The 66,260-nt window shown below is 40.0% G+C and overlaps 3 protein-coding genes, 1 long non-coding RNA gene and 1 pseudogene across 5 annotated transcripts; all 5 read left to right on the top strand.

The window, feature by feature from the left end:
- Positions 1–7,503: 7,503 nt before the first annotated feature.
- Positions 7,504–8,577, top strand: LOC307016131 (zona pellucida sperm-binding protein 3-like; annotated as a pseudogene). The gene is made up of 4 exons (XR_013810542.1): positions 7,504–7,940; positions 8,014–8,129; positions 8,219–8,322; positions 8,399–8,577. The product of XR_013810542.1 is annotated as a zona pellucida sperm-binding protein 3-like (transcript).
- Positions 8,578–10,328: 1,751 nt separating this feature from the next.
- On the top strand, positions 10,329–11,004 carry LOC307015397. The gene is made up of 3 exons (XR_013801503.1): positions 10,329–10,494; positions 10,639–10,794; positions 10,907–11,004. It is a non-coding gene; the product is annotated as an uncharacterized lncRNA (long non-coding RNA).
- A 10,029-nt stretch (positions 11,005–21,033) lies between these two features.
- LOC307016130 (zona pellucida sperm-binding protein 3-like) lies at positions 21,034–25,026 on the top strand. The gene is made up of 9 exons (XM_079645167.1): positions 21,034–21,610; positions 21,705–21,808; positions 21,885–22,059; positions 23,130–23,247; positions 23,655–23,737; positions 23,812–23,981; positions 24,126–24,281; positions 24,394–24,504; positions 24,590–25,026. Exons 1-9 carry the CDS (start codon positions 21,051–21,053, stop codon positions 24,754–24,756), a joined length of 1,644 nt encoding a protein of 547 aa, XP_079501293.1. The 5' UTR covers positions 21,034–21,050; the 3' UTR covers positions 24,757–25,026.
- Positions 25,027–35,360: 10,334 nt separating this feature from the next.
- LOC307016129 (zona pellucida sperm-binding protein 3-like) lies at positions 35,361–55,236 on the top strand. The gene is made up of 10 exons (XM_079645166.1): positions 35,361–35,806; positions 35,880–35,995; positions 36,089–36,192; positions 52,317–52,491; positions 53,545–53,662; positions 54,077–54,159; positions 54,241–54,410; positions 54,555–54,710; positions 54,823–54,936; positions 55,022–55,236. The coding sequence occupies exons 1-10, from the start codon at positions 35,435–35,437 to the stop codon at positions 55,186–55,188; spliced, it is 1,575 nt and encodes a 524-aa protein (XP_079501292.1). The 5' UTR covers positions 35,361–35,434; the 3' UTR covers positions 55,189–55,236.
- LOC307017039 (uncharacterized protein) lies at positions 39,951–40,646 on the top strand. The gene is made up of 3 exons (XM_079646472.1): positions 39,951–40,114; positions 40,227–40,337; positions 40,423–40,646. The coding sequence occupies exons 1-3, from the start codon at positions 39,988–39,990 to the stop codon at positions 40,632–40,634; spliced, it is 450 nt and encodes a 149-aa protein (XP_079502598.1). The 5' UTR covers positions 39,951–39,987; the 3' UTR covers positions 40,635–40,646.
- Positions 55,237–66,260: the final 11,024 nt, after the last annotated feature.

Genomic DNA, 66,260 nt, shown 5'->3' with positions numbered 1-66,260 from the left:
ATATTTGAACTTCAGTTGCTGCAACAAAGCCTTTGTACATGAGTAGCCTCTTTTTTAAAAGGGGAGTTACCATGGGGTCCTGGCAATATAATGACCTGAACATTAAGATATAAACATGGTCTCATAACTTTGTGTCCAGGCCCATTGGGTTTTCTGACTGGAGACTGAATTCTAATAAAGTAACCAAACCTCTACTAGGGTAGTCAATATGTTTGAGAGGTACAATTTGATGGTTCACAAAGTCCTTAGTTGTTACTTTAGCTTGCAAATCTATTCACTCCTGTTTTGGGATACGGATTAAAATGCATTCAAATGTAATTTGTTTCGTCAGGTGCTTCAATGATGCCAAAGAGGAAGGATCAAATGCACTTTTCAATCCCAGAACAAGATCTTCTTCTCTTCAGCTGCAGCTCGATGCCTTCCTGTTTCCCCAGGACACAAGGAACTCAGTGAGCCACTTCTATAACCTGAATGACTGTCATGTTTGGAAATGCTTCAAAGTTGTATAATGACATTTCTTTGGTCTCTCTTATATTAGATTTGTATCACTTGCCAGCTGAAAGCGACCTCTGAAATGCAGAAGAGCAGCCCCGTCAACAAGGCCTGCAATTATATAAATTCAAGGTGCTTTTATTACTTATTTTGTGAATTGTTGCTCCTTACTGTAATATTGCAAAAGGTTTGTCAGTGTATCATTTACAAAGGCTCATGTTAAAAAGTATGTATAAGTTAAAACTGGTTCAAATTGTTGCTATTAATATTTATTGCTGCTTAAGTAATCAAGTTACTTAATTAAGGAAACATATTTTTAACGAGGTCTAACGTTTACTGTAAATATAAGGATAAATACTTTCTAAAATGAATTTTCCAAGCTGTCTCTGTACAGCCAGATCAATGTAACAGTGATGCTTACCTCAGCATTTTGACTGAAACCGTACACATGTGAGAGGAATGTGCTAAATGTAAACTTTAAGAATATTTTAGAATGTTGACGCTGCCCATGGAATATATGTATACAAATAAATGGTTATTTCTTTTTTTTTTTTTTTTTTTTCTTTTAGAGGAAATAGTGTTTTTTTTTTTTTTTTTTTTTTTTTTTTTTTTATTTTTTTAAATATACAGACATTGCTCCAGATAACAAACCGTACATCAAAACATGTAACAACAAACAACTAAACAAAACGTAACGGGGGGGGGTTGGATGCAAGGATGACTTCCTAAGACAGCTGATTGTGACATACACAGGACATTACATACACAATACATAATACATTACACAGGAGATGCCATATTGACAGGGTTAGACAGGAGAGCTGCGGGCAGTGAACCGCAATCCTCCTGTCTCCCCTCAAAATCCCCCAGCAGAGAAGCTGCACGCTCCATGTTCAGTAGGTCCAGATACTCCCTCAGCCATGAGTCTCTAGTAAAGCAGGCTGGTTTGCGTTCCTTCCAGTTTAATAGGATGAGTCTTTTTGTGGCTAAACAGCCCAATGTCCAGAGCCGATCGGTAGTCCTTGCAAGATTGCCATCTGGCTTGAGACCCAGTAGACATGCAATGGGACATGTAGGGAAACTAACTTTTAAAGATTCAGACAATAAGGATATTACTTCTGACCAAAGTTTTTTTACTGCTGGGCATTCCCAGAGTAGGTGCAACAATGTACCTCGCTTGCCACATTCATGCCAGCATAAGTCTCTGTGTTTATTGTTCATCTTGGATTTTGTAACAGGGGTGATGTAAGCTCTATTGAGAATTTTGAACTGTATGATCCTGAATCTTACATATTTAGATGAGAACATAGCTGACTGCCAAATGGAGTTCCATTGCAAAGCAGACAGAGAGATATTCAAGGCATGCTCTCAGGACAGTTGGACAGGAGAATAGGTATTCGGGGCAGCCCTAGATAATAATTTATAAATGTTAGAGACCACACCTGATGATATGATCGCTTTCTTGAGGCGCTGGTCCTCTTCCATACATGAAGCAGGCATGGCTCCCTCCTTACATTTTGTACTAATAATAGATGCTAGTTGTGCATATGATAGAAAAGATGAGCCTGAGAGACCATACTGATTTTTGAGTTGTTGAAATGGAAGGGTTTGGTCTCTATATATCTGTCCAATTGTAGTAATACCAGCCTTCTGCCAGATATTATTACTTAAAGTGCCTCCTCCTGCAGAAATACAGGGGTTACTCCAAATGGGGCAAGATGGTAAAGAGAGCCCCTCTATGTTGAGTCTCCTGTGCAGTTGCTTTACAATAGAGCATGAAAAGCGGATGATGGTATTATCCATTGAGGGTGGTGGTTTTGGGCAGTACCACATTGATGCCAGAGATATGTTTTGGTTTACAGACAGGATGGATTGCTCCAGCCATTGCCAACTGCCTACCGAAGAGGCACTTTTGTACGCCCACGATAATGGATACTTTGCATTGAAGGACAGATAATACTGGAATACATCTGGGACTCCCAAACCTCCCATTGATCTTGGAATGATCAACTTATTATGTGCGATTCTGGGTTTCTTATTATTCCAAAGGAATAGAGTAAATAGGGATTTGATATCTTTAAACCATTTTAGTGGGAATTCAAGAGGGATAGAGGAGATAATATGAGAAAGCCTTGGGAGAACATTCATTTTCAAGGTTTCTGCTCTGCCCCATAGAGAGAGTGGTATGGCCATCCACCTGTTGATGTCCTCCTTAATGGACTGGAAAATAGCAGGGCCGTTAAGGCTAAAGATTTTAGAGATAGGAGAGACGATGTTAATTCCCAAATACCTCATTCCATTTGTTTTCCAAATAAAGGGGGTGCTCATTAGGTTGTGTTTATATGTATATGAGTTAAGTGGGATTGCTTCACTCTTGTTCCAATTTATCTTATATCCAGAGAAGCTGCCAAATAAATGTATCATATCAAGAACTGCGGGTATAGAGAGTGCTGGCTTCCTCAAAGTAAGAAGTATATCGTCAGCGTACATATTTAATTTGAAATCGTGTCCATGAATGTTCACACCATGTATGTCACCATTAGCGCGAATTGCACAGGCTAATGGTTCTAGAGCCATAATAAAAAGTAGGGGACTAACAGGACACCCTTGCCTCACACCACGGTGTAAGGGGAAAGGTTTTGAGATTAATCCATTAGTTCTAACAGAAGAGAAGGGAGCGCTATACAAAGCCTTAACCCAGCTAATCAACTTGGGCCCAAAGCCACATTTTTTGAGCGTGTAAAACAGATATTTCCATTCTATTTGGTCAAAAGCTTTCTCAGCATCTAGTGATGCTGCAATCATTGGCAGATTGCTGGAGCCTGCTTCTAGGATAATCTGAAAAACCCTCCTCATGTTATTTGAGGACTGGTGGCCTGGAATGAAACCTACTTAGTCTAGATGCACAATAGATGGAACCACCTTCTCCAAACGGAGTGCCAGTATCTTGGCTAGAATCTTGTAGTCACAGTTTAGAAGGCTTAAAGGGCGGCGGTTACCCATCAGAGAAGGATCTTTGCCCGGTTTAGGCAACAATGAGATAATGGCCCTGCTCATGGAGGGAGGCATGGCTTCAGATTCTAATATTTCATTGAATAACAACAGTAAATATGGTGAAAGCTGTTCTTTAAAACATTTATAGAACTCTGTTCCAAAACCGTCGTCCCCTGGAGTTTTCCCTGATGCTATCTTCATGATTGCGTTTTCTATTTCATTTTGGGAAACAGGTGCCTCCATAGCAGATCTGTCAGCCAAGCTGACGCTCGGGAGGTTAAAATCTCCGAAAAAACTATCTAAGGCTTCTTCATTCAAGTTATTTTTTGTGCTATATAATTTAGAATAATAATTCTTGAAAGATTCATTGATTTTGGCTTCATCACACTGTAGCCTGTCATGCTCATCTCTGATCGCTGGAATAATCTGTCTGTTTTCTATTTGTTTCAATCTATGAGCTAACATTTTCCCTGCTTTGTCTCCGGATTCAAAGTATGTTCTTCGTAAACGAAAAAGAACAAAAGCTGTCTCCTATTGTACAAGTTTCTGCAAATTAGTCCTAGCGGTGAGAAGTGAGTTCCTTAGATCTAAATTGGATGGGTCTAGCATATGCTGCTCTTCTAGAGTCTTGAGTTTAAAGTTTAATTGGGATTTCACCTCTCTGCGCTTTTTATTCTCTGCCGAGGAGAAACTAATTAACCAGCCCCTGCATGTTGCTTTAAAAGCCTCCCAGACAGTAGTGACGCTTGGTACAGAATTTAGATTGATCTCAAAGAAATCTAAAATTTGGTTTTTAATGAGCAGTGTGCATTTTTCATTTTTGAGTAGAGATGTATTAAGTCGCCACTGTTTGGATTTGCAAGGGTTGGTTGGAGGGAAAAATGTGACAGATACCGCAGCATGATCACTTAATAATATACTATGCATTTTGATCTCAATAACATTCTGGATCAAATTTGAAGACATCATTATATAATCTATCCTTGAGTAGGAGTTATGCGCACCGGAATAGAAAGAGTACTCTCGGGCATCTGGGTGCACTAGGCGCCACACATCTGTAATACCGAGCTCGGATTGGAAGTCCCTCAAGGCGACGGACATTTTGTTATCTGAAGGGAGAGGGTGACTAGATCAATCCACTATAGGGTCACAGACAGAGTTGAAATCGCCACCTATAATAAGAGGACCCTCTATGGATTGCAATACCTTTGGGCACAGCGAGGTAAAGAATTTAAATTGTAAACTATTTGGAGCATACACATTCACTAATGTCACCATTTCATTCTGTAGCAAACCTGAGACAATTACATATCTTCCCTCTTGATCAACATGTACATTGGATGATTTGAAAGGCATATTCTTAGAAATTAAAATACTGACTCCTCTACTAGCTTTTCCTCCAGGGGAAGAGAATATCTGCCCGACCCAATTCTGTCTTAGTTTTTTAGATTCCATCGCATTCAAATGAGTCTCCTGTAGCATAGCAATATCACAATTTAAAGACTTTAAGTACAACAAAATCTTATGTCTTTTGATTGGATTCTGAATTCCATTTACATTCAGGCTAAGCAAAATAATTTTGTTCAATTGTGTATCCATTTAAGTAAGGTAACAATCATATCGGATGTCCGGCTAGTATTTTGGTCAAATTGGAAGGGTGTCATCGACGCATCAAGGGAAGGGAGGGGAAATATATAAACAACAACACAAGACCGTAGAAAATACAACACAAGATTACATAAAAACATAGAGATGCTACCACCCTTCCCCCTAACAATACACAGATAAACACAAAAACAAAAAATATGTTGCCGAAAGGTAATACGACGGAAAATACATTGAGATGGAGGAAAGTCCATCTCTATCCGTGAAGAAAAAGAAGAGCCGCGGAGCTCAGGTGCGGAGAGGTAATCCAGTCCTTCAATAGCCAATAGGCCTATTCATCTGTCTGCCATTAACCACAACTTTGCTAACTAGTTGGGGTTTACATTACAGTATAGCCTGCATCAGAATCCTAATGGGTGTAAATGCCCTCAACTCAAAGCAAAAGGAAAACAATGATTTAATTCTGTATACTAATCATCAGATGGATAAATGTCGATGGCATTGATGATGTGTGTCGATGTTGCGACGATGCATGCTCCAGCAACTCTCCCACCGGTCATAAAAACGTTGGAAGTCTGATCCCTGAAGGTAAACTGTAAATCCTACAGTTTTATAACTTTCATAATCTGTGATCTGTCTTTGAAAACTGTCCCAACTAAATATTATTTGATTCTCATTTTCATTGTTGTTCATGTTTCAGATTTGGTGGCACGTGAAACTGTTACTCTGGGCCCTTTAATGGTTTCGCCCTACAAGTAGGCGAAGCATAACAATCCAGACAATAAAGGATTCAACATTTGTCTATCAATCTCACCCTCCCTGACCAAACTTCAGTGTAATACTTATAGCTTAATACGAGCAACACAATCATTTTAATGATTGTTTAGTAAGGAATGTGTATACAACATAAATATTAAAGAAACAAGGATGTTTAGTCTTTACTGTTAATTCCTAACATGGCTCTAAACAAAGCCACACAACTGGTCTGATGAAACATCCCCGTAAATAAAAACAGATTACACTGTATGAACATTACATGTTGATGTCAGCTGTCAGGATAGACACGTATCAGTTTTTGAAAGAGGAAAATAAAATGTGAATTTCTCTTACCTTCAAAAAGCTGAATGAAAATAAGAATGCATGCCAAGCTCGTCTTCATGGCCTTTTCAGTTATGAACTCACTAATAAATACTAAAGCTGACTCTCACATTGTACTTGTAAGGGAAACTTCTGCAGCAATGGAGAGTCAGGACTCAGAGAGACACGAGGAGAGTTGGAGCTTTGATGTCAAACACTGGTAGTTTATTACAAGTATCGGCCGGAGAATTTCACATCACGAGTCACAGCAGCCAGAGGTTCGGACTGTTCGGATATTATAAGTTAGTGTCCTGTAAACATGTACGCCGGCACAGTTCGATTCAGAAGCTCTCATAAATAATAATAAATATATATTTTTAAAGCTTAGGTTGTGTTTTGAGCGCACCAAAAAAAGTGTTATTCACATACAAGACAATACAATGTGTCCAAATATAAAGGAGATAATAATAGGAAAGAGTGAAAGAGGTTAGGTCAATAACCCTTGATAAGAATGGGTTCGCCTGATATGTCAGTGGTTAGAGCTGGAAGCCCATATGCAGCCACCGCTGCCTAGTAAACCAGTTTGAATCCTGAACCAGCCGAACATTTCTGGCATGTCCTCCCCTCTGTCTCCCCCTTTCAACTCTAACACCTCCAATAACGGCCCTCTGGACCGAAAGAAACTAAAAAGTATGAACAGAAAAAACAAAATGGATCAATCTAAAATAACATAAAAATATTTAGGCAACAGTACAGGGTGAACATCTGAAATGGATAATTAAGAATATAGTTTTGAACTTTATATTTCGTAAGTCATTTGATTTTAAGTATTTGGAGGCATTTTCAATACTTTCTTTGTTTGAACTGCATGGATTGATTTGTATATGTGTCTTATGTTTCAAACACAGATCGAATTGTATTTATGTAGCTCCAAATCACAAGTTTTACATTTGTATTTGATTTTATTTGATTTAGTCTGTACAGATCAACAAAATATGAATGATAGTTTAAAAACATAATAAAATGACACCATAGACCACAATAATAATGTGATAGTGTGTACAAATTAAGGATCCGGGGGGGAGGTCAAAATGCTTCCTGCATGGTTTTCATGAACTGCAACACTAACAGTTTATTTAAAATCCAAAGTAACAAGCAATGAAGCAAATATATATGCACATTGTAAACATGTGAAAACGCCCTTCACCTCTCTCTCAATCAGCCTCATGTTTTGAGTTCAGAGTGTGCAGCCAATTAACCTGATGAGTGTATCATTGGACGCAGGTGTGCTGCTCTGATGAGGATAATGATCGGCTAGTTTAAAAAGATCCACCGCTCACCCTGAACCATAGGCCTACTGTGAGTCAGTCAGGAAGACAGAGAGCAGCCGACCAGTTTCACTTATGAAGGCCTTTCATTTTCAGGTTATCCTCCTTGTAGGACTCTGTGTTAGCACCTCTTTTGCTTTCCCGCCGACACAAGATGCTTCGTTTCAGAGCCTTGCGAACACAGGCAGGTCTGAACTCGGGCAGCAGCAGCAGAAGTCTCCGGCTGAGGAACCGCAGCAGGTGAATACCATCAGAGTGACCTGTCATCCAGACTCTTTGGAGATTGCTATCAAAGCTGACATGTTTGCGGTTGGAGCTCCTGTTGATGGTGACGAGATACGCCTTGGAGTAGAGACCAACAACCAGTACTGCAGAGCTACAGCGTCTTAAGCAGATGAGTACAGTATCAGTGTTGGACTTGTGGAGTGCGACACCAGACACTTGGTAACTTTAAAATATATTTCATTTCAAATATGATTCATTAGCTTCTAGTTTTAAACACGTCTACTCTCCACAGGTAACTGAGGACTCTCTGATCTACACAAACCTCCTCATATACTCTCCTGAGGCCTCTCCATATGGTGTTGTTCGAATGGAGGAGGCTGTAATTCCAATTGAATGTCATTACGAAAGGTCTTTGTCTCTTTGTTTTTAAAGCTCGCATTGTAAAAAATCTTTGAATGATGTCTGTCTCTTTTTAAATGCATGTTTCTGTTTCTTAGGAATTACAGTTTGTCCAGTTCTTCACTCATGCCTACCTGGATCCCCTTCATGTCGACCCAGGCTGCAGTGGAAATGTTGCAGTTTAACTTGAGAATCATGACAAGTGGGTTTTGATAATTTCATGTTACGATTTGTCATGTCTCTATTTGCACTTAGTACTTTTTTCTGTCCGTGTGCAGGTGACTGGCAGTACAAAAGAGGCTCTAATGTGTTTCATCTCGGTGAGCCCATCAGCATCGAGGCCTCGGTCAGAATTGGGCATCACATTGGGCTCCGAGTATTTGTGAGAAGCTGCGTGGCTACACTGAGCCCTGATATGCACTCCAGCCCCAGGCATGCCTTCATTGAAAATGGGTAAGGCTGCAAATTGCTAAATGGCAAAAAGTAAAGCATTTTTCCTGACCCTAGAGGGAGCTGTTGTAATGTCTAAGGCTCTTCAAGTGGTTTAATTCAGACACGAGCAATGCTGACTCGAGTGACAGGTTAATAAAAGATCAGTCCTTTAGTGTCGTCTTCAAGTTAGCTAAGGCTTGCTGCAGTTTGCTTTTAATCTTTGGTATTCTAGTTCTTCATTTCTGTGCCACTATTGGCAAATGCACAGGTCAGATTTGTGCAGTTCTGACTCTAAAGAACTACTTCCAGAACTTTCCTATAGAGAGGCGAAGTCCTGCCCATCTACTTCCGACCCATGGGACCTTATTTCGGAAAAATTATGTATTTGAGAGAAAAAGATTATCTTTCGACCCCGTTTCAATTGTGCAACGAATTACACATGTGGTGATTGTCAATCTTAAAAAATAATTTCCATGTAAAAAGTCAGTTTGTCGTGAAACTGTTGCAATATAACACAATGAAAACTACGCAACTAGAAAGACTACAAATCCCGGTCCCGCATGCTGGCTCTTAGGAAGCGAGTAACTCCCCGTGTGTGTATGTACAGCTCTCAACATGCCTAGACTTGTAGTGATTTTCACCTCTTTTAATACCTTTCGCCTCATTCTGAAAGAAAGAAGTGAAATGTGCCAACGTGACGGCTGTTTTGGTGTTGGTGCGGGACGGGAGATGTAGTTCATTGAGCGGTTTTACACATAAGCGGTCTTTAGTTATTTTACGACATACTTTTATTTTTTTGACTTGCAAAATTATCTTTTTAAACCTGGGAAACATCATATGTGTAATTCGTGGCACAATTCAAACGGGATCGAAAGGTAATCTTTCTCTCCCCATTGACTTCAATGCATAACTTTTTTTCGAAATAAGGTCCCATGGAGGTCCCCCGGAAAGGGAGGGACTTCGCCTCTCTATATGACTAGAAATGTTAGTGGTGGAGTTGCATTGTGGGTAATGTGGACTCTTGTTATAGTAGTCAATGAGTGCTAATTTAGTGTTGCTCTTTTTGTTTTTCCTCATCATAGGTGCTTTGTTGACTCTCAGCTTCCAGGCTCAAGGTCTCAATTCTTAGCCAGGACACAGGATGACAAGCTCCACATGTCCATTGATGCCTTCAGATTTTATAATGAGGACAGAGGGGAGGTGAGGCTCTATTAAATTGCCTTAAACATGATTGTGTGTGCATGTTGGTCACTGGTCACCATGGGAAAGCGTGCGTTCTCCTCCCTGGGTCCACGTCTGTGGAATCAGCTTCCAGAGAACATACGGACCTCGGCATCACTCACAGTTATTAGGATATGCCTCAAGACCCACCTGTTCCACACCGCATTTTTGCAGACTGTCCTTTACTTTATTTATTTATTTTAAATCCTTTTTATGCTCTTAACCTTTTTTATTTTTTATATTGCCTTTTTTTTTATCATATGCTCCTTTAGATATCTTATTTATTTTTTTCCTTCTAGCTTTGTGAAGCATCTTGAGATGACGTTTGTCTTTAAAGTGTGCTGTATAAATCAAATGTATTATGTTTCCCTACACCTGCTTTTCTCATAGCTCTACATCACATGTCACCTGAATGCTGTGCCAATAAATAACGCAGATGCAACAAACAAGGCGTGCACTTTTGTGAATGGAAGGTAAGTGAGATCCAGTCTAAAATATGTCAAATTACACACAAGTAAGTATTGGTGCTGAATGTTTTTTTTATTTATCAGATGGCGGTCCGCTGATGGTAATGACTACTTATGTGGGCAATGCAAAAGACCAGTTGGAGTTGAGCAAACTCTCGGTAAGCCCAGCAGCCCGAGCAAGTTTAGGCCTCGAGGGTTTGTGAAGCCAGAAGAGCGTGAACCTCTCTGGAGGAGTGGACAGAAGACCAGTACAGGTGGGGAGCTTGTAGAAACTTGTATGATGAATATTGGCTGCAGATGTTGTCATAATGATCAATTGTGACATGTTTTGGCATAGGTTTTAGACATGATGATGGCTGGGTAACTGAATTAACATGCATTATGCTGGTTTGTGTTAGTGTGGGAACATCAGGCCAGAGTGGGTCCGATGATGGTCTTGCCAGCCAAGCAGAAGAGCCGGCCCATACCTGCAGAGGAGCGTTCTTCCATTCTTGATAAAATCAGCAGATCTACAATGTATGGCAGCCAGTGGAGGGGTGGAATAAACAGAGTTGGTAGGTCAATACCGGTATTGAATTATTCTTTGTTCATTTGAAGCCTTTAACAATCTCTAAATTAAAATTGCCCATGATGAAATCTTAATGTTGAATTGTTTTTCTGTCAAAGATCAGAGGAAAGGACTGCTTCCTGATTCATCATCGACCCAAAACCAGGTGGATGTTCTGACTTTAGCTTCTGAGCAGAATAAAGATGAAGAAGACAAAGGTTAAATGTGAAAAGTCTTAACCCTTTTTTAAATGGCACTCTGGAATGCACCTTTTACAGTAACACATTTATTCTGCGACTACAGATGAAGATGCGGAGAAAGTTCCTGAACTTCAAGAAAAAACCTCTCCTGAGGCCCACCTGCAGTCGAAGGCAGCGGTGCTGAACAGTACCCACACAGCGGCACTCGATGAAGTCCTCCCAACTGTTGCGGTTACTGTGGCTGTGCCCCCGCTGTCCAACACCACTGCAACAGAATCTGACCTTTCTGAAACAATGGACCCAAAGAATAAATGATTCAAACTTTAATTTGTTTGCTTTTTAATGTTGCAATACACAAAGAAAACTGATGACCTACTCACAGCTAAAAACAATTAAATGCAAACAATTGTTTCCTAATGAGCAAAAGTGTTCCATATACTGTAAACATTTAGGAGTGGACTCAAAATTGCAATTGGTCTTCCATGTCTTTTCTTGGGCTTGTCTGCTGCTAAAAACGGTTCTACACCATGGCATTTATTTTCTGGGGTGTCATTTGCTTTAGTTTTAACAGCTGTATAAAGGTGATGTATTGGAGGACAGCCAGTTTATATTTGAACTTCAGTTACTGCAACAAAGCCTTTGTACATGAGTAGCCTCTTTTTTAAAAGGGGAGTTACCATGGGGTCCTGGCAATATAATGACCTGAACATTAAGATATAAACATGGTCGCATAACTTTGTGTCCAGGCCCATTGGGTTTTCTGACTGGAGACTGAATTCTAATAAAGTACCTAGACCTCTACTAGGGTAGTCAATATGTTTTAGAGGTACGATTTGATGGTTTACAAAGTCCTGAGTTGTTACTTTAGCTTAGCAAATCTATTCACTCCTGTTTTGGGGGACGGATTAAAATGCATTCAAATGTAATTTGTTTCGTCAGGTGCTTCAGTGATGCCAAAGAGGAAGGATCAAATGCACTTTTCAATCCCAGAACAAGATCTTATACTCTTCAGCTGCAGCTCGATGCCTTCCTGTTTCCCCAGGACACAAGGAACTCAGTGAGCCACTTCTATAACCTGAATGACTGTCATGTTTGGAAATGCTTCAAAGTTGTATAATGACATTTCTTTGGTTTCTCTTATATTAGATTTGTATCACTTGCCAGCGGAGAGCGACCTCTGAAATGCAGAAGAGCAGCCCCGTCAACAAGGCCTGCAATTATATAAATTCAAGGTGCTTTTATTATTTTGTGAATTGTTGCTCCTTACTGTAATATTGCAAAAGGTTTCTCAGTGTATCATTTACAAAGGCTCATGTTAAAAAGTATGTATAAGCTAAAACTGGTTCAAATGGTTGCTATTAATATTTCTTGCTGCTTAAGTAATCAAGTTACTTAATTAAGGAAACATATTTTTAATGAGGTCTAATGTTTACTGTCAATATAAGGATAAATACTTTCTAAAATGAATTTTCCATGCTGTCTCTGTAGAGCCAGATCAATGTAACAGTGATGCTTACCTCAGCATTTTGACATGTGAGAGGAATGTGCTAAATGTAAGCTTTAAGAATATTTTTAGAATGTTGACGCTGCCCATGGAATATATGTATACAAATAAATGGTTATTTCAACATTGGATTTGGGTGTAAATGCCCTCAACTCAAAGCGAAAGGAAAACAATGATTTAATTCTGTATTCTAATCATCAGGGGCCGTATTCACAAAGGATTTTAGGGCTAAAAGTAGCTCCTAACTGGCGAATTTAGGAGAAACTCCTAAGCATAATGGGCGTGTCAGTCTTAAATTTAGGACTCCTAATTTTATTCACTAAGAGCAATTCACAAAGTATTTTAGGCCTAAAAGTAGCACCTAAGTCTGGGAGAGCCTAAAAGTCCTCGAGAGGACTCCTAACTCAGTAAGACCTATTCACAAAGAATCTGAAAATGGCTGAGAGACGAAATGTTTTGGAGACAATGGAAGACTGTGAATTGATCAAGAGATATAGGCTAAATCGTGAGGGTATCAAACTTGTTGTGGAATTAGTGCGGGATGCAATAACATCCCCGACTAACAGGAATAACCCGACTAGTCCGGAAATAAAATGTTTGGCAACACTACGATATTTAGCAACAGGGAAAATGCAACTTTGCAATGCCGACGATTTAGGAATATCGCAACCATCAGTCAGCTGTGCCATAAACCAAACCATCAACGCACTCTCTAGACCACATATCATCCAACAGTTTATCCGGTTTTCTTTTGGACAATCAACAACTACACAGAATCAAAGCCAACTTCATGGCAATGCAGTTATGCCCGGTGTGGTCGGTGCTTTTGAAGGGACGCACATAAAAATAATTGCGCCATCAAAAGATGAGGACGTGTTCGTCAATAGAAAGAAAGTACATTCCATCAACACGCAGATTGTTTTCATTCATCATGATAGGGGGACTTGAACGGCGGTATGGGCTGTTATTGAAAGTGTTTAAGTGCTGGAAATATGCTCATTGGATAATAGTTTGCAGGGTGCTTTTGATTGCCTCCTCGATTTAATGCAATTTACGTATTTTATTGTTTGCTCTCTCTCTTTAACGTGCATATACAACGTCATTATCGTGGTCTGCACAAACTTGTCATCATGCGTGTATTCTGCAAACTGCACTGTCCATAACTATTTGATAGGAATACATTTCTAGCCTAGGCTATTTCCTTGTTTTTCGGTGATTTAGTGGGCTCGTTTGTGGGATGTTGCGGATGAGTTTCACCGAGACCGCCTACTCTGAACTACCAATCACCGTACTGACCGCTTCTAAACTCATGCACGAGGATCGACGTCATCCATAGCAACGGCGCGTCACTCTTAGTTCACTCTTAGTGATTTATCCTTAGTATGAGTAGGTCTCAGCGGCTTTGTGAATAACTTTTAAGAAAAAACTCCTACGTAAAATGTTTTACTGCGAGTTAGGAGCACTCCTAGCGGTAAGATAAAATGCTTTGTGAATACGGCCCCAGATGGATAAATGTCGATGGCATTGATGATGTGTGTCGATGTTGCGACGATGCATGCTCCAGTAACTCTCCCACCGGTCATAAAAACGTTGGAAGTCTGATCCCTGAAGGTAAACTGTAAATCCTACAGTTTTATAACTTTCATAATCTGTGATCTGTCTGTGAAAACTGTCCCAACTAAATATTATTTGATTCTCATTTTCATTTTTATTCATGATTCAGATTTGGTGGCACGTGAAACTGTTACTCTGGGCCAGGGGTAGCCAACGCGGTGCCCGCGGGCACTAAGTCGCCCGCAGGGGGGAAATTGGTCGCCCGCGTGCATGTTCTAAAAATAGCACAAGTCACCATGGAGCTCCGTCTAAAAAAAATGATTGAATACATTTTTATTTTTAAAATGACAATATTGAATATAACATTTTAAAAGCACACATTTTGTATGTACATATGTAAGTGAAATGGAGATTTGGTGCGTGAAATTGAACTCTGACCCCAGATAGGTTCAGAGTTGAACTCCACGCACCAAATCTCCGTTCCACTTTTAGTTGAGACAAGCAAGCATGAGCAGCTACGATCATGGGCCTCATCACCACACCGCAAACACACACACACACACACACACACACACACACACACACACACACACACACACACACACACACACACACACACACACACACACAGAGCAGTGGTGAGGATCTCAGCCTGCCACTGACGTTCAACCAGAAAACATCAGCAGTTAGCAAACAGAGATCACAGCTCCTCATATCTTTTCAGAAACTGGACAAAAGTTAAACAAGTACAAACCACAGACTGTCTGTGTCATGGCGAATAAAGTCGCTGGTTTATTTATGTCTGTAGGCCGTTGTTGTGAGTGTGGAATGAGCATATACAACGTTAGCTTAGCCTGGTCGACCCAATCTCCATTCAGAAAACAAGCATTTTAAAAGGTTTTTCGCCTGCCGTCTTGTCTGCAGACTTGTCAAGCATTAATTCATGGTTTTTACTAACCGGTATCAGTATGTTGTTACTTCGGCATCTTTTAGAAACGTGTATTACAATTTAATCACGGTAAAATATGTTCATTTTGTTGTAGTTGTAGCTCCCGAGCCAGCGCGTCTTGTTTGAATGATGCGAGTAAACACTGCGGTCAAGCCAGCCGTCTTTCACTTTTGCGTGGTCAAACCAGCCGCCCCTGTATTTTGAGTGCGCGATTAGTTACAGGTTTACGGTAATGCAATAAAACAACCTTGGGAAGCTGGATTTCAAAGTAAAGGATGGCATGTGGTTCATTTCTATTATTTGCGATTGAGGAACAGGGTAATTTATGAGAATAATTTTAGGACTTATTGCTTTATAAACTTGTTGCACAAATACTATGAACTACTTTTACTGTGTACTTTTTGAGAATGGCAAAATTCCCTCCAGAGAACAAGAAGGAGTATTTTTATCTGTCTTTGACGTGGGATAAAAAACATTTCTTCCATAAGTAGTTTATGAAACTGCCATGTTTGTACTTAATACTTCTAGGACTACTTGCAAACATAATATGAACTACTTTTACTGTGTACTTTTTGAGTAATTTGAGTTTCAAAGTCCTCTCCAGAGAACAAGAATGACCACATTAAAGTTGACAAAAATGATCATTCTTGTTGTCTGGAGAGGACTTTGGAACTCAAATTACTGAAAAAGTACACAGTAAAAGTAGTTCATATTATGTTTGCAAGTAGTCTAAGAAGTACTAAGTACAAACATGGCAGACTCATAAACTACTTATGGAAGAAATGTTTTTTAGACCACATTAAAGTTGACAAAAATGCTCATTTTTGTTCTCTGGAGAGGACTTTGAAACTCAAATTACTGAAAAAGTACAGAGTAAAAGTAATTCATATTATGTTTGCAAGTAGTCCTAGAAGTATTAAGTACAAACATGGCAGTTTCATAAACTTCTTATGGAAGAAATGTTTTTTATCCCACGTCAAAGACAGACAAAAATGCTCCTTCTTGTTCTCTGGAGGGAATTTTGCCATTCTCAAAAAGTACACAGTAAAAGTAGTTCATAGTATTTGTGCAACAAGTTTATGAAGCAATAAGTCCTACAATTATTCTCATAAATTACCCTGTTCCTCAATCGCAAATAATAGAAATGAACCACATGCCATCCTTTACTTTGAAATCCAGCTTCCCAGGGTTGTTTTATTGCATTACCGTAAACCTGTAACTAATCGAGCACTCGAAATACAGGGGCGGCTGGTTTGACCACGCAAAAGTGAAAGACGGCTGGCTTGACCGCAGTGAGTAAACACAGCTGGCAGCAGCGGTGAAACTCGAGCGATTAGAGCGAAGTCGCGTCCGGTGTGAACGCAGCATTACAACGACCCCTGATAGATCTTGCGAGAATGTGTATAAATATAGATACATTTTCATAACAAAACAATGGGGTTGCTATAGCAATGGTAAATCATTGTTAATAATTATTGTGAGGAATAATTAACATTAACATGTGATCAGACAGTCCTTCACATACAGTAAATTAATATGTATTCTGATTATTATTAATAATAATATTATCGTTAAAGGTGAACCGTGCAATTATGTTAGTCAGGAAGTTTGTATCAAACAAGTAGCCCTTCGTATTACTCAGTACCCTTGAAGTAGCCCTCAGTGACAAAAAGGTTGGTGACCCCTGCTCTAAACAAAGCCACACAACTGGTCTGAGGAAACATACCCATAAATAAAAACAGATTACACTGTATGAACATTACATGTTGATGTCAGCTGTCAGGACAGACACGTATCAGTTTTTGAAAGAGGAAAATAAAATGTGAATTTCTCTTAGCTTCAAAAAGCTGAATGAAAATAAGAATGCATGCCAACCTCGTCTTCATGGTCTTTTCAGTTATGAACTCACTAATAAATACTAAAGCTGACTCACATTGTACTCCTCCTCTTTCCTTCAGTCTTTGTTAGGTTTTGTGGACAGCCTCACTTTATTTATTGTTCTTCACCTCTGAGCAGGAAGGGGAAATCAAAGCAAGAACTGCCGTTGAAACGTTGCAGTTGGTTTTGCACACACTGATGTTTAACTTAATTTCTGAACTGAATCAGACTCATCCACTGGATTAACACCACTAATGTGTAAAATTACTCAAAAAAACCCTTCTCAAAAAAAAAAGCTCAGTATTTGCTAGCAATAATAAACATTGCTCACCACGAAGTACTTTATATATAACACTTTTTTATAGTATTATAGTAAGTCTTCTTATAGCGATCCTGTTGTGATATTATCAAGTGAGAAAAGAAGATATGATAACATCACTTTCATGTTGTATCACTGGATATGTCTGGTGTCTGCAAGATGAGTGTGAAAGTGCAGGTCAGGAGGAGAGTCATCAGCAGCAAAGGGGTGGATATATATTATAAGTTAGTGTCCTGTAAACATGTACGCCGGCAGAGTCCGATTCAGGAGCTCTCATAAATAGTAATAAATATATTTTTTTAAAGCTTAGGTTGTGTTTTGAGCGCACCACAACAAGTGCTATTTACATACAAGACAATACAATGTGTCCAAATATAAAGGAGATAATAATAGGAAAGAGTGAAAGAGGTTAGGTCAATAAACCTTGATAAGAATGGGTTCACAACATAGATTAGCTCCATGGCATAATGCCGAAACCCGCAAAATAAAGCAAAAGTCGAGACAACTTGAAAGGATATGGCGTTCCACTAAACTTGAAGAATCTCGTTTAATTTGGCATATTACTCTCAATGAATATAAGAAAGCACTGCGTAAAGCGAGAGCAGCCTACTACTCTTCATTAATAGATGAGAATAAGAATAATGCAAGATTTCTTTTCAGCACTGTAGCCAGGCTGACAGAGAGCCACAGCTCGACTGAGCCTTCTATTCCCATAGCACTCAGTAGTAATGATTTTATGTGCTTTTTTAACGATAAAATTGTTACTCTTAGAAACAAAATCAATGACCTCTTGCCTTTGACCAGTATAGTGTTATCAACAGCTCCCGGAAACGTAAGTTCTAATATTACACTAGATAGTAAACTAGAATGCTTTTCAGCCATAAACCTTGAACAATTCAATTCAATGATTCTCTCTTCTAAACCATCAACTCTTAGACCCGATTCCAACTAAGCTGTTAAAAGAAGTTTTTCCATTAATTAGCACTTCTTTATTAAATATTATGAATATGTCTTTATTATCAGGCTATGTTCCACAATCATTCAAAGTAGCAGTGATAAAACCGCTTCTTAAAAAGCACAACCTCGATCCAGAGGATTTAGCCAACTATAGACCTATTTCTAATCTTCCGTTCCTCTCAAAAATTCTTGAGAAAGCAGTCGCAAAACAGCTGTGTGATTACTTAAAAAAGTATGATTTATTTGAAGATTTTCAGTCTGGCTTTAGAACACAACATAGCACAGAGACAGCTCTGGTTAAAGTCACAAATGACATTCTAATAGCCTCAGACAAGGGACTTGTCTCTATTCTTGTCTTGCTCGATCTTAGTGCTGCATCTGATACTATCGACCATGATATCCTATTGCAAAGACTAGAGCACTTAGTTGGCATACAGGGAACTGCTTTAGGATGGTTTAGGTCCTATCTATCTGAACGCTCTCAGTTTGTGCGTGTCAACGATGAATCTTCCATGCAAACCAAAGTTAGCCATGGAGTGCCACAGGGCTCAGTGCTTGGACCTATTTTGTTCACACTATATATGCTTCCGTTAGGCAATATTATAAGGAATCATTCTGTAAACTTTCATTGTTATGCGGATGATACTCAACTATATTTATCAATCAAGCCTGATGAAATTAATCATCTAAATAAAATTCAAGACTGCCTCAAGGACTTAAAAACGTGGATGACCTTACATTTTTTGATGTTAATCACGACCAAAACTGAAGTTATTGTACTTGGCCCGAAGAATCTACGAAACAAATTAAGGAATCTTGGTGTTATATTTGATCAGGATTTATCCTTTAACACCCACATAAAATCAATTTCAAGGACCGCCTACTTCCATCTACGTAACGTTGCAAAAATCAGGCATATCTTGCCTCAAAACGATGCAGAGAAACTAGTCCATGCATTTGTTACTTCAAGGCTGGATTATTGTAACTCCTTATTATCAGGGTGTACCAAGAAGTCAGTCAAGTCGCTTCAGCTGATTAAAAAATGCTGCAGCTCGTGTACTAACCAGAGTTAGGAAAAGGGACCACATTACTCCTGTTCTGGCTGCCTTACACTGGCTCCCTATAGAACACAGGATAGAATTTAAAATTCTTCTTCTCGCCTACAAAGCCCTTAATGGGCAGGCGCCATCTTACCTTAAAGAACTCATTATACCCTACTGTCCTACTAGGGCATTGCGTTCCAAGAATGCAGGGTTGTTGGTTGTTTCTAGAGTCTCTAAAAGTACAATGGGAGCCAGAGCCTTTTCTTATCAAGCTCCACTTTTGTGGAATCAGCTTCCAGTTTGTGTTCGGGCGGCAGACACCCTATCCGTTTTTAAGAGTGCGCTTAAGACCTTCCTTTTTGATAAAGCTTATAGTTAGGGCTGATTAGATTCAGCCCCTAGTTTTGCTGATATAGGCTTAGTTTGTCGGGGGACATCTTACTTCTTCCTTCTCTCTGTCTATACCTGTGTACTCTCATGTTCCGATTAACCCAGCTTCCCCAAATTTCTTTCTTTTTGGTGTCTATATACGCCGGGATCCGGAGTCATGGATGATCCTGCGGTCCTGTGTCATGGATCGCGAGTACTGGATCTTGAGTCGTGGCTGTGGTCCTGGATCATAAGTCCTGGATGGATATCCTCGTGGATTCATCTTCCTATTATACACACATGCATTTCCAAACATTTGGACTACCTATGTTGCAAATGTATTATCTTTTCAATTTACACACGGCATCTATTGCACGTCTGTCCGTCCTGGGAGAGGGATCCCTCCTCTGTTGCTCTCCCTGAGGTTTCTCCCATTTTTCCCTTTAAACTGTGGGTTTTCTCTGGAAGTTTTTCCTTGTACGATGTGAGGGTCTAAGGACAGAGGGTGTCGTATTGTCATACTGATATTCTGTACAAACTGTGAAGTCCACTGAGACAAATGTAACGTTTGTGATATTGGGCTATAAAAATAAACATTGATTGATGGTTCGCTTGATATGTCAGTGGTTAGAGCTGGAAGCCCATATGCAGCCAACGCTGCCGAGTAAACCAGTTTGAATCCTGAACCAGCCAAACTTTTATGGCATGTCCTCCCCTCTGTCTCCCCCTTTCAACTCAAACATTTCCAATAACGGCCCTCTGGACCGAAAAAAACAAAAAAGTATGAACAGAAAAAAACAAAATGGATCAATCTAAAATAACATAAAATATTTAGGCAACAGTACAGGGTGAACATCTGAAATGGATAATTAAGAATATAGTTTTGAACTTTATATTTCGTAAGTCATTTGATTTTAAGTATTTGGAGGCATTTTCAATACTTTCTTTGTTTGAACTGCATGGATCGATTTGTATATGTGTCTTATGTTTCAAACAAAGATCAAATTGTATTTATGTAGCTCCAAATCACAAGTTTTACATTTGTATTTGATTTTATTTCATTTAGTCTGTACAGATCAACAAAACATGAATGATAGTTTAAAAACATAATAAAATGACACCATAGACCACAATAATAATGTGATGTGTACAAATTAAGGATCCAGGGGGATGTCAAAATGCTTCCTGCATGGTTTTCATGAACTGCAACAGTAACGTTTTTTTTAAAATCCAAAGTAACAAGCAATGAAGCAAATATATGCACATTTTAAACATGTGAAAACGCCCTTCACCTCTCTCTCAATCAGCCTCATGTTTTGAGTTCAGAGTGTGCAGCCAATTAACCTGATGAGTGTCTCATTGGACGCAGGTGTGCTCCTCTGATGAGGATAATGATCGGCTAGAGTTTAAAAAGCTCCACCGCTCACCCTGAACCATAGGCCTACTTTCAGTCAGTCAGGAAGACAGAGAGCAGCTGACCAGTTTCAGTTATGGAGGCCTTTAATTTTCAGGTTATCCTCCTTGTAGGACTCTGTGTTAGCACCTCTTTTGCTTTCCCGCCCACACGTTACACACAAGATGCTTCGGTTCAGAGCCTTGCAAACACAGGCAGGTCTGAACTCGGGCAGCAGAAGTCTCCGGCTGAGGAACCGCAGCAGGTGAACACCATCAGAGTGACCTGTCATCCAGACTCTTTGGAGATTGTTATCAAAGCCGACATGTTTGCGGTTGGAGCTCCTGTTGATGGTGACGAGATACGCCTTGGAGTAGAGACCAACAACCAGTACTGCAGAGCTACAGCGTCTTCAGCAGATGAGTACAGTATCAGTGTCGGACTTGTGGAGTGCGGCACCAGACACTGGGTAACTTTAAAATATATTTCATTTAAATATGATTCATTAGCTTCTAGTTTTAAACACGTCTACTCTCCACAGGTAACTGAGGACTCTCTGATCTACACAAACCTCCTCATATACTCTCCTGAGGCCTCTCCATATGGTGTTGTTCGAATGGAGGAGGCTGTAATTCCAATTGAATGTCATTACGAAAGGTCTTTGTCTCTTTTTGTTTTTAAAGCTCACATTGTAAACATCTTTGAATGATGTCTGTCTTTTTTTTTTTAAATTCATGTTTCTGTTTCTTAGGAATTACAGTTTGTCCAGTTCTTCACTCATGCCTACCTGGATCCCCTTCATGTCGACCCAGGCTGCAGTGGAAATGTTGCAGTTTAACTTGAGAATCATGACAAGTGGGTTTTGATAATCTCATGTTACGAGTTGTCATGTCTCTATTTGCACTTAGTACTTTTTTCTGTCCGTGTGCAGGTGACTGGCAGTACAAAAGAGGCTCTAATGTGTTTCATCTCGGTGAGCCCATCAGCATCGAGGCCTCGGTCAGAATTGGGCATCACATTGGGCTCCGAGTGTTTGTGAGCAGCTGCGTGGCTACACTGAGCCCTGACATGCACTCCAGCCCCAGGCATGCCTTCATTGAAAATGGGTAAGGCTGCAAATTGCTAAATGGCAAAAAGTAAAGTGTTTTTCTGACCCTAGAGGGAGCTGTTTAAATGTGTAAAAGGCTCTTCAAGTGGTTTAATTCAGACACAAGCAATGCTGACTCGAGTGACGGGTTAATAAAAGATCAGTCCTTTAGTGTCGTCTTCAAGTTAGCCGTTAGCTAAGGCTTACAGCAGTTTGCTTTTAATTTTTGGTATTCTAGTTTTTCATTTCTGTGCCACTATTGGCAGATGCACAGGTCAGATTTGTGCAGTTCTGACTCTAAAGAACTACTTCCAGAACTTGCCTATAGAGAGGCGAAGTCCTGCCCATCTACTTCCGACCGATGGGACCTTATTTCGGAAAAGTTATGTATTGAAGTCAATGGAGAGAGAAAGATTATCTTTTGACCCTGTTTCAATTGTGCAACGAATTACACATATGATGATTGTCAATTAAAAAAAATCCACGTCACAAAAGTAAGTTTTTCGTAAAACTGTTGAAATATAACACAATGAGAAATGCGCAACTAGAAAGACTAATCCCGCTCCCGCATGCTGGCTCTTAGGAAGCGACTAACTCCCCTTTTTGTGTGTGTACAGCTCTCAACATGCCCAGACTTGGAGTGATTTTCACCTCTTTTAATACTTTTCGCCTCTTTCTGAAAGAAGTGAAATGTGCCAACGTGAAGGCCGTCTTGGTGTTGGTGCGGGACGGGAGAGGTAGTTCATTGAGCGGTTTTACACAAAGTGTTTTTTTTTTACTCATTTTACGACACACTTTTATTTTTTTGACTTGCAAAATTATCTTTTAAAATGACAAACATCATATGTGTAATTCGTGGCACAATTCAACCGGAATCGAAAGGTAATCTTTCTCTCCCCATTGACTCCAATGCATAACTTTTTTTGAAATAAGGTCCCATGGAGGTCCTCCTGTAAAGGGAGGGACTTCGCCTCTCTATATGACTAGAAATGTTAGCGGTGGAGTTGCATTGTGGGTAATGTGGACTCTGGTTATAGTAGTCAATGAGTGCTAATTTAGTGTTGCTCTTTTTGTTTTTCCTCATCATAGGTGCTTTGTTGACTCTCAGCTTCCAGGCTCAAGGTCTCAATTCTTAGCCAGGACACAGGATGACAAGCTCCACATGTCCATTGATGCCTTCAGATTTTATAATGAGGACAGAGGGGAGGTGAGGCTCTATTAAATTGCCTTAAACATGATTGTGTGTGCATGTTGGTCACTGGTCACCATGGGAAAGCGTGCATTCGCCTCCCTGGGTCCACGTCTGTGGAATCGGCTTCCAGAGAACATACGGACCTCGGCATCACTCAGTTATTAGGATATGCCTCAAAACCCACCTGTTCCACACCGCATTTTACAGACTGCCTTTACTTTATTTATTTATTTTTAAACCTTTTTATGCTCTTAACCTTTTATTTGTATTTTTTATATTGCCTTTTTTTTATCCAATATGCTCCTTTAGATATCTTTTTACTTATTTTTCCCTTTGTGAAGCACCTTGAGATGAGGTTTGTCTTTAAAGTGTGCTGTATAAATCAAATGTATTATGTTTCCCTACACCTGCTTTTCTCATAGCTCTACATCACATGTCACCTGTATGCTGTGCCAATAAATAACGCAGATGCACCAAACAAGGCGTGCACTTTTGTGAATGGAAGGTAAGTGAGATCCAGTCTAAAATATGTCAAATTACACACAAGTATTGGTGCTGAATGTTTTTTTTATTTATCAGATGGCGGTCCACTGATGGTAATGACTACTTATGTGGGCAATGCAAAAGACCAGTTGGAGTTGAGCAAACTCCCAGTAAGCCCAGCAGCCCGAGCAAGTTTAGGCCTCGAGGGTTTGTGAAGCCAGAAGAGCGTGAACCGCTCTGGAGGAGCGGACAGAAGAGCAGTACAGGTGGGGAGCTTGTAGAAACTTGTATGATGAATATTGGCTGCAGATGTTGTCATAATGATCAATTGTGACATGTTTTGGCATAGGTTTTAGACATGATGATGGCTGGGTAACTGAATTAACATGCATTATGCTGGTTTGTGTTAGTGTGGGAACATCAGGCCAGAGTGGGTCCGATGATGGTCTTGCCAGCCAAGCAGAAGAGCCAGCCCATACCTGCAGAGGAGTCTTCTTCCATTCTTGATAAAATCAGCAGACCTACAATGTATGGCAGCCAGTGGAGGGGTGGAATAAACAGAGTTGGTAGGTCAATACCGGTATTGAATTATTCTTTGTTCATTTGAAGCCTTTAACAATCTCTAAATTAAAATTGCCCATGATGAAATCTTAATGTTGAATGGTTTTTCTGTCAAAGATCAGAGGAAAGGACTGCTTCCTGATTCATCATCGACCCAAAACCAGGTGGACGTTCTGACTTTAGCTTCTGAGCAGAATAAAGATGAAGACAAAAGTGGAACAGACAAAGGTTAAATGTGAAAAGTCTTAACCCTTTTTTAAATGGCACTCTGGAATGCACCTTTTACAGTAACACATTTATTCTGCGACTACAGATGAAGATGCTGAGGAAGTTCCTGAACTTCAAGAAAAAACCTCTCCTGAGGCCCACCTGCAGTCGAAGGCAGCGGTGCTGAACAGTACCCACACAGCGGCACTCGATGAAGTTCTCCCAACTGCTGCGGTTACTGTGGCTGTGCCCCCGCTATCCAACAGAATCTGACCTTTCTGAAACAATGGACCCAAGAGATAATACATGATTCAAACTTAATTTGTTTGCTTTTTAATGTTGCAATACACAAAGAAAACTGATGAGCTGCTCACAGCTAAAAACAATTAAATGCACACAATTGTTTTCTAATGAGCAAAAGTGTTCCATCTAACTGTAAACATTTAGGAGTGGACTCAAAATTGCAATTGGTCTTCCATGTCTTTTCTTGGGCTTGTCTGCTGCTAAAAACGGTTCTACACCATGGCATTTATTTTCTGGGGTGTCATTTGCTTTAGTTGTAACAGCTGTATAAAGGTGATGTATTGGAGGTCAGCCAGTTTATATTTGAACTTCAGTTACTGCAACAAAGCCTTTGTACATGAGTAGCCTCTTTTTTAAAAGGGGAGTTACCATGGGGTCCTGGCAATATAATGACCTGAACATTAAGATATAAACATGGTCTCATAACTTTGTGTCCAGGCCCATTGGGTTTTCTGACTGAATTCTAATAAAGTACCTAGACCTCTACTAGGGTAGTCAATATGTTTTAGAGTTACAATTTGATGGTTTACAAAGTCCTGAGTTGTTACTTTAGCTTAGCAAATCTATTCACTCCTGTTTTGGGGGACGGATTAAAATGCATTCAAATGTAATTTGTTTCGTCAGGTGCTTCAATGATGCCAAAGAGGAAGGATCAAATGCACTTTTCAATCCAAGAACAAGATCTTATACTCTTCAGCTGCAGCTCGATGCCTTCCTGTTTTCCCAGGACACAAGGAACTCAGTGAGCCACTTCTATAACCTGAATGACTGTCATGTTTGGAAATGCTTCAAAGTTGTATAATGACATTTCTTTGGTCTCTCTTATATTAGATTTGTATCACTTGCCAGCTGAAAGCGACCTCTGAAATGCAGAAGAGCAGCCCCGTCAACAAGGCCTGCAATTATATAAATTCAAGGTGCTTTTATTACTTTTGTTAATTGTTGCTCCTTACTGTAATATTGCAAAAGGTTTGTCAGTGTATCATTTACAAAGGCTCATGTTAAAAAGTATTTATAAGCTAAAACTGGTTCAAATGGTTGCTATTAATATTTCTTGCTGCTTAAGTAATCAAGTTACTTAATTAAGGAAACATATTTTTAATGAGGTCTAACGTTTACTGTAAATATAAGGATAAATACTTTCTAAAATGAATTTTCCATGCTGTCTCTGTAGAGCCAGATCAATGTAACAGTGATGCTTACCTCAGCATTTTGACTGAAACCGTACACATGTGAGAGGAATGTGCTAAATGTAAGCTTTAAGAATATTTTAGAATGTTGACGCTGCCCATGGAATATATGTATACAAATAAATGGTTATTTCAACATTGGATTTGGGTGTAGATGCCCTCAACTCAAAGCGAAAGGAAAACAATGATTTAATTCTGTATTCTAATCATCAGATCGATAAATGTCGATGGCATTGATGATCTGTGTCGATGTTGCGACGATGCATGCTCCAGCAACTCTCCCACCGGTCATACAAACCTCAGAAGTCTGATCCCTGAAGGTAAACTGTAAATCCTACAGTTTTATAACTTTCATAATCTGTGATCTGTCTGTGAAAACTGTCCCAACTAAAGATTATTTGACTCTCATTTTCATTTTTATTCATGTTTCAGATTTAGCAGCACGTGAAACTGTTACTCTGGGCCCTTTAATGGTTTCGCCCTACAAGTAGGCGAAGCACAACAATCCAGACAATAAAGGATTCAACATTTGTCTATCAATCTCACCCTCCCTGACCAAACTTCAGTGTAATACTTACAGCTTAATACGAGCAACACAATTATTTTAATGATTGTTTAGTAAGGAATGTGTATACAACATAAATATTAAAGAAACAAGGATGTTTAGTCTTTACTGTTAATACCTAACATGGCTCTAAACAAAGCCACACAACTGGTCTGATGAAACATCCCCGTAAATAAAAACAGATTACACTGTATGAACATTACATGTTGTCAGCTGTCAGGATAGACACGTATCAGTTTTTGAAAGAGGAAAATAAAATGTGAATTTCTCTTACCTTCAAAAAGCTGAATGAAAATAAGAATGCATGCCAAGCTCGTCTTCATGGCCTTTTCAATTATGAACTCACTAATAAATACTAAAGCTGACTCACATTGTACTCCTCCTCTTTCCTTCAGTCTTTGTGAGGTTTTGTGGACAGCCTCACTTTATTTATTGTTCTTCACCTCTGAGCAGGAAGGGGAAATCAAAGCAAGAACTGCCGTTGAAACGTTGCAGTTGGTTTTGCACACACTGATGTTTAACTTAATTTCTGAACTGAATCAGACTCATCCACTGGATTAACACCACTAATGTGTACAATTACTCAAACAAACCCTTCTCAAAAAAAAATGCTCAGTATTTGCTAGCAATAATAAACATTGCTCACCACGAAGTACTTTATATATAACACTTTTTTATAGCATCATAGTAAGTCTTCTTATAGCGATCCTGTTGTGATATTATCAAGTGAGAAAAGAAGATATGATAACATCACTTTCATGTTGTATCACTGGATATGTCTGGTGTCTGCAAGATGAGTGTGAAAGTGCAGGTCAGGAGGAGAGTCATCAGCAGCAAATGGGTGGATATATATTATAAGTTAGTGTCCTGTAAACATGTACGCCGGCACAGTCCGATTCAGAAGCTCTCATAAATAATAATAAATATATTTTTTTAAAGCTTAGGTTGTGTTTTAAGCTCACCAAAACAAGTGCTATTTACATACAAGAAAATACAATGTGTCCAAATATAAAGGAGATAATAATAGGAAAGAGTGAAAGAGGTTAGGTCAATAATCCTTGATAAGAATGGGTTCACAACATAGATTAGCTCCATGGCATAATGCCGAAACCCGCAAAATAAAGCAAAAGTCGAGACAACTTGAAAGGATATGGCGTTCCACTAAACTTGAAGAATCTCTTTTAATTTGGCATATTACTCTCAATGAATATAAGAAAGCACTGCGTAAAGCGAGAGCAGCCTACTACTCTTCATTAATAGATGAGAATAAGAATAATGCAAGATTTCTTTTCAGCACTGTAGCCAGGCTGACAGAGAGCCACAGCTCGACTGAGCCTTCTATTCCCATAGCACTCAGTAGTAATGATTTTATGTGCTTTTTTAACGATAAAATTGTTACTCTTAGAAACAAAATCAATGACCTCTTGCCTTTGACCAGTATAGTGTTATCAACAGCTCCCGGAAACGTAAGTTCTAATATTACACTAGATAGTAAACTAGAATGCTTTTCAGCCATAAACCTTGAACAATTCAATTCAATGATTCTCTCTTCTAAACCATCAACGTGTATCTTAGACCCGATTCCAACTAAGCTGTTAAAAGAAGTTTTTCCATTAATTAGCACTTCTTTATTAAATATTATGAATATGTCTTTATTATCAGGCTATGTTCCACAATCATTCAAAGTAGCAGTGATAAAACCGCTTCTTAAAAAGCACAACCTCGATCCAGAGGTTTTATCAAACTATAGACCTATTTCTAATCTTCCGTTCCTCTCAAAAATTCTTGAGAAAGCAGTCGCAAAACAGCTGCGTGATTACTTAAAAAACTATGATTTATTTGAAGATTTTCAGTCTGGCTTTAGAACACAACATAGCACAGAGACAGCTCTGGTTAAAGTCACAAATGACATTCTAATAGCCTCAGACAAGGGACTTGTCTCTATTCTTGTCTTGCTCGATCTTAGTGCTGCATTTGATTCTATCGACCATGATATCCTATTGCAAAGACTAGAGCACTTAGTTGGCATACAGGGAACTGCTTTAGGCTGGTTTAGGTCCTATCTATCTGAACGCTCTCAGTTTGTACGTGTCAACGATGAATCTTCCATGCAAACCAAAGTTAGCCATGGAGTGCCACAGGGCTCAGTGTTTGGACCTATTTTGTTCACACTATATATGCTTCCGTTAGGCAATATTATAAGGAATCATTCTGTAAACTTTCATTGTTATGCGGATGATACTCAACTATATTTATCAATCAAGCCTGATGAAATTAATCATCTAAATAAAATTCAAGACTGCCTCAAGGACTTAAAAACGTGGATGACCTTACATTTTTTTATGTTAAACACGAAACTGAAGTTATTGTACTTGGCCCGAAGAATCTACGAAACAAATTATCTAAAGATATACTAACTATGGATGGCATTAATTTGGCCTCCAGTGAGACTGTAAGGAATCTTGGTGTTATATTTGATCAGGATTTATCCTTTAACACCCACATAAAATCAATTTCAAGGACCGCCTACTTCCATCTACGTAACATTGCAAAAATCAGGCATATCTTGTCTCAAAACGATGCAGAGAAACTAGTCCATGCATTTGTTACTTCAAGGCTGGATTATTGTAATTCCTTATTATCAGGGTGTACCAAGAAGTCAGTCAAGTCGCTTCAGCTGATTCAAAATGCTGCAGCTCGTTTACTAACCAGAGTTAGGAAAAGGGACCACATTACTCCTGTTCTGGCTGCCTTACACTGGCTCCCTATAGAACAAAGGATAGAATTTAAAATTCTTCTTCTCGCCTACAAAGCCCTTAATGGGCAGGCGCCATCTTACCTTAAAGAACTCATTATACCCTACTGTCCTACTAGGGCATTGCGTTCCAAGAATGCAGGGTTGTTGGTTGTCCCTAGAGTCTCTAAAAGTACAATGGGAGCCAGAGCCTTTTCTTATCAAGCTCCACTTTTGTGGAATCAGCTTCCAGTTTTTGTTCGGGCGGCAGACACCCCATCCGTTTTTAAGAGTGCGCTTAAGACCTTCCTTTTTGATAAAGCTTATGGTTAGGGCTGATTAGATTCAGCCCCTAGTTTTGCTGATATAGGCTTAGTTTGTCGGGGGACATCTTACTTCTTCCTTCTCTCTGTCTATACCTGTGTACTCTCATGTTCCGATTAACCCAGCTTCCCAAATTTCTTTCTTTTTGGTGTCTATATACGCCGGGATCCGGAGTCATGGATGATCCTGCGGTCCTGTGTCATGGATTGCGAGTCCTGGATTGCGAGTCGTGGCTGTGGTCCTGGATCATAAGTCCTGGATGGATATACTCGTGGATTCATCTTCCTATTATACACACATGCATTTCCAAACATTTGGACTACCTATGTTGCAAATGTATTATCTTTTCAATTTACACACGGCATCTATTGCACGCCTGTCCGTCCTGGGAGAGGGATCCCTCCTCTGTTGCTCTCCCTGAGGTTTCTCCCATTTTTCCCTTTAAACTGTAGGTTTTCTCTCGAAGTTTTTCCTTGTACGATGTGAGGGTCTAAGGACAGAGGGTGTCGTATTGTCATACTGATATTCTGTACAAACTGTGAAGTCCACTGAGACAAATGTAACATTTGTGATATTGGTCTATATAAATAAACATTGATTGATGGTTCGCGTGATATGTCAGTGGTTAGAGCTGGAAGCCCATATGCAGCCACCGCTGCCTAGTAAACCAGTTTGAATCCTGAACCAGCTGAACTTTTATGGCATGTCCTCCCCTCTGTCTCCCCCTTTCAACTCTAACACCTCCAATAACGGCCCTCTGGACCGGAAAAAACTAAAAAGTATGAACAGAAAAAACCAAAATGGATCAATCTAAAATAACATAAAATATTTGGCAACAGTACAGGGTGAACATCTGAAATGGATCATTAAGAATATAGTTTTGAACTTTATATTTCGTAAGTCATTTGATTTTAAGTATTTGGAGGCATTTTCAATACTTTCTTTGTTTGAACTGCATGGATTGATTTGTATATGTGTCTTATGTTTCAAACACAGATCAAATTGTATTTATGTAGCTCAAAATCACAAGTTTTACATTTTGTATTACATGAATGATAGTTTAAAAACATAATAAAATGACACCATAGACCACAATAATAATGTGATGTGTACAAATTAAGGATCCAGGGGGATGTCAAAATGCTTCCTGCATGGTTTTCATGAACTGCAACAGTAACGTTTTATTTAAAATCCAAAGTAACAAGCAATGAAGCAAATATATGTACATTTTAAACATGTGAAAACGCCCTTCACCTCTCTTCTTCTTCTTCTTCTTCTTCTTCTTCTTCTTTTATTTAATGGCGAATCGCTTCCACTTGGAGCATATATCGCCACCTACTGTTTAGTTATTAAATGTTCATACTAAATCCTTGTCCTCAGACCAGTGCTTTTGAGGAATTTGAAGATCAGCTTGTTTGCTTCATTTCTTGATTTACTTTCAAATATTGCCTTGAAATCCATGTCCTTGATGTTGAGTTGTTCCAGTGCAGTTTTCAGAATGAATCTTTGTCTGTTATAGTCCGGGCAGCTAAAAAATACATGATGTATTGTCTCTGGTTGTTGGCAACCATCACAATTGCCATTTGGATGTTTTCCAATCAGATGCAGTGATGAGTTTAGTCCAGAGTGTCCCAATTTTATCCTGCTGTTGATGCTCTGCTCTCTTCTACTACTCCCCCAAGTGCTTCCTGTTCCTACTTCCCTTTGTATCTGATATAAATGTCTTCCTTTGGTGTTACTGTCCCATAGTTTTTGCCATTGTTGCTTGATAACCACTTTAGTAAAAGATTTGACTTCTGCTCTACTGATGGGTACCATAATATCAATCTCGTTTGCTTTCAAACCACATTTTGCCAGTTGATCCACTACTTCATTCCCTCTAATGCCCACATGCGCTGGAACCCACACAAATTGAACAACAATTCCCAGATGAACTAACCTAAACATGCTTTGTAAAATTTCATGTAAAATATCCTGACGACATTCTGAAGAGAAGTTGTTTATACTCTCCAGAGCTGCACTGGAGTCAGAGCAAATGACCACTCGCATTGGCTTTATTTCCTCTACCCACTGAAGTGCTAGAGAGATAGCCATCATCTCTACTGTATATACTGCAATGTGATCACTTGTACGCTTTCCCACTTTGACTTTTAACTCAGGAACATAAAATGCATAACTCGTTAGACCATTTTCTGGATTTTTGGATCCATCAGTAAATATTTTTATAAAGTGCCCATATTGTTCATGTAGAACAGTGTTCACATAAGCCTGTACATTGATTTTGTTTTTCATTGAATGTAACTGTTTCAATAATGATAAATCTACTATAGGTTGAGGTAGCAACCATGGTGGAACAGCTGATAACAACACCGTCGGACTAATATTCCATTCCTTAACTTTGAATTCCTTACATATTTCCGTAACACAAAAACAAAAACTTTCTTTTTTTATTTTGTTACTTTCCCAACTTGTTTGTACAGTTTGTTTAGTAGGGTGAGTATCTTTATGACCCTGTAGATTTGCCCAGTAATGAACAATTAACTGCTTTCTCCTCAAAGAAATAGGTACTTCTCCGACCTCTACCTGAAGTGCCGACACTGGTGTAGATCTTACTGCCCAACAGCATATCCTTAGTGCTTGTGCCTGGACTCTATCTAATTTTTGAAGAGAAGAGTATGCAGCTGACCCATACACTATTAGTCCGTATTCTATGGCTGATCTAATTAAGGCTGTGTATACGTTCCTCAAAGCAGCTTTATCAGCTCCCCCCTTAGTGCCTGCCAAGCACCTCATAACATTTAAAACCCTTTTACATTTATCTACGACTTTATCAATGTGAGTACTCCATGTGACTCTCTCGTCCAACCATATTCCCAGAAATGTAAATGTCTTCACTTTCTTTAGATCTTGTCCATAAAGTTTTAACCTAATCTCCTCACCTATCCTTTTCCTCGTAAAAAATAAAGTTTCAGTTTTTTCCACCGACAATCTAAACCCCCATGTCAGAGACCAGCTTTCAATTTCCCTAATGGCTTCCTGAATCTTAGCTACAATATATTTTACATTTCTGCCCCTTTTCCAAATAGCTCCATCATCTGCAAAAAGTGACTTACCAATATCAGATCCTACTTGTGTATATATATCATTGATCATGATAGAAAATAAAAGAGGACTGATGACAGTCCCCTGCGGAGTCCCATTTTCAACTTCATGCCTTCGAGAATATGACTTGCCAACTTGGACTCTGATGGCACGGCCAAACAAAAAATCCCTAATCCAATTATATACATTACCTCCCAGACCCATAATGTCCAGTTTTATTAATAATCCTTCCTTCCACATCATATCGTAAGCTTTTTCCACATCAAAGAATACAGCTACAACACACTCCTTGTTCGCTTGGGCTTTCCTGACTTCAGACTCCAGGCACAGCAGTGGATCTAAAGTACTCCGCCCTCTTCTAAACCCACTCTGATAAGGAGTCATTAGTTCATTTTTCTCAATGTAGTATGTTAGCCTTTCTGTTATCATTCTTTCCATAACTTTACACAAGTGTGATGTCAGAGCTATAGGTCTATAACTGCCTGGACTGGTTGGATCTTTCCCAGGTTTCCTAATAGGAATAATGACTGACTCTTTCCATATTATTGGCAGCTTCCCTTTCTCCCAGATCTTATTGTACATCTCCAGCAGCTTTCCTAATGCAAAATCACTTAATTTGGTCAACATTATATAACATACATTATCTTTCCCAGGAGCAGTCATTTTACACTTACTTAATGCTCTTCTCAACTCTTGAATAGAGAAAGGTATATTTACAACACTCTGCGACGAATGTCTTTCTTCATATACATTAGGATGCTCATCTAACACTTCCTGCCTCCTGATCTTACCTTCTTCTGTCAAATTTTCCGAAGAATGAACTTTGACAACATTTTCAGCTAGAATATCTGCCTTCTCCAAAGCACCAGTGGCAACTTCCCCTCCAATCTCTAATACTGGCAGGTTACTCTGATGTCTTATTCCCCTCATCTTCTTAATCATTCCCCATACTTTATCTAATGGTGTAGTTCTCCCAATACTTGAACAGAATCCTCTCCAACACTCACTTTTTGCTCTTTTAACAATGTTCCTTACCTGAGCCTGTGCCTTTTTATATTCTAATAAATTATGTAATGAATGTGTCTTCCTTAGCTTTCCAAACAGCCTGATTTTGTTTCGGATTGCATCATTACAGTCTTTGTTCCACCACGGTACCATCTTAACACATTTACCAAGTTTCCCAGTTTTATTCCCAATAGTTTGATTAGCGCTTTTAATTATATTTGAAGTAAATTGCTCATTTATTTCATCAATACTTTCTGCCATATCAATCTGATCCAATTCATTATCGCACAATTTAGCAAACATCTCCCAATTTGCTTTAGAAAAAGTCCATCTCATGATACCGTCTAGCTCAACCACATGATTTATATCAAACTTGATTATAATTGGAAGATGATCACTCCCAATACTGTTATTTGTCAATACTTCCCAACTGCTACCAGAAGCTAATTCACTTGTTACAAGTGTTAGGTCGATCGCAGACTCTGTTCCATCTCTAAAATTGATCCTTGTACCTTGCCCATTATTTAAACAAACTAATTCCTTTGCCTCCATTAAATCCTCCACCACCTGTCCGTTGTAATCTGTTGATCTCCCTCCCCACATTGTATTATGTGCATTAAAATCACCACACCATATTATTTCATTTCCTTGGCAAAGACTGTCTAATTCCTCTATTCTGAGTTTATTACATGGATTATAAAAATTCAGGACACTAATTTTCCTTTTATTAATCCAAACTTCTACACCCACTATTTCTAAATCATGACTGTTCTTAAAAGTTAGCTTACTATAAGACATGACTTCTCTGATAAAGATTGCACATCCCCCTCCCTGGCCATCATTTCTATCTTGTCTTATAGCAGTATATCCCCCAATTATGAAGTCCAAATGAGTCTTCAGCCATGTTTCTTGAATACAAATAACGTCTGGTTTTTCTTTTAACTGATATATATAGGTCTTGAATTCTTGTCCATTTGCAATAAGGCTTCTAGCATTCCATTGCAGAATGAGAAAAACCATTCATCTACTCAATCTGTGAATCATCATTATTGGTGGCTAGCATTTCATGTATCATTTCAACGGTTATATCCTTTATCCCCAAAAATTCACCTGCTGCCTCCACTATTGTTTTCAGTCTTGACCTCTTTTTTGTCTGTTGTAACGCAACATTCACCACTTTTCCAATAAAGGCCACAAACTTGTACTTATTAACAATCAATGCATCCTCTCCTATCACACACTTTGTGGGGCTTTCCTTTGCCTGTGGGAGTTTGGGAAAATCTTTTGAAGAGAAAATACTTGATGTTACTTGGGATTTCCTAGCTATGTTTAGTGAAACCTTTTCTGTTGCTTCAGCATATGAGACTTTATTTTGCACTTTGTATCTCTGCACCTCCTTGGCCTTTTTCTGTACTTCACAGCCCTGATACGCAGCACTATGTTCCCCTACTAAATCCTTGTCCTCAGACCAGTGCTTTTGAGGAATTTGAAGATCAGCTTGTTTGCTTCATTTCTTGATTTACTCTTCACCTCTCTCTCAATCAGCCTCATGTTTTGAGTTCAGAGTGTGCAGCCAATTAACCTGATGAGTGTCTCATTGGACGCAGGTGTGCTCCTCTGATGAGGATAATGATCGGCTAGAGTTTAAAAAGCTCCACCGCTCACCCTGAACCATAGGCCTACTGTGAGTCAGTCAGGAAGACAGAGAGCAGCTGACCAGTTTCAGTTATGGAGGCCTTTAATTTTCAGGTTATCCTAGGACTCTGTGTTAGCACCTCTTTTGCTTTCCCGCCCACACGTTACACACAAGATGCTTCGGTTCAGAGCCTTGCGAACACAGGCAGGTCAGAACTCAGGCAGCAGCAGCAGAAGTCTCCGGCTGAGGAACCGCAGCAGGTGAACACCATCAGAGTGACCTGTCATCCAGACTCTTTGGAGATTGTTATCAAAGCCGACATGTTTGCGGTTGGAGATCCTGTTGATGGTGACGAGATACGCCTTGGAGTAGAGACCAACAACCAGTACTGCAGAGCTACAGCGTCTTCAGCAGATGAGTACAGTATCAGTGTCGGACTTGTGGAGTGCGGCACCAGACACTGGGTAACTTTCAAATATATTTCATTTCAAATATGATTCATTAGCTTCTAGTTTTAAACACGTCTACTCTCCACAGGTAACTGAGGACTCTCTGATCTACACAAACCTGCTCATATACTCTCCTGAGGCCTCTCCATATGGTGTTGTTCGAATGGAGGAGGCTGTAATTCCAATTGAATGTCATTACGAAAGGTCTTTGTCTCTTTGTTTTTAAAGCTCACATTGTAAACATCTTTGAATGATGTCTGTCTTTTTTTTTTTTAAATGCATGTTTCTGTTTCTTAGGAATTACAGTTTGTCCAGTTCTTCACTCATGCCTACCTGGATCCCCTTCATGTCGACCCAGGCTGCAGTGGAAATGTTGCAGTTTAACTTGAGAATCATGACAAGTGAGTTTTGATAATTATCATGTTATTATGAGTTGTCATGTCTCTATTTGCACTTAGTACTTTTTTCTGTCCGTGTGCAGGTGACTGGCAGTACAAAAGAGGTTCTAATGTGTTTCATCTCGGTGAGCCCATCAGCATCGAGGCCTCGGTCAGAATTGGGCATCACATTGGGCTCCGAGTGTTTGTGAGTAGCTGCGTGGCTACACTGAGCCCTGACATGCACTCCAGCCCCAGGCATGCCTTCATTGAAAATGGGTAAGGCTGCAAATTGCTAAATGGCAAAAAGTAAAGGGTTTCTGACCCTAGAGGGAGCTGTTTTAATGTGTAAGGCTCTTCAAGTGGTTTAATTCAGACACAAGCAATGCTGAATCGAGTGACGGGTTAATAAAAGATCAGTCCTTTTAGTGTCGTCTTCAAGTTAGCCGTTAGCTAAGGCTTACACCAGTTTGCTTTTAATCTTTGGTATTCTAGTTCATTTCTGTGCCACTATTGGCAAATGCACAGGTCAGATTTGTGCAGTTCTGACTCTAAAGAACTACTTCCAGAACTTTCCTATAGAGAGGCGAAGTCCCGCCCATCTACTTCCGACCCATGGGACCTTATTTCGGAAAAGTTATGTATTGAAGTCAATGGAGAGAGAAAGATTATCTTTCGACCCCGTTTCAATTGTGCAACGAATTACAGATATGATGATTGTCAATTTTAAAAAATCATTTCCACGTCACAAAAGTCAGTTTTTTGTAAAACTGTTGAACTATAACACAATGAGAAATGCGCAACTAGAAAGACTAATCCCGCTCCCGCATGCTGGCTCTTAGGAAGCGACTAACTCCCCTTGTGTGTGTACAGCTCTCAACATGCTGTTGGAGATTTGGAGGATGTTTAAAACCAACCTCGTCTCCGCGTGTCGTTTGATAAGCTGGGTGAATTCGTGAAAAGGAAGGGATTAAGAAACACCAGAATACAAGTTAAACAATAATCTTGCTTTAATGATAAACAGTAACAACACAAAATACACATACAAATACAATACAAAGGAAGTACTTCCTGCTCTTCCTCCAATCTCACGGATCTGGTCAGTTTGAAGAAAAGAAGAGGCTGGTCTAAAGAAAACATCGGCTTATATCCAAAACCCCAGGAGGAGCTATGCGGCTGCCCCCCCCCCCCCCCCCCCCCCCCTCCCCGAGGGGTCCTCCACTTAGAAAAGACAGCCAATCAGCGCGAGCCAGAGGCGACCCTTACATTCGAGATAACAAACCCCTCCTTGCAAGTTTCACATACTTTTGGCATTTTATAAAGATAGTTTTAAGATATAGTTTTTTATAGTTGGATTATACAAATAACACATGTGAGTTACCTTAACCTCAAACAATAATAACAAGAGGAATTCATCAGCTCTGATCTCAAGCAGTTCAAAAGTACCGCACACTCATTTAGCCTGCAGCTCTTCCAGACACTTGAGCTATTGTTCTTTAAGAATATTCCCTGCAGAATCTTTATTTCAAATAAAAGGTTTCACATTGCATATTTCCAGCTTCCTTTACACATACTGCTATTATTAATACAAAGTAATCAACCACACACATATATTTAAAACAAGTAGATTTCCCTGATCATTTGACATGCTGCTTCCATTTCCCATAGAGTAATAAAACATGTTTAAGCTAATTTCTCCACACTGTTTGTAGCCCTCCAGTACCCACATATGAAAGAATAAAAGCCGAGGAATCAAATAAAACACCAATACAGGAATAGTTGATAAATGATTATACAGGACATCTGATCACAGTAAGAAATACACACACATATTCTCTATGAAGTGACCCTTGTTATAGGTCCGAATGTCCTGTCCCCTGAAAGTCATGAGTTTTGGTTGATTAACAGAAGTTTAATTGTTCTTGTGGCTTAATGGCTTCCCTGAACTTCCCTTCACCCCAAAGTCAGCTTACTAGGAATGAATACATTTTATTGATAAGCTCAAAAGGACGTTTATCTTGGTTACTGCTGGGTGACCCAAGTCTCCAGGCCTGCAGGATGTGTAGGAGATAAACATTAATTCTACAAGACTTTAACTACATTATCTGAAAATGTATCTGGGACTTCCCCTGTTAATTGCAAGCACTATTGATAATTAACAGAGAGACCCTAGGGGCCTCTTCTTGGTATCTGCTAGGCAGAAGTCACTCAATGCAGAAATCACAAGTTTAACACATATTCTATATAAGGTGACATTAAAATGAATATACCAGATTGAACTTTCCTGCCCTAACACGTTACTTTAATACTTCAAATAACTCAAATAATACTTCAATGCCCAGACTTGGACTGATTTTCACCTCTTTTAATATTTTTCGCCTCTTTCTGGAAGAAGTGAAATGAGTCAACGTGAAGGCCGTGTTGGTGCGGGACGGGAGAGGTAGTTCATTGAGCGGTTTTACACAAAGTGTTTTTTTTTTTTTACTCATTTTATGACACACTTTTATTTTTTTTACTTGCAAAATTATCTTTTAAAATGACAAACATCATATGTGTAATTCGTGGCACAATTCAAACGGAATCGGAAGGTAATCTTTCTCTCCCCATTGACTCCAATGCATAACTTTTTTCGAAATAAGGTCCCATGGAGGTCCTCCCGGAAAGGGAGGGACTTCGCCTCTCTATATGACTAGAAATGTTAGCGGTGGAGTTGCATTGTGGGTAATGTGGACTCTGGTTATAGTAGTCAATGAGTGCTAATTTAGTGTTGCTCTTTTTGTTTTTCCTCATCATAGGTGCTTTGTTGACTCTCAGCTTCCAGGCTCAAGGTCTCAATTCTTAGCCAGGACACAGGATGACAAGCTCCACATGTCCATTGATGCCTTCAGATTTTATAATGAGGACAGAGGGGAGGTGAGGCTCTATTAAATTGCCTTAAACATGATTGTGTGTGTGCATGTTGGTCACTGGTCACCATGGGAAAGCGTGCATTCGCCTCCCTGGGTCCACGTCTGTGGAATCAGCTTCCAGAGAACATACGGACCTCGGCATCACTCACAGTTATTAGGATATGCCTCAAAACCCACCTGTTCCACACCGCATTTTACAGACTGTCCTTTACTTTATTTATTTATTTTTAAAACTTTTTATGCTCTTAACCTTTTATTTTTTATATTGCTTTTTTTTTTTATCCAATATGCTCCTTTAGATATCTTTTTACTTATTTTTCCCTTTGTGAAGCATCTTGAGATGAGGTTTGTCTTTAAAGTGTGCTGTATAAATCAAATGTATTATGTTTCCCTACACCTGCTTTTCTCATAGCTCTACATCACATGTCACCTGTATGCTGTGCCAATAAATAACGCAGATGCACCAAACAAGGCGTGCACTTTTGTGAATGGAAGGTAAGTGAGATCCAGTCTAAAATATGTCAAATTACACAAGTATTGGTGCTGAATGTTTTTTTTATTTATCAGATGGCGGTCCGCTGATGGTAATGACTACTTATGTGGGCAATGCAAAAGACCAGTTGGAGTTGAGCAAACTCCCAGTAAGCCCAGCAGCCCGAGCAAGTTTAGGCCTCGAGGGTTTGTGAAGCCAGAAGAGCGTGAACCCCTCTGGAGGAGCGGACAGAAGACCAGTACAGGTGGGGAGCTTGTAGAAACTTGTATGATGAATATTGGCTGCAGATGTTGTCATAATGATCAATTGTGACATGTTTTGGCATAGGTTCTAGACATGATGATGGCTGGGTAACTGAATTAACATGCATAATGCCGGTTTGTGTTAGTGTGGGAACATCAGGCCAGAGTGGGTCCGATGATGGTCTTGCCAGCCAAGCAGAAGAGCCAGCCCATACCTGCAGAGGAGTCTTCTTCCATTCTTGATAAAATCAGCAGACCTACAATGTATGGCAGCCAGTGGAGGGGTGGAATAAACAGAGTTGGTAGGTCAATACCGGTATTGAATTATTCTTTGTTCATTTGAAGCCTTTAACAATCTCTAAATTAAAATTGCCCATGATGAAATCTTAATGTTGAATTGTTTTTCTGTCAAAGATCAAAGAAAAGGACTGCTTCCTGATTCATCATCGACCCAAAACCAGGTGGACGTTCTGACTTTAGCTTCTGAGCAGAATAAAGATGAAGACAAAAGTGGAACAGACAAAGGTTAAATGTGAAAAGTCTTAACCCTTTTTTAAATGGCACTCTGGAATGCACCTTTTACAGTAACACATTTATTCTGCGACTACAGATGAAGATGCTGAGGAAGTTCCTGAACTTCAAGAAAAAACCTCTCCTGAGGCCCACCTGCAGTCGAAGGCAGCGGTGCTGAACAGTACCCACACAGCGGCACTCGATGAAGTCCTCCCAACTGCTGCGGTTACTGTGGCTGTGCCCCCGCTGTCCAACACCACTGCAACAGAATCTGACCTTTCTGAAACAATGGACCCAAAGAATAAATGATTCAAACTTTAATTTGTTTTCTTTTTAATGTTGCAATACACAAAGAAAACTGATGACCTGCTCACAGCTAAAAACAATGAAATGCAAACAATTGTTTCCTAATGAGCAAAAGTGTTCCATATAACTGTAAACATTTAGGAGTGGACTCAAAATTGCAATTGGTCTTCCATGTCTTTTCTTGGGCTTGTCTGCTGCTAAAAACGGTTCTACACCATGGCATTTATTTTCTGTGGTGTCATTTGCTTTAGTTGTAACAGCTGTATAAAGGTGATGTATTGGAGGTCAGCCAGTTTATATTTGAACTTCAATTACTGCAACAAAGCCTTTGTACATGAGTAGCCTCTTTTTTAAAAGGGGAGTTACCATGGGGTCCTGGCAATATAATGACCTGAACATTAAGATATAAACATGGTCTAACTTTGTGTCCAGGCCCATTGCGTTTTCTGACTGGAGACTGAATTCTAATAAAGTACCTAGACCTCTACTAGGGTAGTCAATATGTTTTAGAGGTAAAATTTGATTTACAAAGTCCTGAGTTGTTACTTTAGTTTAGCAAATCTATTCACTCCTGTTTTGGGGGACGGATTAAAATGCGTTCAAATGTAATTTGTTTCGTCAGGTGCTTCAATGTCGCAAAAGAGGAAGGATCAAATGCACTTTTCAATCCCAGAACAAGATCTTATACTCAGCTGCAGCTCGATGCCTTCCTGTTTCCCCAGGACACAAGGAACTCAGTGAGCCACTTCTATAACCTGAATGGCTGTCATGTTTGGAAATGCTTCAAAGTTGTATAATGACATTTCTTTGGTCTCTCTTATATTAGATTTGTATCACTTGCCAGCTGAAAGCGACCTCTGAAATGCAGAAGAGCAGCCCCGTCAACAAGGCCTGCAATTATATAAATTCAAGGTGTTTTTATTACTTATTTTGTGAATTGTTGCTCCTTACTGTAATATTGCAAAAGGTTTGTCAGTGTATCATTTACAAAGGCTCATGTTAAAAAGTATGTATAAGCTAAAACTGGTTCAAATTGTTGCTAATATTTCTTGCTGCTTAAGTAATCAAGTTACTTAATTAAGGAAACATATTTTTAACGAGGTCTAACGTTTACTGTAAATATAAGGATAAATACTTTCTAAAATGAATTTTCCATGCTGTCTCTGTACAGCCAGATCAATGTAACAGTGATGCTTACCTCAGCATTTTGACTGAAACCGTACACATGTGAGAGGAATGTGCTAAATGTAAGCTTTAAGAATATTTTAGAATGTTGACGCTGCCCATGGAGTATATGTATACAAATAAATGGTTATTTCAACATTGGATTTGGGTGTAGATGCCCTCAACTCAAAGCGAAAGGAAAACAATGATTTAATTCTGTATTCTAATCATCAGATGGATAAATGTCGATGACATTGATGATGTGTGTTGATGTTGCGACGATACATGCTCCAGCAACTCTCCCACCGGTCATACAAACCTCGGAAGTCTGATCCCTGAAGGTAAACTGTAAATCCTACAGTTTTATAACTTTCATAATCTGTGATCTGTCTGTGAAAACTGTCCCAACTAAATATTATTTGACTCTCACTTTCCTTTTTATTCATGTTTCAGATTTAGCGGCACATGAAACTGTAACTCTGGGCCCTTTGATGGTTTTGCCCTATAAGTAGGCGAAGCATAACAATCCAGACAATAAAGGATTCAACATTTGTCTATCAATCTCTCACTCTCCCTGACCAAACTTCAGCGTAATACTTATAGCTTAATACTAGCAACACGATTATTTTAATGATTGTTTAGTAAGGAATGTGTATTAAACATTAAAGAAACAAGGATGTTTAGTCTTTACTTTTAATACCTAACATGGCTCTAAACAAAGCCACACAACTGGCCTGATGAAACATCCCCGTAAATAAAAACAGATTACACTGTATGAACATTACATGTTGATGTCAGCTGTCAGGATACACATATCAGTTTTTGAAAGAGGAATATCCATCCATCCATCTTCTCCCGCTTATCCGTGGTCGGGTCGCGGAGGTAGCAGTTCCAGCAGAGAGCCCCAAACTTTCTTTTCCCTGGCCACATCAACCAGCTCTGACTGGGGGATCCCAAGGCGCTCCCAGGCCAGAAAAGAGATATAATCCCTCCATCTGGTTCTAGGTCTACCCCTTGGTCTCTTCCCAGCTGGACGTGCCTGGAACACCTCCCTAGGGAGGCGCCCAGGTGGCATCCTAACTAGGTGCCCGAACCACCTCAACTGGCTCCTTTCGACGCGAAGGAGGAGCGGTTCAACTCCGAGTCCCTCCCGGATGACCGAACTTCTCACCTTATCCCTAAGGGAGACACCAGCCACCCTGCGGAGAAAACCCATCTCGGCCGCTTGTACCCGCGATCTCGTTCTTTCGGTCATGACCCATCCTTCATGACCATAGGTGAGGGTAGGAACGAAAATGGCCCGGTAGACAGAGAGCTTTGCCTTTTGGCTCAGCTCCCTTTTCGTCACAACGGTGCGGTAAAGAGACTGCAGTACCGCTCCCGCTGCTCCGATTCTCCGACCCATCTCACGCTCCATTGTTCCCTCACTCGAGAACAAGACCCCGAGATACTTGAACTCCTTCACTTGGGGTAAGGACTCATTCCCTACTTGGAGTGGACAGTCCATCGGTTTCCTGCTGAGAACCATGGCCTCAGATTTGGAGGTGCTGATCCTCATCCCAGCCGCTTCACACTCGGTTGCGAACCGATCCAGTGAGTGCTGAAGGTCGCAGACCGATGAAGCCATCAGAACCACATCATCTGCAAAAAGCAGTGGTGCAATCCTTAGTCCACCGAACTGCAGACCCCCTCCCCCACGACTACGCCTCGAAATCCGATCCATGTATATTACAAACAGGATTGGTGACAAAGCGCAGCCCTGGCGGAGGCCAACCCTCACCTGAAATGGGTCCGACTTACTGCCGAGGACCCGGACACAGCTCTCGCTTTGGGAGTACAGAGATTGGATGGCCCTGAGTAGAGACCCCCTCACCCCATACTCCCGCAGCACCTCCCACAGTGACTCCCTTGGAACCCGGTCATATGCCTTCTCCAAGTCTACAAAACACATGTAGACTGGATAAGCATACTCCCAGGCACCCTCCAGGATCCTTGCGAGAGTAAAAAGCTGATCCGTCGTTCCACGACCAGGACGGAATCCGCATTGTTCTGAAAGAGGAATATAAAATGTGAATTTCTCTTACCTTCAAAAAGCTGAATGAAAATAAGAATGCATGCCAAGCTTGTCTTCATGGCCTTTTCAGTCATGAACTCACTAATAAATACTAAAGCTGACTCTCACATTGTACTTGTAAGGGAAACTTCTGCAGCAATGGAGAGTCAGGACTCAGAGAGACACGATGAGAGTTAGAGCTTTGATGTCAAACACTGGTAGTTTATTACAAGTATCGGCCGGAGAATTTCACATTAAGTCACAACAGCCAGAGGTTCGGACTGCACGGTGGGTTGCCACATCAATTCTGACCAGCCTCTCTCTCTCGATAGACCTTTTAATAGCTTACAGTGTTAATCGACATATTGGGGGTGTTAAGCTTGGGTGCACATGAATCGCGTATGAACAATAAGTAAATCAGACTCGGTATTCTCTTCAGCATGTCTCCGGTAAGTTTATTCACAGACTGACAACAGTCAACGTAGTGACGTCACATTAGGACGTACCTTCATACAAGAACAGAATAACAGTGCGACTGCTACCGTAGTACACAGACTAAGGGCGTCATCAAATAATAATACTTAACACCCCCACTCGCTCTTAGCTTACTGGGTTACCTGAGAACAAAACAAAATAAGGCTTCTTTTTCTTTTACCTTAACTATGTTAACTCTTTGCCCTTCTAGGTGCCAAACATATCCTGAGCAAACCTCTTTAGCTTTATTTTGGTGGCTGGTTTTGTCATCACATCAGCGATCATTTGCTCAGTAGGACAGTATTCCAAAATTACCTTTCCACTATTTACAGTCTCCCTTATGAAATGGTACTTAATATCAATGTGCTTGCACCTTTGCCTGTTTACTGGGTTTCTGGCTAGTGCTATAGTACCTTGGTTGTCTTCGTACACCTTTGTTTGTGCATATTTGTATTTGTCTATACCTCTGAGTAATTGTTCTAAGTAGATGTATTCCTGTATGGCTGATGCTAAGGCCATGTACTCTGCCTCGCAGGTAGATAGTGCAACCGTAGGTTGTTTCCTTGCCTTCCATGAGATCAAGGAGCTTCCTTCACTGAGACTGGCACAATATCCTGATGTACTACGTCTGTCTGTTACGTCTGATGCCCAGTCAGCATCACTGTACACTCTCAGACCTAGTCTATCTGTGTCATTTCTCTTAAAGCATAACCCCTGTTCTGCTGTACCTTTAAGGTATCTGAACACATGTTTTACTGTGTTCCAGTGCTCTTCAGTTGGTTCAGCAAAGTGCTGAGATAGTTTACTGACCACAAAACATATATCTGGTCGAGTGCATGTGGACAAGTAGATTAAACTTCCTACTGCCTCCCTGTACTTTCTTGGCTCTTTAATGTTTTCAGCGTCTGCTGTGTATTCTAGTTTTGGCTCACATGGTGTGTCTCTGGACTTGCAATCCTGCATTTCAAATCTCTCCAGTATTTTGCTCACATATCTCTTTTGAGACATTTTGACTTGACCTTCTGTTTGCTCAAAATCTATACCTAAGAAATATTTCAACTTTCCCAGGTTTTTCATTTTGAACCTTTCAGTGAGCATCCCCTTTACACTTTCCAATACACCCTCGTTGCTGGCTGCTATAATGAGATCGTCAACCCATATTATTAGGATTACCTTTTCGCTGTGCTTTTCTCTTGTATACACACAGTGATCAGCGGGGTTTTGTACAAAACCATTTTCAGTCAAACATGTATGTAACATAGCATTCCAGTTTCTGCCTGACTGCTTTAAACCATAGAGAGATTTGTGCAACTTGCATACTAACTCTTCACCTGTTTTTGACTGTTTCTCATAACCTTCTGGTTGTGTCATATATATTTCACAATCAATGGGTGCATGTAAATAGGCTGTTTTAACATCCATTTGGTGTAAGATTAAGTTCTCCTGTGCTGCCTTTTGCATGAGTACTCTTACACTTGTCATATCAGCTGTGGGTGAGAATGTCTCATCATAGTCGATTCCTGGTTTCTGACTGTAGCCTTTAGCTACAAATCGCGCCTTGTACTTGTCTGACCCATCAATGTCACTCTTGAGTGCGTAGACCCATCTACCCCCCACTGCCCGTTTGCCTGGTGGCAATTGGGTGAGGTTGAAGGTCTCGTTCTCCTCCAGTGATCTCATCTCCTCGTTCATGGCATTTTTCCACTGCCTTGATTTGGGTGACGCTATGGCGTCCTGGAAGGTTTGAGGAATGTCGCATACTGCTCTGTAACAAAAATCCATGCATGTTTGCAGTTTGTCCTCCGTATCGTCAGTCTCAAACTCCTGTAGGTGAGCTGGTCTCCTCCTGGTTCTGGGTGGGTTTTTTCTGTTTGGAGTCTCGGTGACTTTACCCGGCTGTGTACGTTCAGTCTGTTCAGGTAAAGTCCCAGAAGCACCACTTTGAGTATCTTGACCTGGCACATTTCCCACATCACATTCATCAACAACATTTTCATCGCTGTCCTTGACCCTGGGATGTACATCACTATCACCATATTCATTGTATGACTCTGGTGTTTGTGTTTCCTTTTCTTTATCCCCCTTTGTTGTGAATTTTACCAATCTGTGCTTTTGGACCCTCTCTGTGTCTGGATAATACACCAGGTAAGCTGGGCTATTTTTATCATAGCCTATGAAAACACCTTGCTCACACCTAGGGTCGAGCTTTCCCTTCTCTTGTTTGTAAGCAAAACACACTGACCCAAATTTCTGAAGTTTGGATATATTTGGTTCTTTGCCTGTGAACAGCTCGTATGGCGTTTTCTTTGTGCGCCTACTGTAACACCTGTTCCTTACATAAGCTGCTGTCTGTATGGCGTAGTTCCATAGTTTATTTGGTAACTTGCTTTCTATCAGTAAGCATCTGCCCATATCATAGAGAGTTCGCCAACCTCTCTCTGCTGTACCATTTTGGTGGGGTGAATAGGGTGCAGACGTCTCGTGTCTAATCCTATTTTTGGTTAACAGTGCCTGGAAGTCTCGGCTTGTAAACTCAGTGCCGTTATCTGAACGGATACACTTAACTTCTCCGTAAGGTGCTATGTCTGCTAAGAACCTTTCTGTGGCCTGCACTGTATCACTCTTGGACCTTAGAAAATACACAAAAATAGTACCAGAGTAGTCGTCTGTAAAAGACTGTATATATCTGTGCCCTTCTATGCTTGGTGTTGACATGGGACCGGCTAAGTCTGTGTGGACTAGTTCTAAGGGCATCTTAGCCTTTTTGTCTGGCTCCCTATTTCTCGTTTGGGTGAACTTGCCCTGTGTACACACTTCACACAACTGAGCTGGTTTGACTGCACTTCCTCTTATCTCCATGCCTTTCACTACACCTTGTAGATTTTGTACATCTTCGTAATTGCAATGACCCAAAATTTCATGCCAAGTTTGCATGTCGTGACACCCTTTACATTGGTCAACATTCCCCTCAACAGTTGGTAAGTAATACAAATTTACACTTTCATGGATGTCAAACCTGCTGCCGTCTTTGGTAACCATGTGACTGTCCCCTTTCTTGAAGGTGATTGTCGCCCCTCCGTTTGTTGCTCTTGCCACCGAAAAGATGTCATGTGGGTATGAGGGCATGTACAGTGCATCCCGTAGCTGTGCTCTGTGTTGTCGTCCGGCGTCGTCTAATAGACATATCACCGCCGTTCCTCTTCTCTGTGCTGTTCCATTGCACTTGGTCCCGTCAGCTAACTCCACTGAATGAGACTCGGGCTGGAATGAATCGTCGAAGCTTTTAAACTTTCCGATGTCGTTCACGATGTGGGATGTCGCTCCTGCGTCCACCATGATGCCTTTCATCTTCACGTTGTCTGGTGGTTTCCCGCTCTTTGTGTGCTTGGCCTTGAAGAGATGGTCTTGGTCGCCATTCTGTTCCTTTGCGACTTTTCTGGCACCATCTTCTCCCCCCTTTTTCTTACAGAGTGATTCATCGTGTGTATTCCTTTTGCAGTAACCGCACCACACTTTTCGAAAACATTTTCTTGATATGTGTCCTTTTATTCCACACTTGTAGCACGTCACATTGGCATCTTCATCTCTTCTGTTGCTAGCGTGCGTCTTGGTGCCTCGGCCTTGCCTTGCACATGTTTTCATCACATTATCTGTGGATTCTGCTGTGTTCATTTTCTCCGACTCTTCATAGACCCTTAATCTTCTTCTAAAGTCTGTGAACGTAACGTTATCTTCGTTCTGTGTTACATGGACGGCGAATGGCTTGAAGGAGTCTGGTAACCCATTTAGTATCATGGCTATGGTCAGTCCATCACTCATGGTCTCGCCTGCATCTCTCAGGGCTGTAATCACGTTCTCTGCCCTTATCATGTAGTCGGTAACACTCTCGTTGTCTGCCATGTGCAGCCTCGTTAACGACGTGTATAAGTTTATTATCCTCGGCTTGCTTTTCCCTGAATAATGTTCTTTCAGTATTTTCAGAGCCTTCCTGCCGTCATCTGCGGCCTCATGTCTTATTAGCGACAGGCTCTTATCATCTATCAGCCTTATTAGCTCAGCATAGCAATCAGCATTCTTCCTTCTATCTGCATCTAGCTGTTCTTGATCAGCACCGGTGGGCTCATGTAAGATAGTCTCTTTTAGCCTCAGAGTATGTAAGCAGCCTAGGAATCTTGTTTCCCAAAGGTCATACTTATCTTCACATCCTTTGAATAAGAGCTGCGGTGCCAGGAGACCTGTTGCTCTGCTTGCCATTTTTGCGCGCCAACTTTACCGCGAGGGCTACTAGCTTGCTAATATACTTCACTTGCTAAGCTAGCTTGTTAGCTTAATTGGCTAACGCGTAATACGTCGCGTAACACTTCTTCCGATAATCTAACTCACTTATCTCCAAGTCGGTTTGTGTCCAACTCTGCCTGGGCCCATAACCTGTTAAGCTTGGGTGCACATGAATCGCGTATGAACAATAAGTAAATCAGACTCGGTATTTTCTTCAGCATGTCTCCGGTAAGTTTATTCACAGACTGACAACAGTCAACGTAGTGACGTCACATTAGGACGTACCTTCATACAAGAACAGAATAACAGTGCGACTGCTACCGTAGTACACAGACTAAGGGCGTCATCAAATAATAATACTTAACAGGGGGGCTGACGTAAACATTCTGGGAACACTGGAGATAGCCCCAACATCTGGAGACACTGAATCACCTGTCTGTGGCAGAGTCCTGCATCGGGTCGGGTATCCACGGGTACCCGACGGGTGACCCGCAAAAAATGTGATTTGCGGGTGGTATTTTTTCAAACGCTTTTTTCTGGGTAAAACAAAGATGATGCGGGTCGGGTTGCGGGTGTCGCATAATAAATATATTTAAATAATAATAATTTAGTTTAATGTTTAAATCCTCAGACCTCTCCCCCCCACGGGAACAAGCATAATCATAACCTCTGAAGCGCATCTATCTGCTGCTGAGCACGCCACATTCTGAATGGCTGAGGTGACGCTCTCTAGCGGAGAATACAGCATTTTCAATAACTCTTCCTCAAGAGCGAAATCCAACGTCTGGGAGGCTTTTGGTGTCATTCTAGATGGAGAATATAACCAACATCCCACGCTTTTTGAGCCAAATATGCAACTGCGTGTGTTAATAATTACACGTTTTCACTGCTCATATATATGCGGGTTCGGGTCGGGTTGCGGATCTTGTGCCGGCTGGTCGAGTCGGGTTGCGGAACTAATTGGCAATATGTGCGGGTAGCGGGGCGGGTTCGGTATTGCACGTTGCGGGTGCGGGGCGGGAGCGGGTCTTGAAAATCAGACCCGTGCAGGACTCTGGTCTGTGGTGCTTAGAAGCCAGCGTTCTCACAGTCAGGGTGGATATATATTATAAGTTAGGGTCCTGTAAACATGTACGCCGGCACAGTTCGATTCAGAAGCTCTCATAAATATAATAAATATATATTTTTAAAGCTTGGGTTGTGTTTTGAGCGCACCAAAAAAAGTGCTATTCACATACAAGACAATACAATGTGTCCAAATATAAATAATAGGTAGATAATAATAGGAAAGAGTGAAAGAGGTTAGGTCAATAACCCTTGATAAGAATGGGTTCGCCTGATATGTCAGTGGTTAGAGCTGGAAGCCCATATGCAGCCACCGCTGCCTAGTAAACCAGTTTGAATCCTGAACCAGCCGAACATTTCTGGCATGTTATCCCCTCTGTCTCCCCCTTTCAACTCTAACACCTCCAATAACGGCCCTCTGGACCGAAAGAAACTAAAAAGTATGAACAGAAAAACCCAAAATGGATCAATCTAAAATAACATAAAATATTTAGGCAACAATACAGGGTGAACATCATAGGCGGATTTTGCGGGGGGGCAGGGGGGGCATTGCCCCCCCTAGTGGCTGAAATATGTTACAGCATTACTACGTCTAAAACTTTTCCAATACAAATATTTCTTTATATCAATATTTTAATAGATGTGATATAATGATTGTTACAATACAAATCTGAATAATATCATCTTTTGTTTGAAATAATTTCATTTTTGAGCAGTCGAATGTTGTGACGTGTGTTTGTGAAGTATGAGGTCAAGGGCAAGTTCCCTTGAGTATGCAGCGATTTTTAAAATGTCCAATTTCTGTGACCTTTCAGGCATCTGCTTCTGCACTAAGTAGGACACTGGTTAATAATATTGTAGCGTGTTCAAGTAACCAAGGGATATAGTAGTTATCAAATGAGCATAAGATGTGCACAGTTATGATACGTTTTACAGTTATGTAATGCACTGTTGTTGGGGGGAGAGACCGACCCTTCCATATGAGTGTGTGTGTACGGCCGGCATGAGGCGTGCATGACGGGACGAGTTGTGTTCGTATGTGGAAAAGTCATACTCAGTGCGGTGAACGCTGGCTTCATTGCTACTGTATCCGTAGCACCCCACGCAATAGTTGGGACTGTGTACTGACGTCAGTAAAAAAGTTTGCCCCCCCAAGCGCAAATGTCAAACTCCGCCTATGGTGAACATCTGAAATGGAAAATTAAGAATATAGTTTTGAACTTTATATTTCGTAAGTCATTTGATTTTAAGTATTTGGAGGCATTTTCAATACTTTCTTTGTTTGAACTGCATGGATTGATTTGTATATGTGTCTTATGTTTCAAACACAGATCGAATTGTATTTATGTAGCTCAAAATCACAAGTTTTACTTTTGTATTTTATTTTATTTTATTTAGTCTGTAGAGATCAACAAAACATGAATGATAATTTAAAAACATAATAAAATGACACCATAGACCACAATAATAATGTGATAGTGTACAAATTAAGGATCCAGGGGGGAGGTCAAAATGCTTCCTGCATGGTTTTCATGAACTGCAACACTAACAGTTTATTTAAAATCCAAAGTAACAAGCAATGAAGCAAATATATATGCACATTTTAAACATGTGAAAACGCCCTTCACCTCTCTCTCAATCAGCCTCATGTTTTGAGTTCAGAGTGTGCAGCCAATTAACCTGATGAGTGTCTGATTGGACGCAGGTGTGCTGTTCTGATGAGGATAATGATTGGCTAGTTTAAAAAGCTCCACCGCTCACCCTGAACCATAGGCCTACTGTGAGTCAGTCAGGAAGACAGAGAGCAGCCGACCAGTTTCAGTTATGAAGGCCTTTCAATTTCAGGTTATCCTAGGACTCTGTGTTAGCACCTCTTTTGCTTTCCCGCCGACACAAGATGCTTCGTTTCAGAGCCTTGCGAACACAGGCAGGTCTGAACTCGTTCAGCAGAAGTCTCCGGCTGAGGAACCGCAGCAGGTGAATACCATCAGAGTGACCTGTCATCCAGACTCTTTGGAGATTGTTATCAAAGCCGACATGTTTGCGGTTGGAGCTCCTGTTGATGGTGACGAGATACGCCTTGGAGTAGAGACCAACAACCAGTACTGCAGAGCTACAGCGTCTTCAGCAGATGAGTAGCCTACAGTATCAGTGTTGGACTTGTGGAGTGCGGCACCAGACACTGGGTAACTTTCAAATATATTTCATTTCAAATATAATTCATTATAGCTTCTAGTTTTAAACACGTCTACTCTCCACAGGTAACTGAGGACTCTCTGATCTACACAAACCTCCTCATATACTCTCCTGAGGCCTCTCCATATGGTGTTGTTCGAATGGAGGAGGCTGTAATTCCAATTGAATGTCATTACGAAAGGTCTTTTTCTCTTTTTGTTTTTAAAGCTCACATTGTAAACATCTTTGAATGATGTCTGTCTTTTTTTTTTTAAATGCATGTTTCTGTTTCTTAGGAATTACAGTTTGTCCAGTTCTTCACTCATGCCTACCTGGATCCCCTTCATGTCGACCCAGGCTGCAGTGGAAATGTTGCAGTTTAACTTGAGAATCATGACAAGTGGGTTTTGATAATCTCATGTTACGAGTTGTCATGTCTCTATTTGCACTTAGTACTTTTTTCTGTCCGCGTGCAGGTGACTGGCAGTACAAAAGAGGCTCTAATGTGTTTCATCTCGGTGAGCCCATCAGCATCGAGGCCTCGGTCAGAATTGGGCATCACATTGGGCTCCGAGTGTTTGTGAGCAGCTGCGTGGCTACACTGAGCCCTGACATGCACTCCAGCCCCAGGCATGCCTTCATTGAAAATGGGTAAGGCTGCAAATTGCTAAATGGCAAAAAGTAAAGTCTTTTTCTGACCCTAGAGGGAGCTGTTTTAATGTCTAAGGCTCTTCAAGTGGTTTAATTCAGACACAAGCAATGCTGACTCGAGTGACAGGTTAATAAAAGATCAGTCCTTTAGTGTCGTCTTCAAGTTAGCCGTTAGCTAAGGCTTGCAGCAGTTTGCTTTTAATCTTTGGTATTCTAGTTCTTCATTTCTGTGCCACTATTGGCAAATGCACAGGTCAGATTTGTGCAGTTCTGACTCTAAAGAACTACTTCCAGAACTTTCCTATAGAGAGGCGAAGTCCCGCCCATCTACTTCCGACCGATGGGACCTTATTTCTGAAAAGTTATGTATTGGAGAGAAAAAGATTATCTTTCGACCCCGTTTCAATTGTGCAACGAATTACACATGTGGTGATTATCAATCTTAAAAAATAATTTCCATGTAAAAAGTCAGTTTGTCGTAACACTGTTGCAATATAACACTATGAAAACTACGCAACTAGAAAGACTACGAATCCCGGTCCCGCATGCTGGCTCTTACGGAACCGAGTAACTCCCCTTGTGTGTATGTACAGCTCTCAACATGCCCAGACTTGTAGTGATTTTCACCTCTTTTAATACTTTTCGCCTCATTCTGAAAGAAAGAAGTGAAATGTGCCAACGTGACGGCCGTTTTGGTGTTGGTGCGGGACGGGAGATGTAGTTCATTGAGCGGTTTTACACATGCGGTTTTTAGTCATTTTACGACATACTTTTATTTTTTTGACTTGCAAAATTATCTTTTTAAACTGAGAAACATCATATGTGTAATTCGTGGCACAATTCAAACGGGATCGAAAAGTAATCTTTCTCTCCCCATTGACTTCAATGCATAACTTTTTTCGAAATAAGGTCCCCTGGAAAGGGAGGGACTTCGCCTCTCTATATGACTAGAAATGTTAGTGGTGGAGTTGCATTGTGGGTAATGTAGACTCTGGTTATAGTAGTCAATGAGTGCTAATTTAGTGTTGCTCTTTTTGTTTTGCCTCATCATAGGTGCTTTGTTGACTCTCAGCTTCCAGGCTCAAGGTCTCAATTCTCAGCCAGGACACAGGATGACAAGCTCCACATGTCCATTGATGCCTTCAGATTTTATAATGAGGACAGAGGGGAGGTGAGGCTCTATTAAATTGCCTTAAACATGATTTTGTGCTGTGCATGTTGGTCACTGGTCACCATGGGAAAGCGTGCTTTCTCCTCCCTGGGTCCACGACTGTGGAATCAGCTTCCAGAGGACATACGGACCTTAGCATCACTCACAGTTATTAGGATATGCCTCAAGACCCACCTGTTCCACACCGCATTTTACAGACTGTCCTTTACTTTATTTATTTATTTTTAATCCTTTTTATGCTCTTAACCTTTCATTTTTTATATTGCCTTTTTTTTATCATATGCTCCTTTTTAGATATCTTTTTATTTATTTTTTCCTTATAGCTTTGTGAAGCATCTTGAGATGACGTTTGTCTTTAAAGTGTGCCGTTCAAATCAAATGTATTATGTTTCCCTACACCTGCTTTTCTCATAGCTCTACATCACATGTCACCTGTATGCTGTGCCAATAAATAATGCAGATGCAACAAACAAGGCGTGCACTTTTGTGAATGGAAGGTAAGTGAGATCCAGTCTAAAATATGTCAAATTACACACAAAAAACAAAGTATTGGTGCTGAATGTTTTTTAATTTATCAGATGGCGGTCCGCTGATGGTAATGACTACTTATGTGGGCAATGCAAAAGACCAGTTGGAGTTGAGCAAACTCTCGGTAAGCCCAGCAGCCCGAGCAAGTTTAGGCCTCGAGGGTTTGTGAAGCCAGAAGAGCGTGAACCCCTCTGGAGGAGCGGACAGAAGACCAGTACAGGTGGGGAGCTTTTAGAAACTTGTATGATGAATATTGGCTGCAGATGTTGTCATAATGATCAATTGTGACATGTTTTGGCATAGGTTTTAGACATGATGATGGCTGGGTAACTGAATTAACATGCATTATGCTGGTTTGTGTTAGTGTGGGAACATCAGGCCAGAGTGGGTCCGATGATGGTCTTGCCAGCCAAGCAGAAGAGCCGGCCCATACCTGCAGAGGAGCGTTCTTCCATTCTTGATCAAATCAGCAGACCTACAATGTATGGCAGCCAGTGGAGGGGTGGAATAAACAGAGTTGGTAGGTCAATACCGGTATTGAATTATTCTTTGTTCATTTGAAGCCTTTAACAATCTCTAAATTAAAATTGCCCATGATGAAATCTTAATGTTGAATTGTTTTTCTGTCAAAGATCAGAGGAAAGGACTGCTTCCTGATTCATCATCGACCCAAAACCAGGTGGACGTTCTGACTTTAGCTTCTGAGCAGAATAAAGATGAAGAAGACAAAAATGGAACAGACAAAGGTTAAATGTGAAAAGTCTTAACCCTTTTTTAAATGGCACTCTGGAATGCACCTTTTACAGTAACACATTTATTCTGTGACTACAGATGAAGATGCTGAGGAAGTTCCTGAACTTCTAGAAAAAACCTCTCCTGAGGCCCACCTGCAGTCGAAGGCAGCGGTGCTGAACAGTACCCACACAGCGGCACTCGATGAAGTCCTCCCAACTGCTGCGGTTACTGTGGCTGTGCCCCCGCTGTCCAACAGAATCTGACCTTTCTGAAACAATGGACCCAAGAGATAATAAATGATTCAAACTTTAGTTTGTTTGCATTTTAATGTTGCAATACACAAAGAAAACTGATGAGCTGCTCACAGCTAAAAACAATGAAATGCACACAATTGTTTTCTAATGAGCAAAAGTGTTCCATCTAACTGTAAACATTTAGGAGTGGACTCAAAATTGCAATTGTTCTTCCATGTCTTTGTCTTAGTTTTGTCTGTTGCTAAAAACGGTTCTACACCATGGCATTTATTTTCTGGGGTGTCACTTGCTTTAGTTGTAACAGCTGTATAAAGGTGATGTATTGGAGGTCAGCCAGTTTATATTTGAACTTCAGTTACTGCAACAAAGCCTTTGTACATGAGTAGCCTCTTTTTTAAAAGGGGAGTTACCATGGGGTCCTGGCAATATAATGACCTGAACATTAAGATATAAACATGGTCTCATAACTTTGTGTCCAGGCCCATTGGGTTTTCTGACTGGAGACTGAATTCTAATAAAGTACCTAGACCTCTACTAGGGTAGTCAATATGTTTTAGAGGTACAATTTGATGGTTCAAAAAGTCCTGAGTTGTTACTTTAGCTTGCAAATCTATCCACTCCTGTTTTGGGATACGGATTCAAATGCATTCAAGTGTAATTTGTTTAGTCGGGTGCTTCAATGATGCCAAAGAGGAAGGATCAAATGCACTTTTCAATCCAAGAACAAGATCTTATACTCTTCAGCTGCAGCTCGATGCCTTCCTGTTTTCCCAGGACACAAGGAACTCAGTGAGCTACTTCTATAACCTGAATGACTGTCATGTTTGGAAATGCTTCAAAGTTGTATAATGACATTTCTTTGGTCTCTCTTATATTAGATTTGTATCACTTGCCAGCTGAAAGCGACCTCTGAAATGCAGAAGAGCAGACCCGTCAACAAGGCCTGCAATTATATAAATTCAAGGTGCTTTTATTACTTTTGTTAATTGTTGCTCCTTACTGTAATATTGCAAAAGGTTTGTCAGTGTATCATTTACAAAGGCTCATGTTAAAAAGTATTTATAAGCTAAAACTGGTTCAAATGGTTGCTATTAATATTTCTTGCTGCTTAAGTAATCAAGTTACTTAATTAAGGAAACATATTTTTAATGAGGGCTAATGTTTACTGTAAATATAAGGATAAATACTTTCTAAAATGAATTTTCTATGCTGTCTCTGTAGAGCCAGATCAATGTAACAGTGATGCTTACCTCAGCATTTTGACTGAAACCGTACACATGTGAGAGGAATGTGCTCAATGTAAGCATTAAGAATATTTTAGAATGTTGACGCTGCCCATGGAATATATGTATACAAATAAATGATTATTTCAACATTGGATTTGGGTGTAAATGCCCTCAACTCAAAGCGAAAGGAAAACAATGATTTAATTCTGTATTCTAATCATCAGATCGATAAATGTCGATGGCATTGATGATCTGTGTCGATGTTGCGACGATGCATGCTCCAGCAACTCTCCCACCGGTCATACAAACCTCAGAAGTCTGATCCCTGAAGGTAAACTGTAAATCCTACAGTTTTATAACTTTCATAATCTGTGATCTGTCTGTGAAAACTGTCCCAACTAAAGATTATTTGACTCTCATTTTCATTTTTATTCATGTTTCAGATTTAGCAGCACGTGAAACTGTTACTCTGGGCCCTTTAATGGTTTCGCCCTACAAGTAGGCGAAGCATAACAATCCAGACAATAAAGGATTCAACATTTGTCTATCAATCTCACCCTCCCTGACCAAACTTCAGCGTAATACTTATAGCTTAATACGAGCAACACTATTATTTTAATGATTGTTTAGTAAGGAATGTGTATACAACATAAATATTAAAGAAACAAGGATGTTTAGTCTTTACTGTTAATACCTAACATGGCTCTAAACAAAGCCACACAACTGGTCTGATGAAACATCCCCGTAAATAAAAACAGATTACACTGTATGAACATTACATGTTCATGTCAGCTGTCAGGATAGACACGTATCAGTTTTTGAAAGAGGAAAATAAAATGTGAATTTCTCTTACCTTCAAAAAGCTGAATGAAAATAAGAATGCATGCCAAGCTCGTCTTCATGGCCTTTTCAATTATGAACTCACTAATAAATACTAAAGCTGACTCACATTGTACTCCTCCTCTTTCCTTCAGTCTTTGTGAGGTTTTGTGGAAAGCCTCACTTTATTTATTGTTCTTCACCTCTGAGCAGGAAGGGGAAATCAAAGCAAGAACTGCCGTTGAAACGTTGCAGTTGGTTTTGCACACACTGATGTTTAACTTAATTTCTGAACTGAATCAGACTCATCCACTGGATTAACACCACTAATGTGTACAATTACTCAAACAAACCCTTCTCAAAAAAAAAAGCTCAGTATTTGCTAGCAATAATAAACATTGCTCACCACGAAGTACTTTATATATAACACTTTTTTATAGAATCATAGTAAGTCTTCTTATAGCGATCCTGTTGTGATATTATCAAGTGAGAAAAGAAGATATGATAACATCACTTTCATGTTGTATCACTGGATATGTCTGGTGTCTGCAAGATGAGTGTGAAAGTGCAGGTCAGGAGGAGAGTCATCAGCATCAAAGGGGTGGATATATATTATAAGTTAGTGTCCTGTAAACATGTACGCCGGCACAGTCCGATTCAGAAGCTCTCATAAATAATAATAAATATATTTTTTTAAAGCTTAGGTTGTGTTTTGAGCGCACCAAAACAAGTGCTATTTACATACAAGAAAATACAATGTGTCCAAATATAAAGGAGATAATAATAGGAAAGAGTGAAAGAGGTTAGGTCAATAACCCTTGATAAGAATGGGTTCACAACATAGATTAGCTCCATGGCATAATGCCGAAACCCGCAAAATAAAGCAAAAGTCGAGACAACTTGAAAGGATATGGCGTTCCACTAAACTTGAAGAATCTCTTTTAATTTGGCATATTACTCTCAATGAATATAAGAAAGCACTGCGTAAAGCGAGAGCAGCCTACTACTCTTCATTAATAGATGAGAATAAGAATAATGCAAGATTTCTTTTCAGCACTGTAGCCAGGCTGACAGAGAGCCACAGCTCGACTGAGCCTTCTATTCCCATAGCACTCAGTAGTAATGATTTTATGTGCTTTTTTAACGATAAAATTGTTACTCTTAGAAACAAAATCAATGACCTCTTGCCTTTGACCAGTATAGTGTTATCAACAGCTCCCGGAAACGTAAGTTCTAATATTACACTAGAGAGTAAACTAGAATGCTTTTCAGCCATAAACCTTGAACAATTCAATTCAATGATTCTCTCTTCTAAACCATCAACGTGTATCTTAGACCCGATTCCAACTAAGCTGTTAAAAGAAGTTTTTCCATTAATTAGCACTTCTTTATTAAATATTATGAATATGTCTTTATTATCAGGCTATGTTCCACAATCATTCAAAGTAGCAGTGATAAAACCGCTTCTTAAAAAGCACAACCTCGATCCAGAGGTTTTATCAAACTATAGACCTATTTCTAATCTTCCGTTCCTCTCAAAAATTCTTGAGAAAGCAGTCGCAAAACAGCTGCGTGATTACTTAAAAAACTATGATTTATTTGAAGATTTTCAGTCTGGCTTTAGAACACAACATAGCACAGAGACAGCTCTGGTTAAAGTCACAAATGACATTCTAATAGCCTCAGACAAGGGACTTGTCTCTATTCTTGTCTTGCTCGATCTTAGTGCTGCATTTGATACTATCGACCATGATATCCTATTGCAAAGACTAGAGCACTTAGTTGGCATACAGGGAACTGCTTTAGGCTGGTTTAGGTCCTATCTATCTGAACGCTCTCAGTTTGTACGTGTCAACGATGAATCTTCCATGCAAACCAAAGTTAGCCATGGAGTGCCACAGGGCTCAGTGCTTGGACCTATTTTGTTCACACTATATATGCTTCCGTTAGGCAATATTATAAGGAATAATTCTGTAAATTTTCATTGTTATGCGGATGATACTCAACTATATTTATCAATCAAGCCTGATGAAATTAATCATCTAAATAAAATTCAAGACTGCCTCAAGGACTTAAAAACGTGGATGACCTTATATTTTTTTATGTTAAACACGAAACTGAAGTTATTGTACTTGGCCCGAAGAATCTACGAAACAAATTATCTAAAGATATACTAACTATGGATGGCATTAATTTGGCCTCCAGTGAGACTGTAAGGAATCTTGGTGTTATATTTGATCAGGATTTATCCTTTAACACCCACATAAAATCAATTTCAAGGACCGCCTACTTCCATCTACGTAACATTGCAAAAATCAGGCATATCTTGTCTCAAAACGATGCAGAGAAACTAGTCCAAGCATTTGTTACTTCAAGGCTGGATTATTGTAATTCCTTATTATCAGGGTGTACCAAGAAGTCAGTCAAGTCGCTTCAGCTGATTCAAAATGCTGCAGCTCGTTTACTAACCAGAGTTAGGAAAAGGGACCACATTACTCCTGTTCTGGCTGCCTTACACTGGCTCCCTATAGAACAAAGGATAGAATTTAAAATTCTTCTTCTCGCCTACAAAGCCCTTAATGGGCAGGCGCCATCTTACCTTAAAGAACTCATTATACCCTACTGTCCTACTAGGGCATTGCGTTCCAAGAATGCAGGGTTGTTGGTTGTCCCTAGAGTCTCTAAAAGTACAATGGGAGCCAGAGCCTTTTCTTATCAAGCTCCACTTTTGTGGAATCAGCTTCCAGTTTGTGTTCGGGCGGCAGACACCCCATCCGTTTTTAAGAGTGCGCTTAAGACCTTCCTTTTTGATAAAGCTTATGGTTAGGGCTGATTAGATTCAGCCCCTAGTTTTGCTGATATAGGCTTAGTTTGTCGGGGGACATCTTACTTCTTCCTTCTCTCTGTCTATACCTGTGTACTCTCATGTTCCGATTAACCCAGCTTCCCCAAATTTCTTTCTTTTTGGTGTCTATATACGCCGGGATCCGGAGTCATGGATGATCCTGCGGTCCTGGGTCATGGATTGCGAGTCCTGGATTGCGAGTCGTGGCTGTGGTCCTGGATCATAAGTCCTGGATGGATATACTCGTGGATTCATCTTCCTATTATACACACATGCATTTCCAAACATTTGGACTACCTATGTTGCAAATGTATTATCTTTTCAATTTACACACGGCATCTATTGCACGCCTGTCCGTCCTGGGAGAGGGATCCCTCCTCTGTTGCTCTCCCTGAGGTTTCTCCCATTTTTCCCTTTAAACTGTAGGTTTTCTCTCGAAGTTTTTCCTTGTACGATGTGAGGGTCTAAGGACAGAGGGTGTCGTATTGTCATACTGATATTCTGTACAAACTGTGAAGTCCACTGAGACAAATGTAACATTTGTGATATTGGGCTATATAAATAAACATTGATTGATGGTTCGCGTGATATGTCAGTGGTTAGAGCTGGAAGCCCATATGCAGCCACCGCTGCCTAGTAAACCAGTTTGAATCCTGAACCAGCCAAACTTTTATGGCATGTCCTCCCCTCTGTCTCCCCCTTTCAACTCGAACATTTCCAATAACGGCCCTCTGGACCGGAAAAAACGAAAAAGTATGAACAGAAAAAACCAAAATGGATCAATCTAAAATAACATAAAATATTTAGGCAACAGTACAGGGTGAACATCTGAAATGGATCATTAAGAATATAGTTTTGAACTTTATATTTCGTAAGTCATTTGATTTTAAGTATTTGGAGGCATTTTCAATACTTTCTTTGTTTGAACTGCATGGATTGATTTGTATATGTGTCTTATGTTTCAAACACAGATCAAATTGTATTTATGTAGCTCAAAATCACAAGTTTTACATTTTGTATTACATGAATGATAGTTTAAAAACATAATAAAATGACACCATAGACCACAATAATAATGTGATGTGTACAAATTAAGGATCCAGGGGGATGTCAAAATGCTTCCTGCATGGTTTTCATGAACTGCAACAGTAACGTTTTATTTAAAATCCAAAGTAACAAGCAATGAAGCAAATATATGTACATTTTAAACATGTGAAAACGCCCTTCACCTCTCTTCTTCTTCTTCTTCTTCTTCTTCTTCTTCTTTTATTTAATGGCGAATCGCTTCCACTTGGAGCATATATCGCCACCTACTGTTTAGTTATTAAATGTTCATACTAAATCCTTGTCCTCAGACCAGTGCTTTTGAGGAATTTGAAGATCAGCTTGTTTGCTTCATTTCTTGATTTACTTTCAAATATTGCCTTGAAATCTATTTCCTTGATGTTGAGTTGTTCCAGTGCAGTTTTCAGAATGAATCTTTGTCTGTTATAGTCCGGGCAGCTAAAAAATACATGGTGTATTGTCTCTGGTTGTTGGCAACCATCACAATTGCCATTTGGATGTTTTCCAATCAGATGCAGTGATGAGTTTAGTCCAGAGTGTCCCAATTTTATCCTGCTGTTGATGCTCTGCTCTCTTCTACTACTCCCCCAAGTGCTTCCTGTTCCTACTTCCCTTTGTATCTGATATAAATGTCTTCCTTTGGTGTTACTGTCCCATAGTTTTTGCCATTGTTGCTTGATAACCACTTTAGTAAAAGATTTGACTTCTGCTCTACTGATGGGTACCATAATATCAATCTCGTTTGCTTTCAAACCACATTTTGCCAGTTGATCCACTACTTCATTCCCTCTAATGCCCACATGCGCTGGAACCCACACAAATTGAACAACAATTCCCAGATGAACTAACCTAAACATGCTTTGTAAAATTTCATGTAAAATATCCTGACGACATTCTGAAGAGAAGTTGTTTATACTCTCCAGAGCTGCACTGGAGTCAGAGCAAATGACCACTCGCATTGGCTTTATTTCCTCTACCCACTGAAGTGCTAGAGAGATAGCCATCATCTCTACTGTATATACTGCAATGTGATCACTTGTACGCTTTCCCACTTTGACTTTTAACTCAGGAACATAAAATGCACAACTCGTTAGACCATTTTCTGGATTTTTGGATCCATCAGTAAATATTTTTATAAAGTGCCCATATTGTTCATGTAGAACAGTGTTCACATAAGCCTGTACATTGATTTTGTTTTTCATTGAATGTAACTGTTTCAATAATGATAAATCTACTATAGGTTGAGGTAGCAACCATGGTGGAACAGCTGATAACAACACCGTCGGACTAATATTCCATTCCTTAACTTTGAATTCCTTACATATTTCCGAAACACAAAAACAAAAACTTTCTTTTTTTATTTTGTTACTTTCCCAACTTGTTTGTACAGTTTGTTTAGTAGGGTGAGTATCTTTATGACCCTGTAGATTTGCCCAGTAATGAACAATTAACTGCTTTCTCCTCAAAGAAATAGGTACTTCTCCGACCTCTACCTGAAGTGCCGACACTGGTGTAGATCTTACTGCCCAACAGCATATCCTTAGTGCTTGTGCCTGGACTCTATCTAATTTTTGAAGAGAAGAGTATGCAGCTGACCCATACACTATTAGTCCGTATTCTATGGATGATCTAATTAAGGCTGTGTATACGTTCCTCAAAGCAGCTTTATCAGCTCCCCCCTTAGTGCCTGCCAAGCACCTCATAACATTTAAAACCCTTTTACATTTATCTACGACTTTATCAATGTGAGTACTCCATGTGACTCTCTCGTCCAACCATATTCCCAGAAATGTAAATGTCTTCACTTTCTTTAGATCTTGTCCATAAAGTTTTAACCTAATCTCCTCACCTATCCTTTTCCTCGTAAAAAATAAAGTTTCAGTTTTTTCCACCGACAATCTAAACCCCCATGTCAGAGACCAGCTTTCAATTTCCCTAATGGCTTCCTGAATCTTAGCTACAATATATTTTACATTTTTGCCCCTTTTCCAAATAGCTCCATCATCTGCAAAAAGTGACTTACCAATATCAGATCCTACTTGTGTATATATATCATTGATCATGATAGAAAATAAAAGAGGACTGATGACAGTCCCCTGCGGGGTCCCATTTTCAACTTCATGCCTTCGAGAATATGACTTGCCAACTTGGACTCTGATGGCACGGCCAAACAAAAAATCCCTAATCCAATTATATACATTACCTCCCAGACCCATAATGTCCAGTTTTATTAATAATCCTTCCTTCCACATCATATCGTAAGCTTTTTCCACATCAAAGAATACAGCTACAACACACTCCTTGTTCGCTTGGGCTTTCCTGACTTCAGACTCCAGGCACAGCAGTGGATCTAAAGTACTCCGCCCTCTTCTAAACCCACTCTGATAAGGAGTCATTAGTTCATTTTTCTCAATGTAGTATGTTAGCCTTTCTGTTATCATTCTTTCCATAACTTTACACAAGTGTGATGTCAGAGCTATAGGTCTATAACCAGTGGTGTAGTCTACTTTTTTGTAGTGGGTATACTGTAATAATTGTATTCATCCTGTCTCGAAGCAACACCTCATGAACACCATCACACTTAGTAATGCATAGACTAGTCTTGAGACTGGTTATGTGTTATCAACATGTCAATGTATTATAAGCATTTTTATGTGACTTTTAACTGCCAGAGACATTAACAATAAAAAAATAAAAGAATGAACAATGATGGGAAAAGCCCACTTATCTTCTAGGGTTGAACAATTAATCGACATTTTTATCAAAATCTCAATATGGCCTACTGCAAACACTGTCTCTGACACAGCTCTCACCAAATTTCCAACTAAATCCTGTCCACCCTTCTCCCTGAGCTCCTGGGCTATTTTGTGTGCTCTGGACGTCTCATGTCGTCTAATCTTGTTTCTCAAAGAGGCCAGAGATGTTGATCTGCTTGAATCTGAGGACTGGATCTTAAAGTGCACCCAATCCTCAGACATAGACTCGTTGTTCTGTGAGGACACCTGTTGATTTTGTAGCGCTGCAAAGAGCACAACCTGGAAATAAACAAAACCATGATTAATTAGAATAATACAAGTTTTTACCAATAATATCTGCAGAAAAGAGCCAAGATTTACTCAAAAGTATTTAATAAACTGCTTACAATATTTACATCATGGCTAACAAATGCATGAAAAGCAGATAAAAGGAGAAAAATCTTCCACTTTTTCAATAGCTAATTATTTGACAACTACTGATAACTAACATATAGTAATGTAATGGTGCAAATGTTTTAAATGCACTTTTAACATGACCATGAATTAACTCTCATTTGCATAGTCATTGACTTTATGAATTTCTGTTGTTTAGATCAGCTTTCCTTTGCATGTGTGCTGACATTTACCTAACTTTCTGTCCCTCCACTCTAACCAAGGATGCCTGTTCTTACATTCCAGCTACTGTTACGTTAATGATAACCATGCCTATTCCACTTACCGGGTAAATTTGCTGTAGCGCCGGGCTCGTTCTCTGTCACCTTTAGGACAGCCGCCTGACCTGGCTCTTCTTCTGTAGTGGTAATAGGGGAAAACTTCGGAAAACATTAAAATATTTTCGTCTGTTTTCGTTTCATGTTTGCTTCCTGTTTAGCGCTCCGCGAACTTGAATGATGGAAGGATCAAATTCTGATAACGTTAGAGAAACGTGGGGTTTGTCAGAGCCGAACAAATTGTGTTGCTGTTACTTAGCAACAGGCCAAAGGCGACGGAAGCCCCAGACGTCCAAAAGTATTAACACAGAAGGGGGCGAAAGCGTGAAAGCGAAGTCACAAAATGATGTTGTTACGTATCATCGCTCATTTTTAAGAGGGCATACGGAAATCACTGGCATTTTCTAGTGGGTATACGGCGTATACCTGCGTATCACGTAGACTACACCACTGTCTATAACTGCCTGGACTGGTTGGATCTTTCCCAGGTTTCCTAATAGGAATAATGACTGACTCTTTCCATATTATTGGCAGCTTCCCTTTCTCCCAGATCTTATTGTACATCTCCAGCAGCTTTCCTAATGCAAAATCACTTAATTTGGTCAACATTATATAACATACATTATCTTTCCCAGGAGCAGTCATTTTACACTTACTTAATGCTCTTCTCAACTCTTGAATAGAGAAAGGTATATTTACAACACTCTGCGACGAATGTCTTTCTTCATATACATTAGGATGCTCATCTAACACTTCCTGCCTCCTGATCTTACCTTCTTCTGTCAAATTTTCCGAAGAATGAACTTTGACAACATTTTCAGCTAGAATATCTTCCTTCTCCAAAGCACCAGTGGCAACTTCCCCTCCAATCTCTAATACTGGCAGGTTACTCTGATGTCTTATTCCCCTCATCTTCTTAATCATTCCCCATACTTTATCTAATGGTGTAGTTCTCCCAATACTTGAACAGAATCCTCTCCAACACTCACTTTTTGCTCTTTTAACAATGTTCCTTACCTGAGCCTGTGCCTTTTTATATTCTAATAAATTATGTAATGAATGTGTCTTCCTTAGCTTTCCAAACAGCCTGATTTTGTTTCGGATTGCATCATTACAGTCTTTGTTCCACCACGGTACCATCTTAACACATTTACCAAGTTTCCCAGTTTTATTCCCAATAGTTTGATTAGCGCTTTTAATTATATTTGAAGTAAATTGCTCATTTATTTCATCAATACTTTCTGCCATATCAATCTGATCCAATTCATTATCGCACAATTTAGCAAACATCTCCCAATTTGCTTTAGAAAAAGTCCATCTCATGATACCATCTAGCTCAACCACATGATTTATATCAAACTTGATTATAATTGGAAGATGATCACTCCCAATACTGTTATTTGTCAATACTTCCCAACTGCTACCAGAAGCTAATTCACTTGTTACAAGAGTTAGGTCGATCGCAGACTCTGTTCCATCTCTAAAATTGATCCTTGTACCTTGCCCATTATTTAAACAAACTAATTCCTTTGCCTCCATTAAATCCTCCACCACCTGTCCGTTGTAATCTGTTGATCTCCCTCCCCACATTGTATTATGTGCATTAAAATCACCACACCATATTATTTCATTTCCTTGGCAAAGACTGTGTAATTCCTCT

This window comes from Notothenia rossii (genome assembly GCF_949606895.1).
Source record: "Notothenia rossii genome assembly, chromosome: 8".
Taxonomy (NCBI): domain Eukaryota; kingdom Metazoa; phylum Chordata; class Actinopteri; order Perciformes; family Nototheniidae; genus Notothenia; species Notothenia rossii.
This window is presented reverse-complemented; position numbering and strand designations above follow the sequence as displayed.

What these genes read in the sequence shown, in the direction of transcription:
- LOC307016130 (XM_079645167.1), top strand. Translation starts at nt 21,051, where the DNA reads ATGGAGGCCTTTAATTTTCAGGTTATCCTCCTTGTAGGACTCTGTGTT. An exon ending in ATTGAATGTCATTACGAAAG is followed by an intron (nt 21,611 to 21,704) that starts GTCTTTGTCTCT and finishes TCTGTTTCTTAG; the next exon opens with GAATTACAGTTTGTCCAGTT. An exon ending in ATAATGAGGACAGAGGGGAG is followed by an intron (nt 23,248 to 23,654) that starts GTGAGGCTCTAT and finishes CTTTTCTCATAG; the next exon opens with CTCTACATCACATGTCACCT.
- LOC307016129 (XM_079645166.1), top strand. Translation starts at nt 35,435, where the DNA reads ATGGAGGCCTTTAATTTTCAGGTTATCCTAGGACTCTGTGTTAGCACC. An exon ending in AGTGCGGCACCAGACACTGG is followed by an intron (nt 35,807 to 35,879) that starts GTAACTTTCAAA and finishes TACTCTCCACAG; the next exon opens with GTAACTGAGGACTCTCTGAT. An exon ending in ATTGAATGTCATTACGAAAG is followed by an intron (nt 35,996 to 36,088) that starts GTCTTTGTCTCT and finishes TCTGTTTCTTAG; the next exon opens with GAATTACAGTTTGTCCAGTT.
- LOC307017039 (XM_079646472.1), top strand. Translation starts at nt 39,988, where the DNA reads ATGATGGTCTTGCCAGCCAAGCAGAAGAGCCAGCCCATACCTGCAGAG. An exon ending in GGGTGGAATAAACAGAGTTG is followed by an intron (nt 40,115 to 40,226) that starts GTAGGTCAATAC and finishes TTTCTGTCAAAG; the next exon opens with ATCAAAGAAAAGGACTGCTT. An exon ending in CAAAAGTGGAACAGACAAAG is followed by an intron (nt 40,338 to 40,422) that starts GTTAAATGTGAA and finishes CTGCGACTACAG; the next exon opens with ATGAAGATGCTGAGGAAGTT.